The sequence below is a fragment of the Temnothorax longispinosus genome, chromosome 6, assembly GCF_030848805.1.
Source record: "Temnothorax longispinosus isolate EJ_2023e chromosome 6, Tlon_JGU_v1, whole genome shotgun sequence".
NCBI lineage: Eukaryota > Metazoa > Arthropoda > Insecta > Hymenoptera > Formicidae > Temnothorax > Temnothorax longispinosus.
Window position 1 is genome coordinate 10,380,800 of NC_092363.1, and position 72,089 is coordinate 10,452,888.

The 72,089-nt window shown below is 36.8% G+C and overlaps 1 long non-coding RNA gene and 2 pseudogenes across 1 annotated transcript; 2 read left to right on the top strand and 1 right to left on the bottom strand.

Moving 5' to 3' along the window:
* Positions 1-26,508: 26,508 nt before the first annotated feature.
* Positions 26,509-35,687, top strand: LOC139814810 (uncharacterized; annotated as a pseudogene).
* A 695-nt stretch (positions 35,688-36,382) lies between these two features.
* LOC139815470 (putative nuclease HARBI1) lies at positions 36,383-37,767 on the bottom strand (annotated as a pseudogene).
* Positions 37,768-60,797: 23,030 nt separating this feature from the next.
* Positions 60,798-65,573, top strand: LOC139814491 (uncharacterized). Its single transcript, XR_011732473.1, has 5 exons — positions 60,798-60,812; positions 61,513-61,806; positions 62,119-62,211; positions 62,563-62,864; positions 65,480-65,573. It is a non-coding gene; the product is annotated as an uncharacterized lncRNA (long non-coding RNA).
* The last annotated feature ends 6,516 nt before the right edge of the window (positions 65,574-72,089 follow it).

The window sequence follows — 72,089 nt, forward strand, 5'->3', positions numbered from 1 at the left end:
AATAGATTATATCAATCTCTATGTGACATATCAGTCACGTGTAAAATTTAATTTTATGATAAAAAATAAAATATAATTTATTTTTAACCGACTTCAAAAAGGAGGTTCTCAATTCGGCGAGTATGATGTACGTGGATATGTCTACGATTTTTTCTGAAACTACTGTATGGATGCGGTTTTCACTGTTGAGCAATCCTCGCTCCGGAAAGTTTAAGTACATAAAATATCGCGTTAGAACATCAGGGTATGGAGCAGTAAGGAAATTATGCATACTTAATAATTACATTAATTACAAGCAAATAATAAATTATTATTTTTAATTCGTATCAATTGAATAACGCACTAAAGAAGTATGAATTAAAAAAAAATTTTTTTAATAAAACCGTTCAAAAAAGCTTTAAAAAGAATGAAGAAAATTAAAAAATAAAGAAGTTTTAAAAGGTATGAAATAATAGAGAGGAATTTTAGGAATTCCTTTTAATGTTTTAAAGTCGGCGCCAAATTAATAATATTTTTAAGTATTTTTTCAATTTTTTGAAGTCGGCGACAAATTAATAATTACTAAATCAATTTGACGTCGCCTTCAAAAAATTGAAAGGAATACTTAGTGTTTTTTTTTTTGCAGAACTGGTGTGCACTGTGCACATTAAAGCCGTCGTACACACAAATTAACGTAAAGTATGTTTAATATGAACAGGTTAAGTCACGAAATCCTCAATATTCTTTATTTTACTATTTGGTAAAATATGTATTTGGTATTTTATCAAAGAGTCGAAATATTTGCATTTTACTTTAAATATTAGAGATTAAATCAGTATACAACGGTTTTAATGTGCACTGAGAGCGCACTGCCAATGAAAAACGCTATTAAAAACATCATTAATTTGGCGCCGACTTAAAAAAATTGAAGGAAATTCTTAAAAGTATTATTTCATACATTTGAGAGCTTTTTTATTTGTTAATTTTTTTATTTTTTGTTTTAGTTTTTTTTTTAAATCCGTCCTATTTAAAAAAAAATTTTTTTACGTTGACTTATCGCATGACAAAAAAAGCAAATATGTTTCTTCACATTTTTAAACAATAATAATTTATATAACTGATGCTATAAATCATGATCACATCAACGATGAAGATGGCTACAGCGTGTTTTATGCAATATATGATTTTTTTATTATTTATGATTAACCCTCAGGGTATACACTGCGTTAGCATAACCCGAGCGAATTTTGAAAGTAGCGCCATTTCAAAGGAAGTGAATGGTGGGGGTCCGTACCGGGGGAGGGGGGAATCTTTGAGGTAGCTACTATGTGAGCGCCAAGAGGCAGCGTCAGTCTACGCTTGGTGCTCAAGTTATACGATTTTGAAAATTGAACTCGAGCAGTCTACCCCCCGTACGGAACGTTACAAAATCCACGTTTAAAAAAAAAAAAATTGTGTTTTTCGAGTATTTGCTGCATTAGAAGTTTTTTTTTTGTATTCTGGTATGTATAATTTACTATTTTTAATATACTTTTGTGCATTTTAACCTCGAAATGATGCTCTGTAGCATACCAGCATAACGTATCCGTGCATGCATGTTAATATTATTTCAATTTTTGTTATTTATTTATATTATACTAATCAACAACATCCAAAAAAATTATTTTTACTTTAAGATATTTTTTTTTGCGTTATTACGATAAATCAAGCAAGTATCGCTATCGCAAAAAAATGGGTATTTTCATAGTTAAAAAAAAATATACTTTTTGGATTGAATCAAAAAACGAATTCAGCCATTTCAAAGAACAACTTTTTAGCTTTCAAACGCGACTTAAAAAATGTCGATATTTTTTTTTTCATAAAGTTATGCAATTTAAAAAAAAAAGTAAATTTTTATAAAAATTTTTTGAGAATGGTTTACATTTTCAAATGTATCTTTGTTTAAACAAGTAATGTAATAAATCTATCAACGCCATTGTATTTTTGAGAAAATTTCCGATCTAAAGAAAAAAAAATTTGTTTTAATTGACAAATTACAGCCCGATATACAGTCAATCAAAGTCGCCGGGTTAGGCTAACCCATGTCCGTACGGAACGTAACTTTTTTTATAGTCTGTACCCTGAGGGTTAAGGTATCATAAAGTTAAAAAAAAATAGAAGGAAGAAAAAAGAAAAAAAGGAAAGAAAAGAGCCAAGAGGTAGAAAAAAAGAGAGAGGAAGAGGGAGACAGAGAGACAGAGGGAGGGAGGGAGGGAGGGAGGGAGAGAAAGAGAGAGAGAGAGAGAGAGAGAGAGAGAGAGGCAGGGGGAGTGGGAGAGAGAAGAGGAAAAGGGAGAGCGAGAGAGAGAGAGAGAGAATTAGTGAGAATAAGAAAAAATGGCTGCAAAATGCGAAAAGAGACAAAATTAGGACGACAGGATATGAATTTAAGGAAATAGATGGGGATAAAATTGAATAATAGGACATGAACAAAAATCAGAGATAATCAGAGAAGATAAAAAAGAATGAGAGAAGATAAAGCAGTAAAATGCAATAAAATTAGAAAAATGATGCAGAATGGATGAGAATGAAGGAAACTATATAAAGATAGTGGAAGGAGACTACATAAAGATAGTGGTGAAAAAACGTAACTAAGAGTGAATCAAACAAAATAAAACAAAATGAAATAGAAGGAGAGAGAGAGAGAGTAGTAAGAATAAAAAAAATTAACAAATTACAAGGGAGTCTAAAAAATAAAATAATATGTGATTTATAATTAATAAGAGAGGGAGAGGGGTATAGAAGTGGAAGCGGGTGGTTAGCGAGCGCGATAGAGAGCGAAAAAGTAAGGCGTAGAGTGAGATTAGGAGTAGCAGCAGAGAGGAGAGTAGTGGTGGAGAGAAAGGAGAAGTGGCAAAGACGGTGGAAGTGGAGGCGAGAAGCAAGGACGAGTAAGAGAGGAGATATTAGTTAGTAACAGTGTGTGGTCAGAAAGAGGTTAGGTAGGGACACCTTAGAGAAAAAGTGAAGTGACAGGCAGTTGAGAGGTGGCGACATTGTGGGTGAAGAGTAAGAAAGGCTGAGAGGTGGTGACATCTCGGAGAGAAAAGGGGAAGGAGTAGAGTGGCGGTAGATTTGAAGCGAGATAGGGAGAAAAGGAGAGAATAAATAAGGTGAGAGGAAGGCATGGGATAAAAAAGAGAATAGAGGATGAATAAGGAAAGTGAGGGGAAGAATAAAGCGAAGAAGGAACTCAAAAAGATGACAAGTAGAAGAGGTAAGGTGGCTAGAACAAAGAGAGAGAGAGAGAGAAGTGCGAGTTTATGTAGTGAGGGGAGTATAGTAAAGTACGGAAAGATTTGGATAGAGAGGAAGTGGTGGAGTTGGGATGAGGAAAAAAAGTCCTGACAGATAGAAGGGGAAATGAGAAAAAGGAACAAGAAGGGGGGGGGGGAAGAAAAAGAAACAGAGGAAGAGGGAAAGAGTAGAAAAGAGGAAGACGGAAAAATGAAAAGGGAAAATAGTGAGAAGGGAAGAAAAACGATGGGAGGGTAGGGCGGAGAGAAGAGGGAAGACAGGGAGAGTAGGAAAAAAGGGAGTGTGGTGAGGCTGAGGGGAGGGAGGAAAGGAGTCAGAAAGAGTAAAGTGGGGAAAGTAAAAAGGAGTGAAAGAGAGGAAAAAGAGGGGAGAAAAAGAGAAGGGGGAAAAAGGAATTAAGGAGGGAAGAAAAAAGGAAGGAACAGGAAGAAAGCCTAAAGATAGGCTTTTGGAATGTAGCGGGAGTGAATAAAAACCAGAAGGGTTTTGGAAAATGGATAAAAGAGTGGGATGTCGTGGGGTTGGTGGAGACGTGGCTGGAACAGGAGGATTGGGAGAAGATGAAGAATAGGGTGCCAAAGAAGTTTAACTGGAGTATACATGGTGCAAAGAAAGAAAGAATTGGAAGAAAAGGAAGAGCAATAGGTGGAATAATCATGGAAGTCAGAGAAGAGTTAAAAGAGGAAGAAGAATGGGTGGAGGAGAAGGGTTTAATGATTAGAGAAGTAAGATGGAAGGAGAAATGGAGATCGGCAACAGTTTACGTAAGCGGCAACTTGGACAAGATGATGGGTAAGATAAAATCGGTAAAAGAGGAGGAAGGGAGAGAGGAGAGATGAATAGTGGGGGCGATTTCAATGCGAGAACAGGGAAGAAAAAAGCGCTGGAGGATGGAGAAGAGGGAGCTGAAAAAAAATCGAAAGATAAAATGATAAATAGGTAGGAAGATGGGCTGATTAGATGGGTGGAAGAGGAAGGGTGGAAAATTATGAACGGAGCAAAAAAGGAAGGTGAGGAGGGGAAGGTGACTTTTACAGGAGGAAGGGGGGAAACAGTGATCAATTACGCAATAGGTGATAGAAAAGCTTGGGAAAGTGTGACAAGATTGGAGATGGGGTGTGAGGTAGATTTGGATCATCAATCAGTAGCAGTACGGGTGGATAAGGGGGGGGATTGATGAGAGGAGAGGGACAATAGCAGAGGGAAAAAGGTGGGTGGAAAAGACGGACTGGTCGAAAGAGGCAAGAGAGGAGTTTAGAAGAAGGACGGAGGAGGTAGAAATAGGTAGGGGGGCAATAGATAAAGAGGTCGAAAAGTTGACAAAAAGAATTAAGATGGAAGTAAGGGTGAGAAGAGTAAAAAGAGGGGCAGAAGAAAAGGGAGTATGGAAGGATGGGGACTGTAGGAAAAAGAGGGAGGAGGTAGAAAAGTTATTAAAAGACTGGAAAAGAGGAAGAAAACACAAAGATCATAAAAGAAGGAAGAAGGAGTATAAAGAAATGTGTGAGGAAAAAGGAAGAAAAAATGGAAATCTGCTGAAAGAGGCAAAAGAGGCGAGAACAGAGAAGCAGGTGTGGGAAGTAATAAACAAGGAAAGAAGAAAAAAGGGAAAATTAATAAGGAGATAACAATAGAAGAGTGGGATAAATACTTTAGGGAGATGTTAGAAGAAACGGAATACAAGCGAAGGCTAGGAGAACGAGAGGAGGGTGAGCAGGGGGCAGAGAGGGAAGTGGAAAAAGAGAAGGAGAGGGAAGAAGTAGGATGGGAGGAAGTAGAGAGAGTGCTGAAAGGGCTGAAAAAAGGTAAAGCGGCGGTAGAGGACGAGATAGGAAATGAAGTGTGGAGTTATGGGGGAAGTGGTTTAAGAAAGGCGTTATGGGAAGTATGCAGTAGAGTATGGAAAGGAGAGGGTTTTCCAGAGGCGTGGAAGGACGGAGTAGTCGTTCCGATTGCGAAAAAGAGGGGCAAAAGAGATGAGTGAGCATAGAGGGATTACGCTGATGCCGACGGCGTACAAAGTGTACGCTTCGATATTAGCAAATAAGTTGAGAGAAGAGATGGTGGAGAAGGGGAGGATTCCAGAAAGCCAAGCAGGGTTTAGGAAGAGGAAAGGAGTGGTGGACAACATTTACACACTGAATTATGCGATAGGTAAGCGATTAAAAAGAAAAAATAAGAAGGTAGTGGCTGCTTTTGTAGATCCAAGTGTGGCATTTGATTCAGTGGACAGGAGGGTTTTGGGAAGATGTCTGAAAAAACCAGGGGTGAGTGAGAGGTTGGGAAAGAGGATCATGAAAATATACGAGAAAACAAGGAGTGTAGTAAGGTGGAGGAAAGATACGGAAGGAAATTTTGGACAGCGAGAGGGGTAAACAGAAAAATTAACAGAGCCGATCAGGATTTAAACTCGAAACCTTTCGTTTTCTACCTTCGTAGTCTGTTACTGTGTGTTGCTTCACAATTGCTTTACCCACATAGCAAAATGTTGGCAGTATGCCAACAGCATGCCAGTCAATTTATCTTATAATTTCGCAGCAAGATCTTCTTGTGCTGTGTTTTTTATTCTATCCTATTTGATTTTTACTACTTTATAATCTGTTTTATCAATAAGTATGCCAGTTTACGTTGCATTTCAATTTTATATTTAAATATAAAACTGCATTATAAGAAAAATAAAAAAAAAACTTAAATAGTTTTAGGACGTTACAAACATGTAAAATGATCTATTATTATCAATAATATATTTACTATTATTTAAACTGTACAATTAGTAAAAGAAATTTGGGTTAATTTTATTTTTAATAATTGCTTTTGAATGATTCGTTTTTAGCAGATTTTATATGTAAAAATCAATAAATGTATGAAGTATGGGTTTTTACGTCTTTAATTATAGGCCAATTCCTTTTAGTGACCCAAGTCGACACAAGTGTCGTTCTATCTTTGTTATTCATTGAATGCCAAGAAGGATAGAACGATGTTTGTGTCGACTTGTGTCACTAAAAGGAATTGGCACTATATAAGTAAATTATGTCCTCATCAGCATTAATAAAGTGCGATGTTTAGTTTTCGAAAAATAAGAAGGTGTCGCTTTAGAGGACCTATATCGATATTAGCGACTTACCTCTTCACTTCTAATAAAAATATAAAAAATGTATAGTTGTATATTCGTGAAATAAAATAAATGCGCGCGCGAAGCGCGCGCCTGTGTTGTTCTATCGTGAAATAAAATAAGAGCGCGCGCGTAGCGCGCGCCTGTGTTGTTCTAGTTCCACTTTTAAAAAAGGCGTGTTAACTGAATGAATTTCGTTTGTATCGAAAAATTGAAGCCTCTTTTCCGCGATGCCGATTGGTTATCTCGATTGATTGCCGCGCCGTAGCTTGCTTCATCCCGTGAGGGACTGTCATCGCGGAGTGTGGCGAGTTTCGTGCGTGTAGTGCGTCGTGTGTGTCATGATGTGACAGCTCGCGTCGTGTCGCGAGGTTAATCGTCCCGCGTCGTGTCGCGATTATTATATAATAGCATAATGTTAAAGCTTAAATAGCGCGCGCGAAGCGCGCGTCTGTAGTGTCTAGTCTCTATTCTAAAAGCGATTTGTATTGAGAGCGATACCTTCCTTCATTATAAAATCTCAATATAACTTTTATCATAAAGGAATATAAGAAATCTTTAATATTTTAATTTTAAAATGTGCAAATATATGTTGAATATTATTTAAGTTTCTTCAGGCATACTTTACATACAGTAAAATAATTCAATAGTACAATTAAAGTCATTATTAGCATGTCTAAAGTATGAAAGATATTGCTCTCTTTGTCTAACAGTTACTATGATATATCTGACTCTCTCTTTCTCTTCTTCAGATTGTACAATACTCACATCTCGCTCGGATTCGCGTTCCTTATGCTACGCATATACAATTCTATCTTTCTCAGGTTCGTGAGTGACGCTTCGGCGCTTGACGCTCGATATTTATATTAATTTTAATAAATATATATATATATATTTGTTAATAATAATATTGATAAAAGTGATATTAGTAGTGGTAATGATGATTCCAATATCATGTTAATAATATATCGTGCAGGTAGAAATGATTAGCATTCTCATTAGTGCCGGAAATCAATGAAATTAAATTGTTTATGTATAATAAGATTTTTATTAATTTTATATCTCGCGAATGGTTGGGAATTTGATAGGAGTGTATAAAAAATATATTGTAGGATTTTCACTAAAGTCTAACATAGCATTGGAAAATTTTATTGTTGATATATGTATTTGTTAATAACAAATTATTAATTAAATAAATTAGTACTCTTTAATTCGCATATTGATATTGTTATGTTCTCTTTATTTAAGAGGTTTTGAATTTCTAATATCATCTCGTTTATGAGCGCTCTTTATTTTATTGTTATAATTATTTCGTAAATAAACAATTGCAGAAATAAAAGTTATTATCATTTTTTGTAGGTGTACTGATGCGGAGTTTATATATGCAGTTGGAATTTGTGTTTACCAGAACGAGTTTTATGTTCATGTATATAATTGGCAATTATGGGTCATAAGGCAAACGGAGGTATATATTTTGTTAATTAATTGGGTGTAGCGGATTGTTAACAATTATATTTTATATACTATTTTCAAGAGGAGGTTTTAGGCTAATCAGGAGTATAAAAAAGTATTTTTTAGTCATCATTATTTTGGAATATATTAAAGTTTTAGTTGCTTGGTTCCCGAACGATGCATCTTGCGTATATGTAGGTATATGTTAACCGCATTATTTAGGGACATTTTCCTTAAAACGGGTGTCTTTTCGCTTGAAATTTTATAGCGCTTTTATTAGAAAAGTGACATGGTTTAGACTTATATAAAAGTTGTTATACGTGATCCGAGGTATAAGTTAAAAATATTTATTGGCATGGTCAATAATTTGTTTATAATTGTTTATAAAAGTAAGTTGCAAAAATAAACGATTATGTAGTAAATGTTTTTCTATCGAACGATTCTAACGATTATTCCTTATACACGTATATATTGTTTTTATCTCAAACTATTCGTTTTCTATTTTTATTTTAATTTATTAAGAGTCTATATGGCTATCCTTGTCTTACTCTCTGTGAACTGGTATTAAACTATCCTCGTCTTTCATGAAGCGAATGTTCAATTTTCAATCCCGTTTATTAGTTTAATTAACTTAAATAGAAAATCGGCGTTAACGCTACTGGTGTTTAGGAACATGACGGATTCCATTTTTATCATAATAATTAAATGTCAAAATTTTCGTTCAAAAATGAAATTTATTGATCTTAAAATGTATAAAAGACTAAAATATCAATGTAAAAGTGATTTGGTCTTTGTAAGTCTAAAAGGTAGGAAATTTAAAATGGCGGATGTGAAACTTTAATAATTTATAACTCGAGAACGGTAAGAGATAAAGAGATGGGGTTTCTTTTGTTGTGTTCAGGTAATTAAGGGCATTATTTTAGGTTGTTTAAAAATTTTGTGTTTTATGGATTTCCGTAATTTTTAATTATATCTCAGAATTAAGAAGAGATATGATGTGAGGGTTTTTGTGAGATTACTTGACATGCTCTGCTGAGTGTCTGCAGTGATTTTATTCATCATCTTTAATAATAATTTTATGGTAATTATTTTGTTAATTAGTTTATTTTGAGAGATACAATAATGGTTTATAACCAAAAGTTGTTTGACTTTTTGTGATAGTTCCAGTAGTCACATTAGCTAGGTCTGTTAATAATATAATTTAATTATTTATAACAATCATGTTTGAGAAATGCTTGTAAGATAATTATTATTTTAGCGTGATAATATTCTTTAGGCACAAAAGGTTATGTTCTTATGAATAATCTGCTTTTTAATTTATTTATTTATATTTTATTTTAATTTTCTGAGTTTATTCTTATGGAACGTGCATTTATTCGTGTGTTAAACTGAATTTATATTGCATAAAGGGTCTCATAAAGCCTGTAATATCCATTTACCATCAATTTTAGTGATTCTGGGGAATTTTAACAAGCGATTGTCCAAAAGTTTATAGTGTGATTCATGAAAATGGGGCTTAAGCTTAAAAGGGTGCCTTTAGGCAGCCATGTTCTCTAGGCTCGTGCCAGTTGTTTTAAGAACGCGTGCTCGCATCAGCTGAGTGATTGTTGTGACGGTTAATTTAAAGAGTGATTGTTATATTATAATATTGTTTTCAGATGCTGGGCACTTCTAGCAATGAGGATAAAGATTGAAAAATTTATGCGGCTGGAATATAGCGGTGATTATACCGTCAGACGTGACATCTCCCTCCTTAGGGAAGTTCGGTCCCCGAACTTTTTAGTAAGTATCAATTCGCGGTTATGTTATATAAAGTATAATTATTATGTATGGTTAATTATTATTTTTCGTCAATATTTAGGATGGATGGTGGTATGAAAGCTGTGCTATTACGGTTGGATTCATACGGACTGGACTGTCTACTTTTTAGGTAATATTATTAACGATTATTTCCTATTATTAATTATATTTATATTTATTATTATTTCTTTTATTTTCTTCCTTCTCTTTTTTTTATATTTTTTATTGTGTCCTGTTTTAAGTATTATACAGTTTAATTATCATTATTGGTTAAATGTATTGTTATAGCATTCGACTTATTAATATAAGTATTTAATCTATGTATATATATATATATATATATATCATCTTTATTGTATTACAGGTTTCGTTGCATCGTTGTCACTGTGATTTCATTGGATGGATATGATAAAGATAGATTGGAAGTAAGTTAATGCTATATTTCTATCATTACTACATTTTATCATATAATTTTTGTCTCTCTTTTTTTTTATTATTTTTGTTTAAATATGTTCAAGTATTTGCCGCGTGTTCTTTCCGTAGCTTCGTCTAAATCCAGGCGATAAGCAAAATTACGTAGTCTTTTCACTTCTAGCATAAGGCTTGTCGTTGACATTTTGCTTAGTTCTGTAAGGATAATTATTTATTGATTATGTAACAATTTCATCTTATAAGAGTGCATTAATTAATATATTTCATTATTGTTATAGGTGATAGGAGGTAATAGTGAGCTGAGACTGAATTAATAAGGATAAGTATTTCAATCTTATTTTATATTCTTATTAATATATGTATGTATGGAAATATTAATGTATTTTCTTTTATCTTATTTCAGGTAAGGAATAGATACGAAATTATCTTGGATGGGCTTGTTTTACGAGTGTGGAAATGAATACGTTATTTTAGTGATCTTACAATTAGTAAAGCATTTAAATTACTTGTATTTAAGATTGATTAAATATATATATATTCGTATATATGTGTGTGTCAGCGTACTCTTTCCCTTTTTTTTTATTCTAAATGCATGTATATAAGTCAAAGTTAAAATTATTAGTATAGAATTAAGATTACATTCTACTGATTGCTACGATTTATTTTTCAAAGTACTTATTCTAAAGGAATTAGGATCCTCCACCGTGCTCATTAAATATAATAATATAGTAATTATATGAATTTTATTATTCTATTTCGAACCCTTCACCATGTACATATAATAAGTATTAGTATGGTCAATATTTTCTGTTAGTATTCTAATAAGGTCGCTCGCTAATGTTTATTACGATCGCAAAATAGAAGTTACTCTTTTATTATTCGAAGTAGTCCTAGCACTAATACAAATGTGCTTAATAATAGGACAGTTCCCTCTAAACAGTACACTGTAAGAAAACCGATTGGTAATTTTATAAAGCTGAATATATATATAACGCAAGATATTCGATAAGCATATTTAAATGTATAATATTATTTGTGTAAATAGGAAATAATGGCATTGTAGCTTCGCACAAATGTATTTTATATGTATGTATCATGTATCGTTTAACGCGTCCCACGAGGGATAACCGCCTCGCATAGAATTTGATACGTCAAGTGTTCGGTACGTCCATGCAAATCTATTATTGTGGTGCGGCACTCATGACAATCTATGGCGCGTTTGGTTTTTATCAACAATTTGTAACACCGGCCGCAATGTAAAGTCGTATGAACAAAAGTGCGCGAAAGCAGATGTAATTGCCGCCATACGGCGTTTGGCCGATTAAAAATACAAAATGTATGTTCACTCGTTGCACAATCTGAACACAGCGCGAGTTCTGCGGCGACTTGCGCATATCACGCAGAATGACAAATAAAATCGTAAGCCGGTCTCACTAGCGAATCCGAATAATCACGATAATAGATAGGTATCGGTAACGGTGGTTGTGTAGGAGGGGGTGGCGAGCCCTGCGGTATAGGAAGCATAGGGCGCTCACCTATTATATGATGTCTATTCGATGGTTCGGCGAAGTGGTCGTATGATCCTGATGGCTCTCCTAAGGCAAGCGGACTGCTCATTGATGTACTCAGGCCGCTCAGGGATCGTGATCCTCGGCTGCTGCATGCTTCAGCTCGTGTAGATGATGCCATTGCCACGTACTCGTGGCTCGTCTGAGTCGCTGGGATGTTGGCATAACGGGGCGGAGGTCTGGAAACGTCAGGCAGTCTGATGGTTCCTGTTATCTCGCTGCCCATGCTGATGTCATCGACGGGAGACTCTCGATTGATCTCGTCGAGCACCTCGTCAATCAAGTTCTCCATTCCAGGGGTCAGCGCTGCTTCGACGGATGCCACTGACATCCGCGGCACTTCGTAGATGGTGTTCGCCGGTGTCGGCGGACGCTGAGGTCGGGCAAAGACCTCGGGATCAGTTGGGCCGGGCCAGTCACGGTTCATGTTGGGATGGACGTCGACGCCAGGAGATCTGGTGTCGCGCTCCGGTGGTCCTCGCTGCGTTGGGATTGGCGATCGTCGATACGACTGCGCTGCGCTTAGGTCCATCGGTAGATTTTCGTCGATTCCAGGCATGGTCAAAATAATCCGGCGGAGTCGTCCCAGTATCCTATGCCAATGTTTATAATTGTTGCTATGATTATAGCTGCTCCTTCTCATCCTGTAAAGTGAGCACAAACCAAAGACTAAATTTTGGTACGAAGTCGTGTGGTTTGGTCACTTACGAATTATTGCTGTGCCTTTTCAATTCGTCCGTGCGTCTCTGCTTCATGTACTTCTTCTCGTAGATTACACTGAAATGTTCCCGTTCTTGAGCCAGACTGTTCGGATTCGGGCTCGGTCTCTCGGCTTTTATTCTCTACTGAAGAGCAAGGGGTAGGTCCCTTGGTTCCTTTGTCACGGTAGCATCGTGCATAAAGTAAATTCGCAGTACTGTTGATCCAAGAAGTCCTGCTTATCATCCAGATAATGACCACAAGTATTCCGAGAACACTCATGCCCCATCCTACTGCGCTATAGGTGATGAGTCTTTGTTCTTGCATCTTCCTATCCTTGATCTGGCGGGCCTTCTCAATGATGTCATCAAAAGTCGTTGATACGTGGCTGTTATTCATCGTCCATAATTCGCGTGCTGCTTCTGCCAGGTCGATTTGATATTTTTTGCGGATAGGCTCGTACAACTGTGAAATGCTTAGGTTGTTCATTGGAGTATAATGCTGTACGAATTCTATAGAATGAACAGATGGATGGCTCATCGTAGTAGTCCCTGCTTTAATTTTACATCCTTGGCGTATGGAGATAACGCCAGAATTACTTATTTCTTCTTGTCTGCTTTGTTGGCATTCTATACGGATTATTTCTCGTTTTCTTGCAGTATATATCCAATTTCCGAGCGTGGTTAAGGCTTTCCAGTATGTTTCTCGTAGGTTTTGTAATACTATGTTGCAATATTCCATTTCTATATTTTTATTTAGTAAAAGTTGAATGTTACAACTTGTCGCTTGCCGTATCTTTTTTAAAGGAAATATAGCTGGGCAGATAAATACGGTGCTGGACGATATGCATTCACGCAGTTCCCCTTCTCAGAACTCTTCTAGAAGCTATCGGTGTCCTCGCTTATTCCAATATGTTCTGCGTCAGATTTAATTATTGCGAATTTTGTTTCATCAAACGATTGCTTAGCAGGCAATGGTACGGCTCTATACATTTTATATATTCCAGGAATCAATAATGGGATATGCAAGATATAAATCAATCGATTTCCGGAATAGGCAATTCGTAAGTTGGATATTTTTGTAAGTTGATCCATACCGATTTCATCGGTATTCACCGGAAATTCTGCATGGGGATTTTGTTTTTTTATTAATTTACAATTCTCTATTAATTGTTGCGGTGAAATTAAACGGGGGATGAATCCCTGCTTTCCAAATAATATTCCGTCGATCAGAATATTCAAATCTATTTCATGTTGTAATATTTCTGTATCGAGTTTTGTCATAACTTCCCAAAAATATCGGTGTTTTTGGTTTAACATCGCTTTAATTTCCATTGCGCTAAGCTGCTTCCTTATCTCCCATGTAGCGTTGTACAGTTCCCCGAAACGCGTTCGCGTTGCTACAGTTTGATTCATGAGTAGCAGAGCGAGATCGTTAGTTTTATTTTCTACGTGCGTTATGGCATTACGCATGTCATATTCGTCTTCGATGGTTAAAGTTCCGAATAATATCTTGCTAAGTTGTCCAACAAATTCCAAGGGAGCTCGTTTTGTTCGAGATTCTCCTATGAGTTCACGTATATGATCTTGATATTGCTTTATCTTATTTAATTTGGCAATTAATGAAGTCAGTCGTGGTCGTATTTCACAATGCGAATTGTGATCGCCACATTGTTGTAACATTGAGTCCATTTGCTGTTCGAGCTTGGCCGTTGCACCTTTAATATCGCGCAAGTCGATGTAGATTATCATCTTCCAAAAATTCTCGGACGTACGCATTTCTCCAACGGCCTCGAAAAATATTCCAGGATTATCTTTTAAACCAGTAATTGTGTATTCTTTTTCCTTCATCCCTGATCTGCAATCCGAGCAGGTTTAGTTCGGTCTACATGTACGATTTTAGTTTTATTTGGTGGAATTAATATTTTAATATTATTATTCTCTAGGATTTCTACAATTTCATATGGTCCTGTGTATTCGTCATCGAACTTAGTTTTCTTTTTAGGTTTTAATAAATATATAAAATCTCTTATTTTATACGTTTGTGTTTTTAATTCCTTATCATAATAACGTTTATAACGTGTTTTAGCTAATCCTAAATTTGACACCGCTAGTTTCCTTAGATCAGTTAATTTATCAATAAATTCACTCACGTAATCGTCATACGTTTCTACCGAATCTTCTGTTTTTATTTCAGATGGCAATCGTGCGGCTTTGCCGAATACTAATTCATACGGTGTGAATTTTGTTCCCTCATGTACGCTAGTATTATATGAAAACATAGCATGCTCGAGCCAATTATCCCAATCGCGTTCATCAGAGATATAATGCTTTAAATATTCGGTCAATACATGGTGGCTTCTTTCTAACGAGCCATTGGATTGAGGATGGAAAGCAGATGTGCAATATTGTTTTATTTTAAAATATTTTGCAAATTTCTTCATCATTGAACTAGTAAAATTTGAACCTTGATACGTCAAAATTGCTTTGGGACTTCCAAATTGACAAATAAATCTACGCGTGAATGCTTTTGCGATTTCCTCTGAGTTCGCTTGCTCAAGAGGTACGGCAACTGAATATTTCGTTAATTGATCCTGAATCGTTTAAATATATTCATTACCATTATCAGTAATAGGCAAAGGCCCTAATATATCCATAGCAACTTTATCAAATGCGTCTACAAGAGTGTCGGTTATAATCATCGGTTGTTTAGTCTTTACGCGTACTAATTTTTTCTTTTGACAACTACTACAGGTTTGAATAAATTTTTCAACTTGACTTTTCATATTTTCCCAAAAATATTTATGACGTATCCGCGCCACTGTCTTTGCGATTCCTTTATGTCCTCCGACACTGGATTCGTGGGACTCACGTATGATACGTGGTCTATCCTCGAGCTCGGGTATGCACACTTGGCCCTTGCATACAGTAATTTGAATGTCTGTATTTAAAAATGCAAGTCTTATAATGCATCGTATTCTGAACCACGGTATTTTTATATCGCTATTGCTTTCAGATATGCTCGCATGTGTAATGTTTAAGGTAGCTGTCTCGTCAGGGCATGTATTAGATAAAGTTTTCGATTTCGGTTTTTATATCAAATTATATGATCAGCTTTGCAGTCGATTTTTTCTGTGGCTCCTTACCGACTATTTCCCCTAGAAAATCGATCTCGAAAATCACAAATTTTGTATTACTTCATACAGAAAAGAAGGCTCTATCACGGTTTCAATCACATATTTTCGTATTTTTCGATTAGATGAAGTGAGAAAAAAACATTGCTTTTTGTACATTAGATTTCGAAGAATCCGATGCAACCATAAAATATATAGGTTACCGGAGATTTCGCTGCTAATTTTTTAGTTTATTTTAATGAAAATGCGGTAATCGAGCAGACATTTTTTGGTCGAGGTGAGGTTGGGAAGACTTGGCAACGCCGCTGGCTAATCACTGTAGTTGCAGGTTATGGGGCTCGTCTTTTTTAGCCGAATTGGATAGTGATTGCACCCCTGTCATGCGTTTTGAAACCCTTTCTCATATCAGTAATTGTCAAAATTCAATCGAAAAGGAGATGTAACCTCACTTGTAACCTTTCTCGACGACTCGCATGATCAGTTGATCAAAACGGAGTCAAATGAGAAAAATCACATAATTTGGAAAAAGTAACATACTTTGTCACGTGTAAAATTTTACACCATAATTCATAAAATTATTTTTCCCTTAGCAAAAATTGCCTGAAATATATTTCTGAACGTGAAAACCTACAAACAGTCACATGACTAGCACGTAGCGAGACAGCTACCTTAAACGCATCATTTCGTTTTTTAATTCTCTAAATCCCTGCGCTACATATTTTTCTTGAATCTGATTGCTTAATTCTTCTTTAATTATTATTCCAAAAATTTTCTTGTTTTTTTTTTTCTGATATTAAGGGGACTAGGCAGTCAGATTTGGTAAAAATTTAACCTTTTTTGGGAATTAATTACAAGGAAATGAATACAAATTGTGACTAGTACTTTTAGGTAATGTTTACTAGTACCAAAAAAACAGTAAAAAAAAATTTTTTTTTAAATAATATATATATATATGACAACGCTACAGTCTTATGATACATAGGCGGTTTTTCTGGTTCGTTGTGGTTTTGCAGTGATATTGGCCATAAAAAATTGAATTGTACATTTTTCCTGGAAAATTTGGCACTCTATAGGACCCCATTCTGCACTGAACCTATTTAAAAAAGAAAAAAATCAAAATTAAAGAAATGGCAGCTGCAAATGTAAAAAAAACGTGATTTTTCATTGAAAAGAAAGAGCTATTTTATTTTATTTATTTTTTTTTGTCAAAACAGAAGTTTTTACAGACTTATGCGTAGGTTCAGGCCTTAACTAGACATGTTTTACATATGCTCAAATTTTTTTAAATCGATTTGAACCTCCGTCTTTTTGCAATTACTGCAAAACGAAGAGAAAAAAAAATTTCGAGAAAAACGCGTTTAAAGTTTCGTTCGCCGCGCACGCTAGCGCTCGACCTTTTTGGCTGTCAAATTCTTAATTTTGCGAATTTTAACATGAACCAAACGGCATTTTACTCGGGAAGGATAGTACTTTCGAAATCTGGAATAAAAAAAATCGATTTTCTGACTGCCTAGTCCCCTTAAAGTTTTGTTCGCCGCGCACGCTGTCTATGGAGCGCTCGACCTTTTTGGCTGTCAAATCCTTAATTTTGCAAATTTTAACATGAACCAAACGGCATTTTACTCGGGAAAGATAGTACTTTCGAAACATGCAATAAAAAAAAATCGATTTTCTGACTGCCTAGTCCCCTTAACACATGTCCTATTATTCCTTTAAAATTCTTTGGCTTCTGGCATATTTTCTTATTAATCAATTCTTTTCCTATTTCATCTATCGGATCTCCCTTCGTATCTATAAAGTATATTATATTATCATTCCTCATCCATATGTGATCTCGGGAATCTATAATGTTGACAGAAGTAACTTCCATTTCTCTTATTCTTGGTCTCTGTAATTCTTTCGGTGGTGTTCGTTCCTTTAAGTTAGATTTTTTATTTGTTTTCTTGCTTAATTTTTTGTTTGGAAATTTTTTATTTACTGGTCTTTTATTAGGAGTAGTATCTTTTGTTTTCGCAGATTTTTTATTGCTTATTTGTAAAGGTTTAGGAACGGCATTATACGAAGGAGGTGAAAATATTCTATTCATATTGCTTTCATCTGTCAAATCATCACTCGGTGTTTTTTGTTCACGATATCCTAATGGTTTTTTATTTATTTCATAATCCATTTCACTATCAATATCTACTTCCATTGCTTCTAATTCTCGTTTATCTAATGGTATATTTTCTTCTATTACTTCAATAGTGTCGATGTCATCTGGCAATTTTTGTAATTTTTTATCAATTTTTACCTTTGATTTTGGCATTATTCGTATACGCGAAGGTGGTGCATGAACGTCAGCCTGTACTTCAATATTACTATGTGCTTGATGGCTGTCGCTATATTGTGGTGCTATTTCCATAGCCTCATCTTCAGATTCCTCTTGTTGTTTATGCATTTCCTTTTCATTATAAAATTTTTTATCATCGATTCGTTTTTTCGGGACACCCGTTGTGTGGCTTTCGCTTGGTCTCTTGCGCGAAGCGCATGCGTCATCGGGAGCGGTTGCTTTCTGCAGCGGCTCACAGGCGGCGTCGTCATCGCTAAGACGCTCTTGCGGGCCGCGCCCTTCAGCTTCATACACATGTAGCATTGCGTCTTTACTGTCATCACAGGATTCGTCGATTTCCTTTGGACTAGAATCTTTACGGTGTTTCTTTGTTCTCTTATGCTTTCGCTTTCTGCGTCTTATATGGGTAGAAGAGCTACTCTCATGTTTCCTCTTTTCACCTTTTTGACATATTTCTGGATCATCGGTATTGTAGTCGGTTTCATAATAGTATGAAGCTGTTCCACTGTCACTACTACTATCTAAAGCTTTTAAAAATTTACTTCTAGGTGACACTTCTTCTTCACTATCTGAATCTATATAAGGAGATGGTTCATCAGGTCTGTTCTTTTTATGCGGCGCTGGATTTCCTGATCCTTCACTTTCCATTGCTCTTTTAAAACTCGGGTGAAATGTTTTTTGTTTTTTATGTTCCTGCTCTACTGAGGCTTCACTCGAAGATGATAATGCTCGTTTTGCGTGCAAAGGATATACATGTTTAATTTCTTCGATAGGATTTCTGGACAAAGCGTCAGCATTTTTATTTATTTTTTCTGGTTTGTATTTTATTTGATAATCGTATTCCGCTAATTTTAATCTCCACCTCATTAATCGTGACGTAGGATCAGATACTGAATTTAACCATTCTAATGGTTTATGATCCATTACTAATGTAAATTTACGTCCATAAACATAAGGTCGAAAATGTTTCACGGCGTAAATTAAAGCTAATAATTCTCTTTCTGTAGGCGAATATCTTGTTTCTGCATCATTTAAAACTCTTGATGCATAAGCTATGGGTAGATCGCTTCCTATTTTGCCTTGACTTAATATTGCACCAATAGCGTATCCTGATGCGTCAGTAGTTATAATAAACGGTTCATTAAAATTAGGATATTGCAAAATTGGTTCTGAGCACAAAGCGTGTCTCAATTTATCAAATGCTTCTTGCTGTTCTTGTTTCCATTCAAATGCAATAGATTGTTTCGTTAAATCCGAAAAAGGTTTAGCGATTTTAGAAAAATTTTCTATGAATCTTCGGTAATATCCTGCAAGACCGAGAAATTGCTTAATATTCTTTCGTGTTTTTGGCATCGGAAATTCCTTTACAGCACTTACCTTTTTGGGATCGGGTCGTACACCATTTTCAGTTATTACGTGTCCAAGATAAGCAACTTCCTTCTTTAAAAATTCACATTTATCAGGTTGTAAGGATAAATTTGCTTCTTCTAATCGTTTCATTAATCGTTGGAATTTAATCTCGTGTTCCTGAAGCGATTTAGCATATATTACGATATCATCGAGATATACAAATAATTCAATTCCTTGTAAGCCTGTTAATACCTGATCCATTAATCTCTGAAAAGTAGCAAGAGCATTCTTTAGTCCAAACGGCATACGGTTATATTCAAAATGTCCGTACGGTGTTGAAAACGCAGTCTTATGCTTGTCAGTCTTGTCCATTAATATCTGGTGAAATCCAGGAGCTAGATCAAATACTGAAAAATATTTTGCGCTACCAAGCTGATCGAGTATATCGACAATATTTGGTAGTGGATATGCATCACCGATCGTTTTCTCATTAAGCGCTCGAAAATCTATTACGAGACGCCATTTTTTATTGCCTTTAGAATCATCCTTTTTTGGTACAATCCACAAAGGAGAATTATAAGGGGAGCTCGACGGCTCTATTACACCTTTTTCCAACATTTCGTCAACCTGTCGTTGTATTTCTTCTTTATGTACTTGAGGATATCGATATTGCTTGACGTTGATTGGTCTATCGTCAGTGGTGAATATTCGGTGCTTTGATACGCTAGTTGCGCCTAGCGATTCTCCTGGCAAATGAAATCGTTCCGCATAATTTGTTACTAGCCTAGTGACACTAGTTTTTTCTTCCGCATTTAAATGATCGAGACGTAGTAGCTGTATTATTTGATTAACTCGTGTTTTATTGTTCTTTGAGTCTTCTTCTGCGTCATTTGCGTCCATTTCTTCGTTATTTAGCTCTTTGAATGGATATATTTTTACAGTCGGTATCGCTAGTTCTACGTCTTCGTCCGATGAGTTAATAACATATAGATGTGCTATCCCATCACGATTCGAGACAACGGCGTTACCTAAGTACACCTGCGATCCGGCATCTAATTTTAGAATATATCCGTATTTTATTTCAGGATTTGCTATACGAACAAATATTTGTTTTTGCGTTCTAGCGGGAATAGTAACGATTTCGTTGTTATGGAAATAGTACGATACTCCGTTCACAACCAGACAAGTCCTCGGGTAGTCTATAGTTGCCTTTTGATTTTTGAAGAATTCCGTGCCTAGTATTCCGTCTGACTTAATTGGAAAATTATTAGGAACTACATGAAACCGTGCATCAGCATCGAGAATGCGTAATTTAGCTACGCCTACCGTGCGTGTTCGTCCCTTAGTTATTCCACTAAGCTCGAATACTATTTTCTTATCAATGAGCACATTCTCATGGAGCGAATTCTCCTTTATCAAATTTATATCGGATCCCGTATCTATCATAAAGCTAGCGCGTTCGTCGAGAAGATTTTTACTTGGCAGAACGACAGAAGGTGGCTTCCCGATTTTATTACAGATTTTTACACTTGCGTTTCCTTTTGAGGTTTTTCCGGGTTGACCAGGCGCACTCGCGGGTGTCACGTCTGACGGTATAATCACCGCTATATTCCAGCCGCATAAATTTTTCGATTTCTATCTTCATTGCCCAGCATCTGAAAACAATATTATAATATAATTATCACTCTTTAAAGTAATTGTCACCATAATCATTACTCAGCTAATGCGAGCACGCGTTCTTAAAGTATTTGACACAAGCCTAGAGAACATGGCTGCCTAAAGGCACCCTTTCAAGCTTAAACCTCATTTTCATGAATCACACTATAAACTTTTGGACAATCACTTGTTAAAATTTCCTAGAATCACTAAAATTGATTGCAAATAAATATTACAAGCCTTATGAGCTCCTTTATGTAATATAAATTTAGTTTGACACGCGAATCTAACAAAAGCATGTTCCATAAGAATAAACTAAGGAAATTAAAATAAAATATAAATAAATAAATTAAAAGCAGATTATTCATAGGAACGTAACCTTTTGTGCCTAAAGAACATTATCATACTAAAATAATAATTATTTCATTAGCATTTTTTTCAAACATGATTGTTATAAACAATTAAATTATATTATTAACAGACCTAGCTAATGTGACTACCGGAACTATCACAAAAAGTCAAACAACTTTTGGTTATAAATCATTATTGTATCTCTCAAAATAAACTAGTTGACAATAAAATTTATCATAAAATTATTATTAAAGATGATGAATAAAATCACTGCAGACACTCAGCAGAGCATGTCAAGTAATCTCACAAAAACCCTCACATCATATCTCTTCTTAATTCCGAGATATAATTAAAAATTACGGAAATCCATAAAAGACAAAAATTTTAAACAACCTAAAATAAAGCCTTTAATTATCTGAACACAACAAAAGAAACCCCATCTCTCTACCTCTTACCGTTTCTAAGTTATGAATTATTAAAGTTTCGCATCCGCCATTTTGAATTTCTTACCTTTTAAACTTACAAAGACCAAATCACTTTTATATTAATATTTTAGTCTTCTATACATTTTAAGATCGAAAAATTCCATTTCTGAACAAAAATTTTGACACTTAATTATTATGATAAAAATGGAATCCGTCATGCTCCTAAACACCAGTAACGTTAACGCCGATTTTCTATTTAAATTAATTAAACTAATAAACGAGATTGAAAATTTTACATTCGCCTCATGAAAGACGAGGATAGTTTAATACCAGTTCACAGAGAGTAAGACAAGGATAGCCATATAGACTCTTAATAAATTAAAATAAAAATAGAAAACGAATAGTTTGAGATAAAAATAATATATACGTGTATAAGGAATAATCTTTAGAATCGTTCGATAGAAAAACATTTACTACATAATCGTTTATTTTTGCAACTTACTTTTATAAACAATTATAAACAAATTATTGACCATGTCAATGAATATTTTTAACTTATACCTCGGATCACGTATAACAACTTTTATATAAGTCTAAACCATGTCACTTTTCTAATAAAAGCGCTATAAAATTCCAAGCGAAAAGACACCCGTTATAAGGGAGATGTCCCTAAATAATGCGGTTGACATATATATACATCTATGCAAAACGCATCGTTCGGGACAGAGCGACTAAACTTTAATACTTTCCAAAATAATGATAACTAAAAAATACCTCTTTCATACACTCGATTAGCCTAAAACCCCCTCTTGAGAATAATATATAAAACATAATTGTTAACAATCTGCTACACCTAATTAATTAACAAAATATATACCTCCGTTTGCCTTATGACCTATAATTGCCAATTATATATCATGAACATAAAACTCGTTCTGGTAAACACAAATTTCAACCGCACATATAAACTCCACATCAGTACATCTATGAAAAATGATAATAACTTTTATTTCTGCAATTGTTTATTTACGAAATATTTATAACAATAAATATTTATCAATATAATCAATATAACAATAAATTTTATCAATATAATAATGTAAGGAACGCGACTCATACGATGCTTGATTTAGTGTTCTCTACCCTGAGAAGTGTCGTCGTACGGCCGGCATGCGAGTTTTTGTGTTCTCAAGACCAATATCACCCCGCCTTAGAATTATTGTTACCATTATTGATTTCTGTACCCCGCCCACAGTCTCTTGAGTGGAGGCTAAATTTCAAGCAAGCAAATTATACTGCTATAAATGATTATTTTAATAGCATCAAGTGGGACGTCGAGTTAGCGCCCCTCGATATAGACAGCTCCGTTGAATTTTTGTATAATCATTTTAATCATGTAATCTCGACCTACGTTCCACTCTACCCGGTACGCAAATCCCGTTATCCAACATGGTTTACAAGGGAATTGATAAATCTCACGAAAGCTAAAAAAGCAGCACATTATCGTTTTAAAAATACTAATGATTTCATAGACTATTTAACTTTTTCTCAGTTGAGGGCTTAATGTGGATCATTATCCTCAAAATGTCTAAAAAATTACGTAATGAAATTGGAAAGCGCTATTACAAGTAATGTAAAAGTTTTCTGGAGCTTTATGGATTCAATGTTCTCGACAAACTCGTCGACAACGCACCTTCTTGATAACGGCTCAGTCATTGAGGACGGCACGGACATCGCTAACTGTTTTGCAGATTTTTTTGAATCGGTTTACTCTGTCTCTGACAAACAGGCTGCGGATGTAGTGTATGAGCAAGGAGTAGAACTATCAAATATCGACATCACCATTGGTGAGGTTTTTAATGGTATAGACAAATTGCAAAATAATTCGAGCCCTGGTACGGATGGGATCCCACCTATCTTTCTTAAATCTTGCATATACACTTTGTCTCGGGCACTTTGGTTGATTTTCGATAAGTCGTTATCAAGTGGTGTATTTCCAAATGCGTGGAAACTATCTATTGTTACGCCTATCCATAAAGGCGGTGATAGAACCTTAGCCTCGAACTATCGACCCATAAGTAAACAAAATATTATACCGAAATTATTTGAGAACTTAGTTGCAAGCAAGCTCTCATCATTACTAAAAAATATAATAATCGACGAGCAACATGGATTTGTGGCCGGGCGATCCACAACGACGAACTTATTGCTGTACCACGATTACTTGATCTCAGCTATCGAGGAGGGTCATCAGGTTGATGCGATATATACCGATTTCAGAAAAGCCTTCGATAGCGTGGATCAGTACCTCTTAATAAAAAAATTGCGTGCATATGGTATTGATGGACTTTTGCTGAGGTGGATATCAAGCTTTATCACGGACAGAACGCAGATTATAAAATTCAAAAATTTCTTTTCCAGAATCATTAATGCCACGTCTGGTGTGCCCCAGGGTTCTCACCTAGGTCCGCTATTATTTAATTTATTCATAAACGACATTATATCCGTTTTTAAACATTGTAAATTACTGCTGTTCGCGGATGATCTAAAAATCTATCGCCGAATCAGAGGAATTTTGGATGCGTTACTTTTACAGTCGGACCTAGATCGTTTGAGCTCCTGGTGTAACAATAACAAGTTATATTTTAATCTGTCAAAATGCCATGTGGTCCACTTCAGCAAAAAGAAAAGTGTTCACAAACATAACTACATTTTATTTGACACTCCTCTGTCTGCGTGCGACTTTATACGTGATCTCGGTATATGGTTCTCTGCGGATTTGTCATTTGATAGACATATCCACTCTATTACGAGTACCGCGTATAAAAAACTGGGCTTTGTTATGCGTTCATGTAAATATTTTTCTAGTATTCGTACACTAAAAATGCTGTACTGCGCTCTGGTCAGGCCGTGCCTGGAGTATGCCGCCATTGTATGGGCCCCATATCAAATAGATCACTCTAGGGGCATTGAAAAGATCCAACATCGTTTTCTCCGAAGAATTAGCTTTCTTACAGATAACCCGTTGGATCCGCGTGATCATAACTATGATCTCTTACAAGCTAAAATAAATCTCTCAACGCTGAGTGATAGGAGAACATTTTTTGACCTATTATTTTTATTCAAACTGATCAGCGGTCATATTTCATGCTCGGATCTGCTGCAGCGTGTACACCTTCATGTCCCAACCAGAACCCTCAGATGTAACCCAGCGTTCCACGAGGAATCACACCGCACGTCTTACGGAAAATTTAAACCCTTAAATAGAATCCACATACTAGCTAATAAATTTTCCGACCGACTAGACTTCTTCCATAAAACCACCGACTCATTCAAACGATCGCTAAATCGGTGTCTTCGTTAATTAAACCGCTTACTTATGCACTTAGCGCTTGTTTAGACTATTTGGCAACAGCTGTCACTATATAATTGTACTAAAGGGATCTCACCCGTTAAATAAATAAATAAATAAATAAATAAAATAAAAATGCTCATAAACGAGATGATATTAGAAATTCAAAACCTCTTAAATAAAGAAAACATAACAATATCAATATGCGAATTAAAGAGTACCAATTTATTTAATTAATAATTTGTTATTAACAAACACATATATTAATGATGAAAATTTCCAATGCTATATTATACTTTAGTGAAAGTCCTACAATATATTTCCTATACACTCCTATCAAATTCTCAACCATTCGTGAGATACAAAAATAATAAAAATCTTATTAGATATAAACAATTTAATTTCATTGATTTCCTGTACTAATGAGAATGCTAACCATTCCTACCTGCACGATACATTATTAACAAGATATTAGAAACATCATTACCACTGCTAAAATCACTTTTATCAACATTATTATTAACAAAATATATATATATACTTACTAAAGTTAATATAAATATCGAGCGGCAAGCGCCGAAACGTCACCCACAAACCTGAAAAGATAGAATTGTATATGCGTAGCATAAGGAACGCGAATCCGAGTGAGATGCGAGTATTGTACAATCTGAAGAAGAGAAAGAGAGAGTTTGATGTATCATAGTAACTGTTAGACAAAGAGAGCAATATCTTTCATACCTTAGACATGCTAATAATGACTTTAATTGTACTATTGAATTATTCTACTGTATGTAAAGTATGTCTGAAGAAACTTAAATAATATTCAACATATATTTGCACATTTTAAAATTATAATATTAAAGATATTTTATATTTTTTTATGATAAAAGTCATATTGAAATTTTATAATGAAAGAAGGTATCGCTCTTAATACAAATCGCTGTTAGAATAGAGAATAGAAATAGAATTCAGGTGAGTCACTTGTATGACTCATTCGAGTGAATCTAGTCCTCGCACAGACCATATATGGACATGTCGAAGCAGAGCGCAACGCATGACTATATAAGGTAATGAATTTCAAGACACCACCTTATGACTCATTGCTGGCAAGCGAGCCACACCACTTGAAGTAGACTCATATCCGCTAGACAACGCCCTATGACTCATTGTAACGAGGTGCGGTCACCTCCCACTACCGTTTCCAAAATTGTATAAAAGCGGAATCTTTCACCTTCTCGACGGAGAGTCTCTCGACGGAGAGTGTGGAACGAGCCAGGAAAAGTCACATATCTTATACTTGTTCCATCCTCCCATATAAACCACTTGTATCGTAAAAGTTCTACAATAAATATTATACTCTTTTATATCACAAGAAAGATAAAGATTATTGAATACCTACCTTCAATGGATCCAAGGAGCCATAATCTACATCGCCCACCAACAGCTAATTATCCTGGGGTTTTACTTCCTTAACTGCAAGAAGAAGAACCCATCAACGGAGACGTTCTGCCGGATCGAGCCACCTCGCATCACCCAGGACGTCACACGGGGGTAGTTCGGTGCTCGATTTGAAATGCAGGACCCCCTCGAGCTGATCCGATTTCAGTTGCCTTCCGTTGTCGGAAATAATCTGTTCGGGGCAGCCGTGCTGGTATATGACCCGGTCGAGAATCGCTTTGGTAACGGCAGGAGCGGTAGCCCGGCGCAGGGACTTGAGTTCGACATACTTTGTAAACCGGTCCTGCATGACCAACAGCCAGGCATGGCTTTGGGTGGACCGTGGCAAGGGGCCGACGAGATCCTGAGTCATTTGTTGCCAGGGTTTGGCGACGGGTCCCGTGTGGAGGTTTCCGGCTGGCTTGGTCGTGGGTGCCTTGTGCGCCAGGCAAATCGGACACTGACGGACATACTGGGTGATGTCTTAGAACATCCCCGGTTAATAGAATAGTCTGGCCATGCGGGCAATGGTCTTGGCAACCTCAAAGTGGCCCGCTGTGGGCTCCTCATGGTGCCTTTGCATGGTCTGTGCCCGTTCCTCCTTCGGGATGCATCGTTTTCACTGGTCCGCCGAGACTATTCTATTAACCGGGGATGTTCCAAAACATCGCTCCTGTGGATCATCGCCTACGATGCAATCCTGAAGATCGCTCTTCCCACCGGCTGTTATCTGACGGGATATGCGGATGACATGTATCTGATAGCCGGTGATAGGAGGGGGCGGACGGCGGCGGGGTGTGGTCCTGCCCGGCTCGGTCTCTCGTCCCCCCGGGAGGGGTGCCCTCTCGGGGGCGTCGGAGTCCGGGCCGGGCTGGGCCCTGGCTCTGCCGTCGTCGTTCGCGAGTCGTTTCTATCGACGTCGGTCGCGGCCCGGGAGGGGCTCGGGCGGATTCTCCACGGGGTTTCCGCCACGGGCGCCTCTTTCGGGCCGTGGAGGGCGGGGGCAACCCCTGGGGTTTTTACCCCGGACGTCGCCCCGGCCTGCCCTCCACGGAAAGGCGCAAGTAGGGAAGGAACCCGTCTTTTCGGAAACGGCCACTCCTCCCCTCACTCGCCCGGGGGCGGGCGCGCGGTTGGGGGCAGCCGTGCGCAAGCAACCCCGGAGGAGGGTGGCGGGTAGGTGTGGCGGTACCTATCCGTCACAAATTAGGTCGGGGTCCGAATAGGACATGGCGTGGGAGGATCCACGGAAGGTATTCGATCGCGATTCCCGGGATCCTCCCACATAGGCGCCGAGAGGGCCGCCCGGGGGGATTTTAGCCGGTAAAAGTCCGGCATAACCGCCCTTCCCGCACTCGGGGAGGGAGTATCCCATGAGGATTTTCCCCCGTTAACAAAAAAAAGGATCAAATACGATAAAATACTGTAAAATAAAATTAAACACAGTAAAATATAACCAGGAATCTTTATTAAATCGACGCAATTGGCGAGTAACAATAACGCTTAATCACGACTTTTCGACCGGGGTTTTGGGTCCTTCTCAAGTGTCTTGTAACAAAAATTTCGGTAATGCCGGAATTAGGTAGAATTCTAACAAAATATAACGGAAACAATTAAATGTCCTATTTATAAACTGGCATGGAACTATAGCTCTTACGTGAACATCTCAGGAATACGAGGATTTTGACCGAAAAAGTCATATGTCAAAAGCTATAAAAACCTCTCCATTAGTGGTCGTTAAAGAGTAAAATTAACAATTAAAAAGTATAGAGCAATGAAAGAGTAATTACATGTTCGGTATCGTAGAGCGCCTTGATGTGAATTTCATAACGTTAAGATGCGTAATGTATAAATTCGGAAATAGTTAAACGGAGCCACACCGCTGGAAGGTGACGAACGGTCGGGAGTGAGCAAGCAACTGACAAGATTAATAAATGTACATTGTTATAAGGTTAAAAGAGTAAACATAGCGAGTTTATATACAAGAGATGACTTTGTCGTATATTGGATTTAGGTTTTCGGTATCTTTTTGTAAGTTGATGGTATTCGCTTGATTTTTTATGTAAAACATTTCCGCTATTTCACGCTTCCTGACATTCTTTTCCCTATGCAGTATGTCTACATTAGACCATTCAAAATCGTGCTGACAAGATACACGGTGTTCGCTGACCACCGAATGGGATCCGTCATCTTTCCTGATGTCGCTCCTTAATACGCGTTTGCAGGTGTCTTTTCGTCTGCCCGATGTATGACGCGTCGCAATCTTTGCAATTTATCCTATACACGATCCCAGTTTTACGATCAAGTGTATCTTTTCCTTTTTTGATTATTACGTCTAGCTTTTTTGGGATAGTGTACACTGTATCGAGACCATCGCTATTTAATGTAAATCGTATATTCTCGCTGAGGCCCTTGACAAAAGGTATGGCTAATTGTAAGTATCTCCGAGCGTCGAAAGTATCGATGCGTTCTTTGTCATTATTGTCGCGAGGGTACCGGAGTTGTTTTAATCTCGCATTAATTTGACTACTGATTAGATTGTCAGGGAAGGAATTGTTCAGTAGAATAGTTTTTACTGTCTCAATATTATTACGGTGGAATCGTTTATTGGAAAGCAAAACCGCATGGTCAGTAAGGCAATTTATAGTGTTGATCTTATATTTTAACGAGTGGCTCGAAAAAAAGTTGATGTAACTTCCAGAGAAAGTGGGTTTTCGGTACCAATTAGTTATTAAATTGTTTCCTTCCCTAATGACAATCGTGTCCAAGAACGGGAAAGAATTGTTGTTCTCTACCTCATGCGTAAATTTAAGGCGAGGATGGTAGCCGTTAAAAACATCGAGTATGTTGTTTATTTCGTCTTGGGATACCACAGCGAAAATATCGTCCACGTATCGATAAAAGATCGCAATAACAAAGTCGAGTCCATTTAAACAGTCAGTTTCCAAATCGTCCGTGACGATGTCCGCGAGGATTGAGGAAAGAGGGAAACCCATAGGACTATCGAAAATTTGCTCGTATATTTGGCCGTTAAAGGAGAAACTAGTGGAGCTCAGAACGAGATCAATGGCGTGTAGGAATTGTTGTAGGCTGAGTTTAGTGTTCACCGAGATCTCTCTCCATCTGTTTTCAATAGCCTTGAAGGCTAATTCCTTCGGAATATTAGTGTAAAGAGCCGTAACATCGAGTGAGACTAAGATTTGATCGCCGTTAATTGTTAAATCTTTAATTTGTCTCGCGAATGACTAGCTATCTTTGATGTAGGAATCAGGTCGGCGCACAGATTCGTGTAGGATGGAATGTAAGTAGCTAGCCACATTGTAAAGTGGACTCCCCATAGTTGAGACGATTATGGGTAAGGAGAAACCGGTCTAATGTATTTTTGGTAGCCCATAGCATCGTGGGAGTTTGCCATTTGTGCATCTCAATTTATAAAACGTAGGGCTATCAACGATGTTATTACTATGCCAAGACTTTACAAGTTCATTACTTTAGTAGTTAACTTCCTTATCGGATAATTTTAGTAGTTAACTTCCTTATCGGATCCTTGTCCAATTTTTTATACGTGGACTCGTCGTTAAGAAGGTCAGTCATTCGGTTAGTATAATCGCTTCTATCCATAAGAACAGTGACCTGACCTTTGTCAGCCTTGGTCACAAAAACATCGTTGTTATCCCTTAAGAATCTCTTACATGCCTTGAATTCCTTCAGAATAAATCGATCAATGTAATTAATGTGTTCAGGCTTATTTAGGAAGTCCTGCAAAGAATTTGCGACGGAGTTGCGTATTGGGTTGATAACGTTACGTGGTATTCTATGACTGTTGACTTCAAAATTTTTAATTATGTCTACGGCGGTGCGCGATCGATCTTCTTTCACCAAGTGAACAATAGGTAGGCCGAACCCTTTCCCAAGGCTAAGAAATCGCAACACATTGTCGGGGATAACCTTATTGCTGATGTTAACAGACCATTTGGATCTGTCATTATTGAAAAACGAGTCATACGGATTATGCTTATTAAATAATCTGTTAAACTTATTGATAGAGTTAATTTTAGTAGTGTTCTCATATTTACTAATTTTTCGTCTGTTAGCATCATAAAACCCATGTAAAATGTAATTTATTCTACCGTTTCTACAAATACAATAATCGTTCTTTCGCACTCGGATTGTCGCATGATATGATTTTCGATGCGAATACCATAAGTATATGAATATGGTTTAATCGTTCGAATGGTAATACGTTCGTAAAAGTATAAGTACTTTTGCATTGTTACAACGTATTTGCGAATAACTCGCCGATCGCAGGTACGCCCCCGGTTGTATCGAGATTCTCGTTGACCGTTTGCTGTGAGATCTCCCGGGCAACTCGGTGGCTCGGCCCGGCTGCGCCTCCCGGCCTCGGTGCTGAGTTCCCCTTCTCACTCACGTTCACGTGGTCCGCGCGTGTGTTCACCGTACTCGCTTGTGCTCACGCGCGCACCGTATGACTTGCTCATTGTTAGTACATAGCCATACGCTACCGAACAGTAGCGTCCTTCCGCATTCCTGCCTATTTACGCAGCAGGCTGTCGAATACTACATCGGGTGCATTCGGGGAACTCGCTACCGCGCTACCAACGCTAACGCTATTAACTCCTGTCACGTCTGACGGTATGATCACCGCTATATTCCAGCCGCGTAATTTTTTCGATTTCCCTCTCTATTGCACAGCACCTGAAAACAATATAAGAATAAATAATCACACCTTAACCTAACTGTCACAACAATCACTCAGCTGATGCGAGCACGCGTTCTTAAAGTAGTAGACACAAGCTTAGAGAACATGGCTGCCTTAAGGCCTCTTTTCAAGCTTAAGCCCTATTTTCATGAATTACACTATAAACTTTTTGGACAATTGCTTGTTAAAACTCCCCAGAATCACTAAAATTGATCGTCAATGAATATTACAAGCTTTATGAGATCCTTTATGCAATATAAATTCAATTTAACACATGAATAAATGCATAATCCATAAGAATAAACTCAGAAAATTAAAATAAAATATAAATAAATAAATTAAAAGCAGATTATTTATAAGAACATAACCTTTTGTGCCTAAGGAACATTATCACGCTAAAATAATAATTATCTCATTAGCATTTTTTCAAACATGATTGTTATAAACAATTAAATTATATTATTAACAGACCTAGCTAATGTGACTGATGGAACTATCACAAAAAGTCAAACAACTTTTGGTTATAAACCATTATCGTATCTCTTAAAATAAATTAATTAACAATAAAATTTATCATAAAATTATTATTAAAAATGACGAATAAAATCACTGCTGACACTCAGCAGAGCATGTCAAGTAATCCCACAAAAATTCTCACATCATATTTCTTCTTAATTCCGAGATATAATTAAAAATTATGGAAATCCATAAAACACAGAAATTTCAAACAACCTAAAATAATGCCCTTAATTGTCTGAATACAACAAAAGAAACCCCATCTTTTTATCTCTTACCATTCTCGAGTTATAAATTATTAAAGTTTCACATCCGCCATTTTGAATTTCCTACCCTTTAGACTTACAAAGACCAAATCACTTTTACATTAATATTTTAGTCTTTTATACATTTTAAAGCTGAAAAATTTCATTTCTGAACAAAAATTTTGACACTTAATTATTATGATAAAAATGGAATCTCTCATACTCCTAAACACCAGTAACGTTAACGCCGATTTTCTATTTAAATTAATTAAATTAATAAACGAGATTGAAAATTGAACATTCACTCCATGAAAGACGAGGATAGTTTAATACCAGTTCACAGAAAGTAAGACAAGGATAACCCTATAGACTCTTAATAAATTAAAATAAAAATGAAAATAAATAGACGGAGATAAAACAATTATAGAAATACATTCTCTTATATTTATGGAAAAACACCACATTGAAATAACTATTATCTTATTAATATTTTTCAAAACAATTGTTATAAACAATTAAAATTATATCAATTCCATTTTACTAACTACGTCATCAAAATCATCTCGAAAAACCGATCGACTTAATGAAAAAATACTTACTACAAGATTGTTCGATTTTGCAACTTATTTTTATAAACAATTATAAATAAATAATTAACCACACTAATAATAGCCGTTAACATGTGCCCCAGGTTATGCACAATAACTTTTGTATAAGTCAAAACCTCGTCACTCCTCTGGTTGAGGCTACAAAAATTTCCAAAGGGAAAGACACCCGGTATAACGGTTTAGCATGGGAGTTGTGCCATATAATTAATATTTTTCTATCACAACTACCCGAAATTCGACTATTTCAAACTTCAATCCTTAATATCTCTTAAATTACGCCTGCAAAAAATACCCCGTTTGCATGTAAATTAAGTTTAAACCTTCCTCTTCAACCCCATATGGAAAACATAATTTTTAACAATCCGCTACACCTAATTAATTAACGAAATATATACCTCCGTCTGCATTATGACGTATAATTGGCAATTATATATCATGAACATAAAAACTCGTTCGGGTAAACGGTAAACACGAATTCTGACCGCGCACGTAAACTTTGCATCAGTACACCTATGAAAAATAATAATAACTTTTATTTCTGCAATTGTTTATTTACGAAATATTTATAACAATAAAATAAAGTGTGCTCATAAACGAGATGATATTAGAAATTCAAAACCTCTTAAATAAAGAGAACATAACGATATTAATACGCAAATTAAAAAGTACCAATTTATTTAATTAATAATTTGTTATTAACAAACACATATATTAATGATGAAAATTTTCCAATGCTATATTATACTTTAATGAAAGTCCTACAATATATTTCCTATACACTCCTACCAAATTCCCAACCATTCGTGAGATATAAAAATAATAAAAATCTCATTATACATAAATAATTTCATTGATTTCCTGCACTAATGAGAATGCTAACTATTCCTACCTGCACGATACATTATTAACATGATATTAGAATCATTATTACCACTGCTAAAATCACTTTTATCAATATTATTATTATTAACAAAATACATATACTTACTAAAATTAATATAAATCTTGAGCATCAAACGCTGAAGCGCCACTTACGAACCAGAGAAAGATAGAATTGTATATGCGTAGCATAAGGAGCGCGAATCCGAGTGAGATGCGAGTATTGTACAACCTGAAGAAAAGAAAGAGAGAGTCAGATATATCATAGTAACTGTTAGATAAAGAGAGCAATATCTTTTGTACTTTAGACATGCTAATAATGACTTTAATTGTACTATTGAATTATTCTATTGTATGTAAAGTATGTCTAAAAGAACTTAAATAATATTCAACATATATTTGCACATTTTAAAATTAAAATATTAAAGATTTCTTATGATAAAAGTCATATTGAGATTTTATAATGGAAGAAGGTATCGCTCTTACTACAAATCGCTGTTAGAATAAAGAATAGAAATAGAATTCAGACGAGTCACCTGTATGACTCATTCGAGTGAATCTAGTCCTCGCGTAGACCATATATGGACATGTCGAAGCAGAGCGCAACGCATGACCATATAAGGTAATGAATTTCAAGACACCACCCTATGACTCATTGCTGGCAAGCGAGCCACACCACTAGAAGTAGACTCATATCCGCTAGACAACGCCTTATGACTCATTGTAACGAGGTGCGATCACCTCCCACTACCGTTTCCAAAATTGTATAAAAGCGGAATCTTTCACCCTCTCGACGGAGAGTGTGGAACGAGCCAGGAAAAGTCACATATCTTATACTTGTTCCATCCTCCCACATAAGCCACTTGTATCGTAAAAGTTCTACAATAAATACCATACTCTTTTATATCAAAAGAAAGATAAAAGATTATTGAATACCTACCTACGACGGATCCAAGGAGCCATAATCTACATCGCCGACCAACAGCTAATTATCCTGGAGTTTTACCTCCTTAACTGCAAGAAAAAGAACCCATCAACGGAGACGTTCTGCTGGATCGAGCCACCTCGCATCACTCAGGACGTCACAATGGGAACGTTCTCTCACCACAATGCCGCGCCATGTTGTGCAGCGCATGAGAGCGCATAAGCTGCCTTAGCTCCCGAGATGATGTAGTCCATGCGTGGTCCATGCGCAAGAATTATTTAGGTGGAAAGAAGTGTCTGCAAAGTTTACTATTAGGAATTTATTATTCATGAAATTGAAATTCATAACAAATAGCTTCGAAAAAACTAGAAATTTTTATTAATGATAAATTGTGGGTGTTCGACGTGTCCAATATCGAATTCCAGGCGGCAATAAGTGGCGGTAAGTATTAATATCGTCAGAAGTTTTGATTTTAACCTCAAACCTCAAGATTTCTTAAAAGACAGTAGTGTAATATTTATTTAATATGCTCATTAAGGATTGTGATTTCTATTTATGTGGGACAGATTTCATATCTGGAACGTAGAATTCCAATCGAAATATTATTGTTTATATGGAATAGCACTCTTTGTAAAATGGTTTTGTAAAACTTTAAGTAACTGAAATTGTATTTTACTCCGACAGATGAGGAAGTTATCAAGTTTTTGGTGGCCCGAGAAAGTGAGAGACGGAGTATGGCGGTAATTAATGAAGAATTACAAGCTGACAAAGCAGGAGAGCCTGCAGATGCATCTCAAGCAAACGAAGCCAGGAAAGAGTCCTTTGTTTGGCCAGATCAGGCAGTTCTTTTGTTTTTGGAGACCTATCGAGATAAAGAGTCTGATTTTGCCTCGGGTCTAAAACGCAACAACAAAATATGAATGGAAATTGCAAATGAGATGAAGAAGGCAAAGTACAATGTTACTGGTGCTCAGTGTCAAAATATTTAATGTCCGGACTGAAAAGAACATACAAAAATATAAGTGACAGCAATAAGAAATCAGGTAATCATTCAAGTTTTTGGGCCTTTTATTCTGTTATGGATTCAATATTTGGAGAAAAAGCATGGGTAGCACCTGTATCAATAACCAGCAGCGATGGTCCATCCCGTCCAGGCCTTCATCATCTATTTCATCAGAGAACTTAGCAGCAGATGAGCCAAAACCGAAGAAAAGACGGGTAGAATCAATTTTGGAATCGTCCATCACAGAAATCAAAGAAGATAAACAAAAGGAAAAGGAGGACAGAGAACAACGAAGAGCAAAAAAGGAAAATAAGTGGAAGCAGATTAGACAAGAACAGCAGGAAATGCACAAAGATAGAATGCACCTCCAGCAGTCTCTGATTGAACTACTCGCTAAAATTGCAGAACGCAAGAAGTAACCTTAGTTTAAGAATAGCTCAAGTAGTATTATGACATTCTGTAATATGCGTTGGAGGATACCCACATAACAAAAGTTTCTTAAATATGCTTATGTTGTTTTGTATAGGTGTTAATGTTGTTTTTTTTATTTGAAATAATTTTGATATTATCACATTATTTAGTTTTATTAAGAGTGTAGTTCAATTAATAAGTAACGGCCATCTTTAGCAGTATTGCATTCTGTGATAATAATTGTGATAATAATTAGCACACTAAACACGATGAGCGATGATGTCCAAAAAATATCGCCATAAGAGTAAGTATGTTATTTTTTGTAATTTTGTAACTTATTCTTACTGTTGGTATATAAAATTGCGAATAAATATATGTGCAATAAATAACCAAACATTTATTTTAGATACCTTTATTTTCTTTTATAATTACTCTGTACATATAAATAAACGAGACTGCTTCTAACTCATTGAAAAATTGATTAAAATATACAGGGTGGTTCCGGACATTTGCGACAAACTTAAACGGGTGCTAGACTCGCTAAATTGAACAATTTTTATTAAGTAACCCGTGTCCGGCGACGCAAATGTCCGGAACCACCCTGCATATAGAAGTTATTTCAATTTTAATTTCTCAAATTTTAAACATTTATAAATTTATACTTTAAAATCATTTTAATCTAAAAGCCACCTCAGAGAAATACTTAATTATTTTCATTTCCAAGTCTCATCCTCAATTCATGATCCTCGTTCTCTTTTGATTACCAAAATCTGCATCTGCTGCTATGACACCAGGGGCAACATTCTCATTGTTAAAACAAACAACAACATCAACATTGTCATTCTGCAGTATGCAGATGTTGTGCATGACAGAGCATGCAATAACAAACTGTGGTATTTTAGTGATATCAGTGAGAGACAGACAATTGAGTAAAATTCGAAATCTCACTTTCAAAAGCCCAAAGGCTCTTTCAATATCCATGCGACTAGATGATAAGCAATAATTGAAATTCTTTTGCCTTGGAGTAAGATGTCCATTATCTCTAAACGGTACCATGACATGTGAGTGAATTGTATATGCTGCATCTCCAAGATGGTGAGAATTTGAGGGAAAATACTCATCTAGCTTCTGGATGAATTCAGTTAAAGGAAAGTTTCTAAAAAATTCGTGCATCATGTACAGATCCTACATGCCCGACATAATAATGAGTGAATAGACTCCGAGCATCACACACAGCTTGAAAATGAATAGCAGGATATTTTTTCCTACAAATATAAGAGGCTGCATCTTCTTTAGGAGTTCGTATCTGTATAAAAAAAACCATCAACAGCCCCAATGACTCCTGGAAAATCCTTTGCTCTTTGAAATTCTTCAATCACACGAGTAGCCTCCTCTCCTCTTGGCCATTTAATAAAACGTGCTGCTAGGCAGTGAAGAGCGTAAGTCACACGTCTCACAGCGCGCAATGCAGTAGCCTTTCCTACACCGAACTTGACACATACAGACCTGTGTATACAGAACGATAGGATTACAGCTGCAATACTTTATTGTTTCTTTTAGTAGTTTTAACATAATCAAATACATACCGATGTGAATCTGGAGTAGCCATGAACTGTAACGTTATCATAAGCTGCTTTTCTAAAGATATTTGCTTCCTTCCACGAGTATTTGTAGCATTCACAGCTGGCCTTAGAAGTCTCAAAACCATTTGAAAGGTTTCTGGAAATATCCTGCAATATAGCCAAAGTCAAACATATGGCCAATTTGCATTTATCAGTTGTTGACAGGAAATACATTCACAAACCTAAAACGTTCTTTAAAAGTGATTCTGGAGTATCCTGGGACAACTCGTTCCACATAATCGGTCAACTTTTCCATCTGAAGAGTTTCACCTCGCGTCTCATTCACCATTAATATGGCATATAAAGTACGCATTTGATTTTCTTTGTCACTGGAATCTTCTTCACTGCTGCTGGATAACGAAGTGGTTTTATCATTATCATCTTCTCCATCAACATCAATCTGGCTACAAATAATAACAGAAGAAACCACAGAAAGCACATTATCACCCGACATCTTATCTGCCATGTCTGTTTACAAACAGCCCAAATGGGCATGGGTCTGTTCCGTTTCTCTATGCGCAGTAAGAGTGATGGGAAAAACGGACCAAGACAATGCGCTCATGCGATGCGCTGCGTTTCATGCGTGAAACGGAACGCACCCACTGAAGTAGTTAGAAAAGCGAGGATTCTCAACCTCTAAAAAGACAATTATAAATTACATAATTTAACAATTGCGTTTGATAAATAATTAAGTAAAACAAGTTACGAGTTAATGTTTCTTTTAGCGATTGAAAACCCTTGCTTTTTCAAATCAGTTGTTACATATAAGTTACTGCTAATTTCAGTCTTATACTTGATTTTTTATGCTATACTCTAAGTCAATATATTTTAAAACAACCTGAGTTCGATACGCGGATCTAGCTCGCGGCTGGGCTGGGTTCGAAGGAGGTGCGGAGGAACAGAAGCGAGGCGTAGGCTGGCAGAATGAAAGCGTATCGTCTTTGGTAACAAAATAACAAGAGTTTATTCTATAGTAACAAAGGCTCGGGATATTTACAAAGATTTAATGTGCGCAGAATACAATGTTGTGATGCACGCGGAGGCGCGCGAGACGAGCCGGCGTGGCACAATGAAAGGCGCGCGTGAGTCTGATTCTCGCGGGATGGCACTAGCGGCCGGGTATACGCGTGGTGCGATCGCGACGGATGATCGGTTCGCCGTGGGCGGCGCGAGGTAAAGCGCGGTACGTACGGGGCGGAGCCGGTGCTTTCGGAATTTTGTGTGCCGAACTGCGTTACAAAGTTTCTCGGTCCGGGCGGAGCCGGTGCTCCCGGCGTCGCAGAGCGGGGCGCGTGGAATGACGCGAAGCGCGGACGCGGCGATGAAATCGCGGAGATTCCGCTCGGATGGCGGCAGGATTGATCTAGCGCGAGTCCGACCACCGAGAAGCGCTCGGTGGAAGCAAAGTACGGAGGCTCTACCCCCGAGGAAGGCTGCAAGCGTCTGGAAACGAGACGGTATCCGGCGAGACACACTCGGTGGAAACAGAGAAGCGCTCTGCCCCCGTTCGGATAGCCTTGTGGATGAGGAAGCTGGTCGTTTGCCGAGAAACGCTCGGTGAAGACAGAGTATGCCAAAAGCTCTCTACCATCATTCTGGCTAGCTTCGTAGAAGTGGATGCGGGAGTTCAGGATCGGTGCGGTCGGTGAACAGGATGATCATGAAATCGCAATTTGCGTTATTAACAACGCTCGGTTTATATACATGCCGTGGCGGCGTTACGGAGTGGCGGGGGTAGCGACGGCAATCGCGAGCGCCGGGATGGCGCGGCGGAACGGTCGGAGATTACGGCGTCCCAACGCCGCGATTGCGTTCGGCGATCTTCGAAAGTTATAACACTTAACAAAAAGAAATTCATTGGCATAAAATGAACTTCTTTTTGTTAAGTGCTATAACTTTCACAATTTTTAACATTTTTACAATTTTCGGACGTCACTCTGTGGGGAATACATTTAAATTTAATACCCTTTTTGCGTTTTTCATTTCAGGCACGCCGTACAGGAGCTACTATGCACACCGTAGTCGAGCGCGCGTGCGAAGAGATGACTCATAACTCCTACATTTCTTAATATTTTTTCATATAAAAAATATTGTAAATGCATCTAAACATGTATTTCAATATCGTATACACCATGAACCTGATTAGCATAACACTTTGTCACAAATAAATCCTGAAATTGACCCTCATTTTCGGCCGCCAGACTGTACTACCCCCTTAAAGAAGAAAATTCTTTAATGAATTTACGATAGTACGAACAAAATCCTAAGAAACTTCGTAATTGTGATCTGGTATGCGAAACCTATCAATCACTAACCGCGGATATCTTTTCGGGATCCGTGGCTATGCCCTCTGCCGAAACTACATGCCCCAAATATTTAACACTTTTTCCAAAAAAAGTACATTTTCTTGGATTAATTTCTAAATTTACTTTTCTCAATCGTAAAAACACTGTTTTTAAATTTTCCAACATTTTAGAACAACTTTTTCCAAATATAATTACATCATCGAGATAAAGCAAACAAATTTTCGACAACAAATATCTTAAACCTTTCTTTATTAGTCGTTGAAATGTAGCAAGGGAATTACAGAGGCCAAAGGGCATGACAGTAAACTGCCACAACCCGTTTCCAATAGAAAACGCAGTTTTCTCTTTATCCTCGGAATGAATCTTTATTTGCCAGTGTTGAAAAAGGGTAAGGGCTTTTGTGTCCCCGGGCTAATTCCGCGCTAGTTGCCATGACACTGTACAGTAGGAACCAGCGGAACAAAATCGAAACGATTCGGAATCGGAACGCGCGACGATGAGCTCGTCCCTTTTCCCCAGCGACCGTAGAAGCGAACGCACGTGCACGGGCGAGCGAGCGAACGAGCGAGCGAGCTAGCTAAAGAGAGTGTGAAAGAGCGAAGAGAGAGCGAGATCTCCAGATCGTTAAGGAAAGATAAGTCGATTATTCATTGATTGTCCGCTTAACGGACGCATTATGGTAATATTCCTTTCTGCTGAAAAAGCAATTCTTTTTGTTCTAAGCGATGCGAACCTTATATATGTATATGTATAATATATTCTTGTATTAGCTGAATAGCTGACAAATGTACGTTTCATTCATATAACACATGTGTTGGTGCAGCTAATAATCACTTGATATTCACCAGGCAATTCTTCAACAGGTTATGGGCCCAGATATGCCCAGCGTGCTCAGTTCAAGCATTCGGTGAACATAATAATTAAGTGATTACAGCAATTTGATAAAATCGGTGACAATATTGGTAATAGTAAAAACTAGAGAGACAAAGATTAACATATAAAACGAGTCGAATGTTAAGAACAGATATTCCGAGATAAAGTAAGACTACAGCACGTGTGTTACGTGAAGAAAAAAAAAGGGGGGGAAAAGGGCAAACACGAAAGGAACTGAAGCTAAACATTGACGGTCGCGAAAGATCACGCGCGCAGAAGCTGACGCGTCGATACGGCACAGCGGCGAAAGGGAACGAGCATCCGCGAGCATTTACGATATATCTCGAATTATATCGATCGGTCGCGAGCGTGAAAATAGCAAAGGTGAGAATCACGCGAGGCGAGCGGCAGGTTGGTAGTACGGAAGTGCGTGTCGTGCGTAAAGGTGGCGAGGAATACGCGTTCCGTGACAGGTCGAGGTTAGGTACACCCGTGGTCGTTAACACGTCAGAACGTAATAAAATAAGAAAGCAAAAAGTAAAGTAAAATTAAGATGGCGAAAAACGTAGGCGATGACACCGCGAGTGTAGAACGTTTAGCTGACGCGGAAAATTATCAAATCTGGAAATTCCAGCTAAATATAATTTTTCGGTCGAATGAACTGTACGAGATAGTACATTCTGATGCCGATGAGAAATTACGTGACGCCGCGTGGAAGAAGAAGGATGCCTCAGCTCAGAAGATAATTGTTACAACGATTGAGAAAAAACCGATGATGCACATAATAAATTGTAAAACGGCACGAGAAATGTGGCTGAAGATTTCCACGATATACGAGAGAGACAATGAACAACAGAAATGCAATCTGTTGCAAACATTCTATTCGCTGTCAATGGATAAAGGCGAAGATATGGCTTCATACGTAAGCAAGCTCAAAAATATTGCAACGAGACTCGAAGCACTGGATACGAAAATCGATGATGACATGATCGTCTCGAAGATACTCGCAACATTGCCTCCAAACTTTAGACATTTTGCAAGCGCATGGGAATCAACCGTGAAGAAAGATAGAACCTTGGAAAACTTGACGGCACGACTTTTAGCGGAAGAAATGAGGAATTCAGCAAATCAAACTGAAGAGAAACAAGTGGCGTTTAAGACTACAAATAAGAAATGCCACAAGTGTCACAAATTGGGACATTTTGCAAGAGACTGCAAGACTAAAGTACAGTCAAGTGAAAAAGAAGTGCGCTGCTTCAAGTGCAACAAAAAGGGCCATATGGCTAGATCGTGCAACGAAAAGCAATCCAAGGGAGAGAAAGCATGCAGTATCTGCAAGAAAAACAACCATACAGATCAAGATTGCTTCTTCAGGAAGAAGAAAGGAAGCAAAGAAGAAGCAACAGATAAAGTTGCATTTCTAGCCAGTAAACCAGTTTCTTCAGACACGTGGATAGTGGATTCAAGGTCTACGTCCAATATGACGAACAGACGAGACCACCTTGAGAACTTCAAGAAGCTGGAATCAACAATAGGAGTAGCCAAGATGAATGAGACAATGATGGCGAAAGGGGTCGGATCTATTGAATTTGAAAATTGCAAGTTGAAGGAAGTGACATACGTACCAGAGTTGAGCTCGAATCTACTATCAGTGCATGCTATCACAGAGAACGGCGGCGAAATAAAGTTTAATAAGAATGAAGTGAAAATAAAATACGGTAATGAAATAGTTCTGAAAGGACAGAAGACGAAAAACGGACTATTCCAAGTCACTCTAAAGCCAGTAACACAAAGTAAATCATATCTGACTGACAACCAAATGAATACCGCAATGATGTGGCACAGAAAACTTGGACACCTGAGTAACAAAAACCTGGAAGTTCTACAAACATTGAGTGAGGGAATAAAGCTGGCAAAAGAAGAATTGAAGAAGCTGGAAGAAGTGTGCAGTACATGTCAGAAAGCTAAGCAGACCAGACTGAAATTTGATGATTTAAGAGAGAGAGCAATAAGACCACTCCAAATCATACACACGGATGTGTGCGGACCAATCAATCCCGCCACATGGGATGGAAATAGATATGTTATCACTTTTCTCGATGACTACACACACTACACAATGGCATACCTAATCAAAAGCAAAGATGAGGTCCCACACAAAATCGAACAGTATATAAAGAGAGAGTGGAGTCCAAATGCAATGCCAAAGTATCTAAACTCCGGTGTGACAACGGAAAGGAATATGTGAACAACAGAGTAATAACTTGGTGTGAGAAAAAGGGCATTGAGATCGACAAGACTGTGCCATACACACCGCAGTTGAACGGTAAGGCCGAAAGACTAAATCGGACCTTAATGGATAAAGTAAGAGCTCTGCTGTTCGATTCTGAACTGAATAAGAAAATGTGGGGAGAGGCGCTGTACACATCTGTCTATCTGCTGAATAGATCTTCGACGGCTACACTAATAACTACCCCATATGAGATGTGGGAGAAGAAGAGGCCAGATCTGAAAAACCTGCAACTGTTCGGATGTGAAGCCTACGCTAAAGTACTGAAACCCATTAAGAAACTGGATGAGAGAAGTGAAAAATATATATTCATCGGATATGCGCCTTCTGGCTACAGGCTGTGGGACGAAGATAAACGAAAAATTAAAATAGCACGAGACGTAAAATTTGGACAGAGAACAGTGAGAGAAATCAGTAAAACAGAAAGAAGAGGTTGGATAGATCTAACAGACAGCAACAATGAAGATCTGCAGAGCGAAGAGATGAACCAGGAAGATGCAGTGAAACAGGAACATGAAGAGGATGAGTTCGTCGACGTTCTGGATACCACGGACAGCGAAGACGACGATGAGACACCACAACCACGGGAAAGCGAAGCAGCCGCTGAAGAACTGAGAAGATCAGAAAGAAACAGAAAAGAGCCGGTCAGATACACAGACTGTGCCCTACTTACATATAAGGAAGCTGTCACGGGATGTGACAAACAGAAATGGCAACAAGCGATAAATGAAGAAAAGGAATTCCTGAAAGAAAACAACACATGGGAAGTAATAGATGCCAACAAGCTAGACAATCAAAAACCACTGTACAGCAAGTTTAAAGTGAAGTCAGACGGACGCTACAAAGCCAGGCTTGTAGTTAAGGGATGCGAACAGCGACAGCACATAGACTACATGGAAACATACAGCCCGGTGATTGGCATGACAGGACTGAGAAGCGTATTCGCCACAGCATCTGTGAAAAACTATATAATAATAGCGTTCGATGTCAAAACCGCATTCCTGTACGGTGAGCTGGAAGATGACATCTACATATATCCTCCGGAAGGCTACCATTTTAAGGATAAAATACTTAAATTGAAGAAGGCCCTTTACACACGGACTCAAACAGGCACCCCTCAGGTGGAATGTCAAATTCACAGACTTCCTAAAGAAGAAAGGATTTGTGCTGCTCGAAAACGAACAATGCCTGTTCAAGACAACTGATGGCGAGTTGATCATAGGCTTCTATGTAGATGACGGCGTCATAATCGGAAAAGACATTCAAAAAATGAATAAAATAATAAAGCAACTGAAACAAGAATTCAAAATAACAGTAATACGTGAGATTAAGAACTTTGTGGGATTCGAAGTTGTGAGGAACAAAAACGCAATCAAACTGATGCAAGCGGAGTACACTGAAAAGCTACTTAGACACTGCAAAATGAACGAGTCCAAACCAGTGAAAGTGCCTATGCAGAAGAATGAACAAATTAAATCCAGAACAGAAAGTAAAAATTATCCGTATAGAGAAATAGTCGGAAGCCTGCTATATCTGTCGACAAAGACACGACCAGACATTTCATACAGTGTGAACTTCTGCAGTCGTTATGTAGAAGAGCCAACACAAGAAAGAGTAAATGATCTAAAGCATGTCTTGAAATACTTAAGTGGAAACAGAAGGCTTGGAATTGAGTACAAAGCCGACAGCAGACCAAATCTACTGGAAGCATACTGCGATGCAGACTATGCGGGAGATCCCGAGACAAGAAAGAGTACAACTGGATATGTGATCTTCTTTGCTGGAGGAGCAATCAGTTGGGCATCGAGGAAGCAACCCATAATCGCACTGTCCAGCACAGAGGCCGAATATATCGCCGCGGCAGAATGCTGCAAAGAACTGCTATACATAAAATCACTTCTAGAGGAATTGTTAACAGAACCGATGGTGATAGAACTAAACGTTGATAACCAGAGCGCGATCGCATTAATGAAGAACGGTGTTGTGAACAGACGCTCAAAACATATCAATGTTAAATTTAGATTTGTCCACGAACTAGTTAAAGACGGCGTAGTTAAATTGAAGTATTGTCCGACAAACGATCAGCTTGCAGACATTTTTACGAAACCGTTAGGCACGATAAAATTCGCTAACTTTAGGGACCGCATGATGACGAACTAGCACAGAATTAAGGGGAAGTGTTGAAAAAGGGTAAGGGCTTTTGTGTCCCCGGGCTAATTCCGCGCTAGTTGCCATGACACTGTACAGTAGGAACCAGCGGAACAAAATCGAAACGATTCGGAATCGGAACGCGCGACGATGAGCTCGTCCCTTTTCCCCAGCGACCGTAGAAGCGAACGCACGTGCACGGGCGAGCGAGCGAACGAGCGAGCGAGCTAGCTAAAGAGAGTGTGAAAGAGCGAAGAGAGAGCGAGATCTCCAGATCGTTAAGGAAAGATAAGTCGATTATTCATTGATTGTCCGCTTAACGGACGCATTATGGTAATATTCCTTTCTGCTGAAAAAGCAATTCTTTTTGTTCTAAGCGATGCGAACCTTATATATGTATATGTATAATATATTCTTGTATTAGCTGAATAGCTGACAAATGTACGTTTCATTCATATAACACATGTGTTGGTGCAGCTAATAATCACTTGATATTCACCAGGCAATTATTCAACAGCCAGTATCCACTTTTTAGATCTAAAGTACAAAACCAAACATTACCTGATAATTGGTCGAAGATGTCATCAATTCTGGGCAAAAGATGAGAATCTTTTTTAGTTATAAAATTCACTTTCCTGTAATCCACACAAAATCTAATACTGCCATCCTTTTTCCTGACCATAACTGCAGGCTTTGTGACTCCTCAATTACCCCTTGTTTCCACATATCCTCAATAATTTTGTTAACTTCCTTTCTCATGTGAATAGGAATACGACGGGGAACCTGCTTTATGGGGGAAGAATCTTTCACATTTATCACATGTTCAATTACATCACAATTCCTTGCAACAATAGTTTCAGAAAACACATCCCGGAAATCTTTCATAAAATCGGCAAAAAATTTTTTTTGAGCCTCAGTCAAACTCCCAGAATTATTCTCAAAAAGTACTTTTAAGATAGAAGAATCTCCCTCGGTAGAAGCTTCAATACGAGAACAATTAAAACACTCTTTCTTATTTAATTCAGAATTTACAAAGAAAGATTCAAAAATGTTATTCAGATTCACTTTTTCGAGAAAATCTTTTCCCAATAGACACTGATCACTAATTTCTGCTACAAACATAAAAACTTTAACAGAATATCCACCAATTAGAACATTCACCAAGACTCTAGATTTACAAGGAACTCTTTCTCCAGTCGGATATCTCAGATTACAAATTTCTATTTCAAATCTCTCTACCTCGTCTCCAATTAAATTACCATTAACTATCGAGACATCGGAGCCCGTATCTATCTTGAAAGAACAACATTTTCCATTTAATAAACCATCGTAACAAAAATTTTTCTTATAATCTATTTTAAAATCTTTCTTATAATTTATTTTAAAATTTTCAAATCGGCTAACTTTCGGGAAATTTTTCATTAAAGTTAAGCCCACCCCGGCAAGCTCAACTAAATCGCGTTTTCCTCATTGGGACATTCTGATCGGAAATGCCCAGTCTTACCGCAAGACCAACATTCCCCCCGGCCGGCGCCAAATTTGCTGCCACGCCAATTCTCTTTCCGGCCCTTCCCTCCTTTTCTCTTTTCTTTTACTCTTCTTCCCTCGTAACGTTTTTCATTTTCGACCGTATTTCCAACTCCTTTTTTCAAAAAACTTTTATTATAATTTTCCCTATTCCTCTCAAAACTATCCCCCTGGATTATTTGCAGCGCTTTGGCCCTTTCAACGGCCACATTCAGGGAGGTTATTCCCTCCATCTGAAGCGCTCGCCTGATAAAATTATCAGAAACAGCCGTAATAAATTGCGCGCAAGCGATTTTGTCACGCAACTCATAAGGGCACTCGGGGTACGCCAGGCGCGAGAGTCTCTCGATTTCTAAGCCAAGTGCGGCCAAATCCTCCCCGAATTTTTGTTTTTGATTCGTGAATGCAACATAACAATTATCTTTCAAAGCAATATACATATTCTCTTTACAATTGGCGCAATTTAATTTAAAGATTTCACTTTTTTTTTAAATACATGTCACTTGAGTTAAGTTAGGTAATATATGTACTACTTGGGTTTTAATTTTTTTTTAAATAAAGATACTACCCACCCACTTTTGGGTTTTTTCGAGGTACAAAGATATTACGTACCATTTGGGTTTTATTAATATTTTTTAATTTAAAATTAATGATACTACCATTTGGTTTTTTTTTCGAGGTAACAACTACGCGTGTACTTGGCGCCTTGTTTTTACCTTTTCGAAAAAGGTAATTTTGTATCTGTACTGATATCATGCATTTTGTAGTATTACGCATCTTAGAAACAGTATATCTTTATCTTACAAACAGTATGTACAGATCGTAAAGCTCTATAAGCCGTATATATTTTGCGATACAAGACATAATCGCAATCTCTAGCTTGAATAATTTAAAATTAATGATACTAGCACTTAGTTTTTCCGAGGTAACCATGCGTGTACTTGGCGCCTTTTTTTATCTTTTTGAAAATACAGATATACATGTATAATGAACATTAATGTAAATATTACAATGTTGTGTTTGGGATAAATTAAAATAGTGGTTTGATTTTCATGAGGAAAGAATGGACGTCGACATAAAAATCGAGCTAAAAATTGCATTTAAATCTTACCACTGAATCAAAATATACATTTAAATTTTGATATAATAATTGTGTAGAGTACACATACATTAGTGATGTTTGCAAAAGCGCATCTTTTATGCGTTTTTTCTTTAAACGGCGAAACTTCCACTTTTCGCTTGGCACGAATTTCTCTACCAACATTGAGTTGTCGTAATACATTGCTCTGTAAAGAATTTTGACTTCTGGTCGTTATTCCTTTCCTCAAAGTTGCAGTGCTGTTTTGTCGATTTTGTCCGAGTAATACCTTCGGTGGTGCCATTTTTCAGATATGACGAAACTTTAGTTCCTTATCTAATTGCTATAATTCACAAACATACATATAATTAGTTTATATATATTATACATAGTTCAATTTATATAGTGCATAATATAATACGGAATGTTTCACAAATAAATTGTCAAATTTGAGAAACATATTCTACTAACAGTAAAAATGGAAAAGTTACAAATTTTTTTAAGTAACATTAAAGAAAAGGGAGACGTAAAAAGAAGGAAGATAAGAGAGATAAGTGATTTCGAAGTACAACAGATAACAGTGAATAAAAGAGAGAAGGAGAACATGTAAAAAAATGTATATATGAAATAAAAAGAGAGCATTTTTATCTTTTTCTAACTCTTAAAACTGGAAAAGAATAAAAAATAAGTTGAACCGATAATAATAACTTACAATAATTCCTTCGCGCGTAAACGGGATTAATCTCCTCGGCATCAGCTCCCTGCCGTCAATATATACCTGTGAACAGGTTCCTTGATCTCCTCGGTATCAGCTCTCTGCTGTCAATATATAATACCTCTACAAAGTAAAAATGTATTGTATAATCAGAATACTAGCAACGTGCACAACTTCATTTGAGGTTATAATTGGGTACAACATTCATCGCACGATACTGTTATAATTGCAAATCGGAAACGTACCTCGAGTCCAGCTCTTCTGCGATCAACGAAGTCGGGATCGAACGTGTCAGTCGTCACTTTCTGCCAAGCGTAGAGAATCTTCTTTTCTGGCAGCGGTGGTAACACGATGTAGGGATACAAAATCTCCAGATAAGCACGAAGCAATTCAATTCAGTATATCGCCGGCACGATTACGGTGTTACTGCCGTTTCGCGTACACGCGTATGCGCGCGTTGTCGCACCTTATACCTCGCGACAACGTGCGGCTCGTGCAAACGTTAACGCGCGGCCGCAATCGCGCGGCAGAAACGCCTCGTGTGAACAGGCTCCTTGATCTCAGTATCAGCTCCCTGCCGTCAATATAAAAAATAATATAATAGGTTATTATAACCTGTATGTTAAACTCTAACTTATTTGAATACCCCTATTGTATATAATTAAAAAACATGCAAAATATAAAAAATGTATATATACAATTGTGGCAGCAAACCGTGCTGCTAGAAAATAAGCTTAATGGACGCAGTGGACAGGAATCTGCTGCACATTCATGATTGGATCTGTTGGCATATCGCCGATATTCTGCTAGCATTAGGCTGTTAGAGATAATTTTTCTACAGCAAAGCGGGTAAATTTGGCAAGTTGGAAAAATGGTTGTTCATCTTTGTATTTATCAATGTAACGAATAGACGAGTAAAGCACAAATATGCGCGCTAATACGAGAATAACATTATGCGAGCCACGGTTGGCTATGTCAAACTACGCAGCCACAATAATGTGAATGCGTATAATGTATGTAATAATAAGGTATAAATCCTTATAAATATTCCTTTATATATTAGCGATGTGTAATGTTACTTTGTAGGTATTATGCCTTCCCAAACATTCTCTCGTTGTTTATTGCGGCGAATCGTCTTTTCACTGTAATGCAAGAATCTCTTTTAAAAATCTCTTCAATAGTTATTGAACTATTTTTACTTTTATATCATGTATTATAACACACACATTCAAAGATTACCTTTTTAATATATTCTTTTCGAGCTCACGTTCTTGTCTAGCTTTGGCAAGTTTCACACCCAATGCACCTGTAACTAATCTAGCTAAGGCGGCGAATGTTTCCGACTACTTTTCGACATCTATTGCGTTCATGCGTCGATTGCGTGTTATTTAAAATTTTTGTAATTACATTAAAAATGGTCAGATATAGGCCAAAACGTTTGTAAATTAATTGTTTATTAAATATCTTAACACGAACATTTTGTTACGGTTTTGCGTCCGATTTTTTGTACGTTTTGATTTGTAATTAATTGAGCCTTTCAAGATTATTGTTAAAAAATGTCATATGCCATATTGTATATAATTTTATCTTTAGTTTTTTATTTACCTATCAACGATTTTCCGTATCTAAAAAGTACCATTTCGACCCTCTTAAATAATTCAACTTTTTTGAAGATATCAATCTGCACTATTTAAAAATTAAACATTTTTAAAGAAATCCATCTCTTTCCTTTATTTTTATTCAAAGTTCATTAAAATAAAATATTAAATAAACAATGTTTATCAAAATGACTATAAAATCGTCAACTACAATGTAGACAGATGTTTTGTGAACTATTCAGATTTTTTTAAATACTTTAAGGTAGAGAAAATAACGTCGGATGCGACAGACGCACGTATGCATTGCGAAGGTAAAAAAAAACGTATGCAGGTGGAGGGTTAAGCAGTAATTGAATATTTGTTTAAGTTGAAATAAATTTTATTACTTCCGAATGCAAGTAAATCCAAAATAAATTTGTTAAGCTCTTGGGTCAGGTTAGATCGTAACGTCAGAGGCGAGAAATGACACACTGAGAATTCTTACGTGTTATTTTAAAATAAAAAGATATTTGGATAAAAAAAAAGTAGCAAATTCAATTTATTTCTCGATTAACTGGCGAAATATATACAAAAATGCACAACGTTTCGGCTCAAGAAAAAATCCATCGTTCGTAGTAGTCACCATTATCTCAGTCGAAGGTGTGTAAAATATCGGTAATAATTTCGTCCGCCAGTGAATAAAATCAGCAAATTTTTGTATATATTGCGCCAGTTAATCGAGAAATAAATTGAATTTGCTGATTTTATTCACTGGCGGACGAAATTATTACCGATATTTTACACACCTTCGACTGAGATAATGGTGACTACTACGAACGATGGATTTTTTCTTGAGCCGAAACGTTGTGCATTTTTGTATATATTGCGCCAGTTAATCGAGAAATAAATTGAATTTGCTGATTTTATTCACTGGCGAACGAAATTATTACCGATAAAAAAAAAATACTTTAGACCGTTTTATAAAATGTTCAGAAAACTATCCTTTTCCCTCGAAAGTTAATAAATAGCCGTAAAATGAATGTGATACGAAACCTAGTCATGCGCTGCTCAATAAGCTTGCATGACTAGGCTTTGTATCATATTCATTTTACAGCTGTTTATTAACTGTCAAGGGAAAAGAGTAGTTTTCAGAACATTTTACAAGTGTATTAAAGCGATCTGAAGTGTTCTTTTACTTAAATATTTTTATTTAAAAATAGCACGCAAAGATTCTCAGCGTGTCATTTCTGATGTCACGATCTAACATGGTCGCAGCGAGCACTCAGGAGCCTTGAGCCGTTGAAAGTATGTAAAATCAAGAAATTGGATTTCTAGAGTTAATCAAAATAAATTAAATTAAATCAAATTAAGATGACATAAAAGTTACTTGTTATATATAAAAATATTATACGAAAATATGATGTTCACCTCTGTGATTTACAAAACTGATAACATTTGTTTAAATATCTGTAATAATGTAGTACTTGACAGAGTTAATTACGTGTCTTCAGACATGCATCACAATCTAAGCGATATTATTTTTTTTCTATCTGTCACAACAACTCATTGTAACACAGAGGAGATTTAGAGATATCACTGATTATATTTCTCACTTATACACAGAAGCTATAAATTTCTCTATTTAAATTACTACAATCTGAGAATACGTTCGTTTTGGGGGATGATCAAAGTTGCTTCAGCTTGAGCGATCTAAATTCGAAACAAGCTATGCTCAGAAAAGCCTTCTTCTTCCAGTTTTCTCTTTCCAAAAAAATTTTGCGACTCTGTAACTTGGTTCCACTTGACGTGCCATATCTATTAGGCAGAGCAATTTCTTAATACACCGATGAATACACTGAAATCATAAAATACATGATAATAAAATATATAATAAAATATATATTATAAAAATATATACAATGATATCTATAACAAAATATTTGCCCTACGTGTCATATACGCTAGATAATATCACATATATTGTCCGATGTCTGAATAAGGAAAATAAGGATTTTAATAACTTAACCGTTTCCCTTGAAGCTTTGCATCCAAAGAAAGCCATTTCTAAGACGAGATCAACTTCTTCCAACATGTTTAACAGATGATCAGGGGTTGATAAATTAGGTACATGAAAGCAGATATTAAATGCTGAAAATAATTCATCATCTACTTGTCTGCAAAAAGAAATATATTATTTTGTAATTTAAATAAATTATGTATGTTTTTTAATAATTTTACTTTCTGAAAAAAAGTTCTTGTTTTACCAGCTAGTAGAAAGGCACAGAATCAACAGTTTGCAACCACGCGACTCGCTGATTTAATGCGATGTCCGATTACCTAAAATATATATAGATAACATAATACATATTAATAGTTATGTTTATAAAACATTTATAATAATTTATAATAATTTATATATAACAATTTGTAATAATTTATAATAATTTCTAATAATTTTATATTTGTCGGAATATACCAGGAAGATTTTCTTTAATTTCTCTCTTTTAAACTTGTATTAAATTTACTTTTACCTATTTACTTCCTTATGTATCAATTAATATCTTACCTTTCAATCACTAGCTGTCATTCTTATTACTTATTTGACACTTCGTATACATGATCCGTATGCTCTAACCTTGCGTCACCGCGGCTGTCACGGCAAGTCCGTGAGCAGCGGCTGTCATCGCTCGCATGATGGAGTGCGTCCCAAAACCTATCACGAAAAGTGGGACAACCTTTCTGTCGGCGCCGCTCGCGACTCGCGTCCCCGAATCTCCGGACGCTCTATTATAAGAAAGACTTAGCTCTGAGTTGGAGATCGTCCCTCGGAGTCGGCGGAGCTCTTTCTCCTGCTGTCGAAACGTCGCCGCGTACTCTCTCTCCCTCCGCGCTTACTCCTCACGCAGGAGTCGGACCTCCTGGATTATGGTCTGGAGGGTCGCCGTAATCGTCGTCATCGTTGTCCTTTCTGATTGGGGAGTCTCCACCCGAAGCCTCTTTCGCGAGGAAGGTGCCGACGAAGCCATCAGTATCCTCGTCGTCGCTTGTCAGATCCCGGACGAGCCCCCAAAATGTTTTGCTCGTCCGCGCGTTCGCTGCACACACACTCGCGCACACACACTCGCGAACGCGGCGCACAATCCCGTTACCGAAAATAAGAACTCTCTGATAAAAAAAGGGGTACTAAAATTGATCGTAAATGGATATTACAGGCCTTATGAGACCCTTTATGCAATATAAATTCAGTTTAACACACGAATAAATGCACGTTCCATAAGAATAAACTCAGAAAATTAAAATAAAATATAAATAAATAAATTAAAAGCAGATTATTCATAAAAACGTAACCTTTTGTGCCTAAAGAATATTATCACGCTAAAATAATAATTATCTTACTAGCATTTCTCAAACATGATTGTTATAAACAATTTAATTATATTATTAATAGACCTAGTTAATGTGACTACTGGAACTATCACAAAAAGTCAAACAACTTTTAGTTATAAATCATTATTAAATCTCTTCATTCACCCTTCTTTGACGCTCCGAGAAGCTTTCTATTTTCACCAGGGCCCTAGCGAAAATGGAAACGTAATACAAACGTCAATAAAGCGTAAATTGGAAAGTGAATCAAGTGCAAGAAAAGAGTAAAGCGTAATTGGAAAGTAAATTAAGAGTAAGAAAAGAATAACTGAAGTGTAAGTGAAGCACGTAAGAAGCGAAAATTGAGACATTGGAGCGTCGAACTGCTTGCATAATTATAAAAAACCCGTTTTAGTAAATACTAATTTTGACCGCGCACGTAAACTCTGCATCAGTACACCTACGAAAAATGATAATAACTTTTATTTCTGCAATTGTTTATTTACAAAATATTTATAACAATAAAATAAAGAATGCTCATAAACAAAATGATACCAGAAATTCGAAACCTCTTAAATAAAGAGAACATAACAATATCAATACGCGAATTAAAAAGTACCAATTTATTTAATTAATAATTTGTTATTAACAAACACATGTATTAATGATGAAAATTTCCAATGCTATATTATACTTTAGTGAAAATCTTACAACAAATTTCCTATACACTCCTATCAAATTCACAACCGTTCGCGAGATACAAAAATAATAAAAATCTTATTATATACAAACAATTTAATTTCATTGATTTGCTGTATTAATGAGAATGCTAACTATTACTACCTGCACGATACATTATTAACATGATATTGGAATCATTATTACCACTGGTAAAATCACTTTTATCAATATTATTATTATTAACAAAATACATATATATATACTTACAAAAATTAATATAAATCTCGAGCGTCAAACGCTGAAGCGTCACTCACGAACCAGAGAAAGATAGAATTGTATATGCGTAGCATAAGGAGCGCGAATCCGAGTGAGATGCGAGTATTGTACAACCTGAAGAAAAGAAAGAGAGAGTCAGATATATCATAGTAACTGTTAGATAAAGAGAGCAATATCTTTTGTACTTTAGACATGCTAATAATGACTTTAATTGTACTATTGAATTATTCTATTGTATGTAAAGTATGTCTAAAAGAACTTAAATAATATTCAACATATATTTGCACATTTTAAAATTCAAATATTAAAGATTTTTTAATGATAAAAGTCATACTGAGATTTTATAATGAAAGAAGGTATCGCTCTTATTACAATCGTTGTTAGAATAGAGAATAGAAATAGAATTCAGACGAGTCACCTGTATGACTCATTCGAGTGAATCTAGTCCTCGCATAGACCATATATGGACATGTCGAAGCAGAGCGCAACGGCATGACCATATAAGGTAATGAATTTCAAGACACCATCCTATGACTCATTGCTGGCAAGCGAGCCACACCACTAGAAGTAGACTCATATCCGCTAGACAACGCCCTATGACTCATTGTAACGATGTGCGGTCACCTCCCACTACCGTTTCCAAAATTGTATAAAAGCGGAATCTTTCACTCTCTCGACGGAGAGTGTGGAACGAGCCAGGAAAAGTCACATATCTTATACTTGTTCCATCCTCCCACATAAGCCACTTGTATCGTAAAAGTTCTACAATAAATACCATACTCTTTTATATCAAAAGAAAGATAAAGATTATTGAATACCTACCTTCGACGGATCCAAGGAGTCATAATCTACATCGCCGACCAACAGCTAATTATCCTGGAGTTTTACCTCCTTAACTGCAAGAAAAAGAACCCATCAACGGAAACGTTCTGCTGGATCGAGCCACCTCGCATCACCCAGGACGTCACATTGGGCGAGACGATCCCACAAAGATCCGGTACCTGAAAGAAAAGGAGAATTAATATAATTGATTCTAGTAGATAAAATACTTACCTGGCAATAAAAGGGAACGTCACCAAGACCATACACAGTAAAACGTTCCGAGTGACTTGCCGCGAACTTGCACATCGTGCAAATTGCGACGGCTGGCATTGGTTGCCGCATCGCCGAGTCCGAAGCGAGAGCCCTTGTCCGCCGTCCAATCCCGTTTCAGTATCTCAGTCAGACCAGAGCTGAGCCAATGAGAACGGCTCAGCGCACGGGAAGTGATGCATCGCCGAGAGAGGGATCGTGTCGCTCGTCACCAAGCGATACGATTGGCTAGGATAAATTGGCGCGCGATATACATGATGTTCGCGCGTAAAAGCGAGGCTTCACGCCTGCGCAAGCATCAAGGAGGGGGAACTCGACCCGTTCTTCCGGACAGTCGACCGAAGTATTTCGAGGCGTTAACACGTTATTCGGTTGCGCGGAAAAAACTCGAACTCGACGCACTTATCCTGTTGCCGTATACGATAATTACGTGAACAATAACCACGCGAAACGGTATTTAGCCGTGATAAGCTCTATAACGACGGTGCGAAAGAGTTCGTTAAAACTCGACGCAATTCAGTGCGCGAGAGAACCCGTCCGTTCGTGTACGGAGATACTGTAACTTTGAAATATTAAATTGTTATTTGTTTATAATAAACAAAGACTCATTATTCGCGACCCCAGTGAACATCCTGTCCAAATATCCGTATATTACGTGCGCTCAACCAGGGCGTGGCCGACGGCCTTGAACACGTCCGCGTCGTAGGAAACAGCAGCTATTACGCTGGAAGGAAGGACGGGGCAACGCATTATATCAGGGTTTCTGTATTCATCCAGGAAAATACAGTGGTGACCGTAATTTTAGCCTAAGTAGTAAGTGGCTATAATTTCAAATTTTATAACATCAATCGTTGTTCCGGTCACAACCTAACGTTGGCGTTGCTGAGAACGGCTCTTTTTTCTCCTCCGCCTCTTCTCTTCCCTACGCTTCCAATCTTGTCGTAGAACGGGCTAGCTCGCTCGTTCGTACAATTCGCGCTAGATCCGTTCAGAACGAGCATCCCTCCTCTCGTTCTCTCTTCAGGGATACGCGCACACACACACACTAACTGTAACGACGACGTACGTGCAGTCTAATCGTTATCTCCTCGCCGCGAAAGTCGATCAGCCGATCTTTCTGATCCACGACTCGCACCGTGATATCGGTGACGTTTCGCGCGACGATCGGGAGGTAAATGATCTGCGTCGGAGTCTCCGACAGTTTATATCCCGGTGGAACTTTCGGCGCGAATTCGTGTATCGCGTGTACCGAGCGTCCGTTGCTGTACGCTCCCGTGGTGATACTGCATTCGATGCGAATTATGTTCACGCTCATGACGTCAACGGGTCCGTCAGAAACGTACCATTTGTTCGGTTTTAGGATACGATCGCGCGAGAAACCCAAAAGAGAACCGATGTTGTTCGGTTTTGTAAAATTCACTCTGTAGGCGCACATTATCTCGCTCCTCATTGTACTATATTCTCGTTGGCGCGAAGAGCGAGTATCGTTCTATCACCACCGCCATCGTCGTCGTCGTCGTCGTTTTCACCGTCGTCCTCGTATATGCCGTAACCGTCGTCGTCGTCGTCGGCTTCGTCCTTCTCCGTTCGGTTTTTTTTTACCCGTCCAGCGTCATCGGTCTGCGGTTTTCTTCCTTTCTCTTTAATTTTTTCTTTCTCACGGGCGCAACGTTCGCGATAGAGAAGAGCGGCGCGCAGATATCTGCTCATGGCTCGCAGCTCGTACGATCCTTCCGGAACGACGATTCTCCGGTCGTCCTCGCCGTAGTAGAAGCGATTGTTTGCGGACGTAACGTTCGGTATCGAATTATACGTCTCAAAAGTCGCCAAACCCAGCTCGTATTCGCCGTCGCTCAAATCCAAAGCGGGAAAGTGACTCGCCGTGAGAACGCTGCTGGTTCCGGTCAACGTAAGCGTCAGCGACATCGCCGAAGAACGTCGATCGTCCGCCGCTCCCCCAATCGATCTCGCGAAGAAATCGCAGGCACAGCTGTCCGCAGATTCTCTGATAGAATGTCTGGAACGCGCGACGATTGTACGTCACGATCGCGCTCTCGCCGCCACCGTCGTCGAGATATTGCGCGAGATCCCTCGGCGGACGGAGATTTCCAAACGCGTCGAAATAGATCGCCCCGTTCCCTTTTTTCGCGTAAGCGACCCAATGCGTGCCCGGATCCATCGCGTCGTCGAGATTCACGATGCCGCACTCCGCGCGTCGCACTCTCGTTGGCAGAGTGTCGCGCATAAACACTCCACGGAAGAACGGTATGCGTAGGCGATGCGCCGATCGATCGAGCTGCAAAATTAATATAAACAATTAAATGTAAACAATTAAATCGTGTAGATTTAATTCCGGGGTAGGGAAGGGTATTAATTTTCCAAGATAGCTGTGTTTCAAGTCCGACAAAGCGGCGCGCAGTTTATTAAATTGGAATATATGTATATGTACAGTATGTACAAATGTACATTACAATTCGATATTTCTATACGTAAGTATAAAATATATGAACACCAACACCTTGTTACGGCTCCACGCTCCATCTTTCTTTGATTGATTTCTAATCTTGTGAGCCTTTACTATCATATTTATATACGCAAGCATAGACATGCGTTTTTTAAGTTAATAACCGGTTATTGCGATAAATATTACCACATGCCTCGGTAGTCAAATTGGTACGACGCCCTTCACGGAATGAGGGAGGTTCCAGGTTCGAATCCTGGCTGAAGTAATATTTTTCGCAATAAATTCTTTACGTTTTTTAAACAATTAAATCGTGTAGATTTAATTCCGGGTAGGGAAGGGTATTAATTTTCCAAGATAGCTGTGTTTCAAGTCCGAAAAATTTGCGGCGCGCAGTTTATTAAATTGGAATATATGTATATGTACAGTATGTACATTACAATTCAATATTTCTACACGTAAGTATAGAATATATGAACACCAACACCTTGTTATGGCTCCATGCTCCATCTTCCTTTGATTGATTAATAAATACAGTAATAAATTATGCATACTTGCCAGTAAATATTATTAATTTATTTAATTTATAAATTAAAAAAACAAAATAAAGATATATTTCAAACAGTTTACAATATATGTATTATAGACTAAAAGTCGTAAAAAAAATATTTTAATAATTTTTTAAAATTAAAAAGATTAAAAAAAAGATTCCCATTATCAAAGTTAAAATGTCGGTAATTGTTTAGGAAGACGAAATCCAGCAGTATTCCTGCGGAGTGTGTGGTGCCAAAAACTTTATCCTTAATAAAGAAAATGAAATAGATTATGAAAAATTATTAAAATAATTTTTTAACTCTCTCGTCTAATCGCGTGGATGCACATTGATTCACGTAGCGCTACGTCCGGCTACGTTAATTTATTTTCTATTATTAAAAAACTTACAAAATAATAAAGGATTTTTCGATTTAATTTGACCCGCTTTATCTCTCTACGAGAAGTAGTCTGGTCATTATCAGACACCTTATATAAATAGAATAAAGAAGGAATTATTTTTCTTCTGTCCTGACGTGCATGCACACATATATACTGCATATGGATATGTATGAATGCACATATCTTGATTAAGTAATTTGAAGTAGATTCTCCTCTTGCAATTTATGTATGCAATTTATATTAATCTTCTTTTTCAGTGTATCAAGTTTTAACAGACGCATACATTAAAGAAGAAGAACGGAGAATTAGCGGAGAAATATGAAAATATAAGTATTATTTAAACATTATTATTATTATTAATTGCATAATGGCTGTAAAAAATAAAATAATAAAATTATCAACTTATGATATAATGTTATAAAATTAGGTGAATGGCTGGAGGATACACATATGAAGACTTTTGGTGTTTTATTAAAAAATTGCTCTTCCTTTCGTTCTCGCAAAAGCCAGAAACAATAGAACCTATTTTGGTAAATGTAGTTATTATGATGTTTTATAACAGTATATATTTGTGATTATTTGTGATTTAAATTATAAACAATTACATGCTCAGCATGAAATATACACAAAACAATTATGTCCATTTTTAACATTTAATAAGAATACAGTATTTCCTAATGTACAACAACAACCAAATAACAATGACTGTGGAATATTTGCAATTGCATTTGCGGTATTATTTTATTATTTGGTTTGAAACCAAATACAATTAAATACGAACATTCCGTAATGAAACAGCATTTAAGAAAAATATTTGAAACTAACATTATTGAGCATTTTCCGCAAAATTTAATTTATGGTTTTCCCAAACAGGTTTTGCCATTAGCTGTGATAGAAAACAGAAGAAAATGTACATATGAAAAACGTTTACAAAGACATTATGAAACGGAAGAACAACATCGTGTTTGTCTTGAAAAGAAGAAAATATATAATAATAATGTTACGTCCTGTGGACTCTATGATTTTCCTTTTTCATAATGACTTTTCGTGGGAACATTTCGTAAAAAGTTTTTCGACGGGGATTCGACAGATGTACCGCCCCAGTCAAACTCCCCGCCTGGCAGTGTCCTCGAATCGGATCACGCGGGAGTATTAACGGCGATCGGCCGCGAGGCCTCACGCCACTCTGACACGCTTGGCTCTAGAACACCGTGACAGCCGGGGCACGCGCTCCGCCTAACCGAGTAAGTAAGGAAACGATGAAAGTAGTGGTATTTCACCGGCGATGTTGCCATCTCCCACTTATGCTACACCTTTCATTTCAGTAAAAATTATATTTTTAGGATAAGAACCAGAGCGGTATTGTCGATCGGCAAGCGGGTTATTTCCTCACATTCTTATAGGTGTCAAATCGAAGAGACGAATTTCTCAGACAAATTAAACAGAATTTATTTGTCGAAACTGCTCGCACCGGTCGATAATATCGTTAAGTCACCATAAATCAAGAGGTTGTCATGAAAATTTCGTGAGAAGCCTTCCCACTTAGATATTAACCAACTCACCCGAGAAATCTGAGAATTATATCTATTGACATTGGTTCGGATCTAACGTCTCGATTCGTGATAATAAAATATTTGGTTTGGATCTAACGTCTTGATTCGTGATATTCGTTTAACTTAATCCCCTAACGAGCGATAACAAACGAAAAGTTCTGTGAGAAAAACAAACCGAATCACCAAAATTGAGACATTTTCCCACGACAAATCGTATATAAACCGCGACAGCGGGACACTTGTTGTCACTCTCGATTCCGAAATTCTAGACAGTTGAGTCCGCGTGAGACAGCATTCTTACTACAATAATTTTCAAAGTCTTGTCTCGTGCCGTTGCTTTTATTTTCATTTTAACTAAATTCTGTGGGGCTCAACAATCCGTCGCAGTACCGAGCCGAACCAAAGCTCTGAAGGAGTCGTCAACCCAGCATTACCGCCACAATTTCTGACCTAGAGACGTCTTACGGTACATCCCGAGATCCCATCAGCAATAGTAAGTCCTATACCTATATATATCTATATATATACACATTTCTGTAACTTTTAAAACTAATATTTTTAAAACGGAACGATAGAAGTCAGTACAATTTTTTCTATATATTGTTGATATAATTAACTTTCGTATTATGTTTGTATATGTTTGGCGCATCGCCTATCCCCTTGTACATATCGTTATAAATATTCGCGTGATACCTTATGTTGTTCTTATTACTTATGTTGTTCTACTGTATTCGGCCGTATCATGGCCCATTCTTTTAGCGAGACGTCGGTGGATCGCGATCAGCAAGTACAAGCGACTCACCAGTCGGTGCTGCCATCGCCATCCGCCGATGACCGCAATGCAAATCAAAAATACTCGCTCGCGACACCTTCCAGGAGCGCGAGCCGGAAGACAATTGTCGTCCAGACGTCGCATGGCACGGATCACTTGCCTCGTCGACGGCCGCTTACGGCTACACACACAAACAGTGATTCGCCAAGTCGTCTCAAGAGACGCTCTCGATAACGTGGAGCCGCACGATTTCGCTTGCCTGCCTTGCTTGCCTGATTGCCTGCCTTGCTTGCCTGATTGCCTGCTTGTTTGCTATTGCTTTTGCAAGGATCGTGCACCGAGACGGGGCACAACGCAACGGACAACGGCGAGGAACCGGAGCCGGCCATCCACGGTGAGTCGCTTACGATTTCGCTTACGCTCTCGCTCAATCGTTGCATGCGCCCAGCGCGCCTTCGCCGTACATTAATCGTGAGGGGATCTACCGCCCCTCTGGTCCTTCGGTCATCAAAGCTTTCGACCATTGTTCCACCGGGGAACTGACACCCCCCGACAAAACAGTATAGATTATTGACTTGTCTTATATTTCGTCCAACACGCCAACCTCCTTAAATATTTTAACAGCACATAAAAAATAATTTTTAAAGCTATATCTTAGCACTATTTATATTCAAATATAGAGAATTTTTACATTTTTGTAATTAAGAAATTAAATTCTAAATGAGTGAAATTACTATTCTTTCTCTTATTTATTCCATGTTTAGCTGAAACCACATATACTCAAAATCAAAGACGGCATCGTTCTCGTTCTAATAGTTTACCGAGACAAGAAGATATTTCTCCATCCATTGAATTATCAGGTAAAATTGCATTTAATTTTTTTCAAGCAAGTGAGTGATACTTTGACTGCTAAAGTCAATTATAATATAAATAAAAAAACTCAACAAAATATTTAATTTAAAAGATTCTTTGACGTTGTATTATCTCATTTTACATTTATTGTAAATTGATAAAATAAACATCTAAATATTTTAATAGTAAAAAAATAATTTTTATAGCTATATCTGAATGCTATTTCTATTCAAATATAGATTTTTTATATTTTTGTAATTAAGAAATTAAATTCTAAATGAGTAAAATTACTAAATTTTTATTATTTATTCTATGTTTAGCTGAAACAACATATACTCAAAATCAAAGACGGCATCGTTCTCCTAATAGTTTACTCAGACAAGAAGATATTTTCCCATCCATTGAAATCTCAGGTAAAATTGCATTTTACTTGCATTATATTTGTCATAACTTAATTTTGTAATTTTTTCAAGCAAGTGAATAATATTTTAGACTGTTAAAGTAAATTATAATATAAATAGAAAAAACTTTTTACAACATATTTAATTTAAAAGATATTCTTTAGCACTGTATATCTTATTTGGAATTTATTATGAATTGATTTTTTTTTTAAAAATATTTAAAAATTGATATATGCTACTCATTTGTATAAAGTATATATAACTCATTTTTATTAAGTATAAATAATATTTACTTACAATTACTCGCATAAAAATAACTCGTTTTGTTTATTTCTTAATAAATATTTTGATATTTCTTTATAGATGATGAAGAAATTTATAGAATACCAGAAGATGATTACTCTTTTTTGGAAGAGAGTACTTCATCTCTTGAAAAAACATATCATAAAATAGATGATGTACAAAGTATTATTGACAATAATAGAGAGCCACGATCAGCAGGCACCTGTATCATATGCTTAAGTGAACAAGCATTATATATATTCGTACCATGTGGACATTTATGTGTATGTGGGAGCTGCAGTAATAATTTAATACACAAAAGATGTCCAATGTGTAACCTATTGTATGATAACTGCATCAAATCAATTGTATCTTAAAGAAAGGTAAGTAAAAAACGCATGAGACTTATAACATATTTCTATATTCTTGATTTATATATAATTAGATGGACATATATTAATGACAATTCTAAAAGTATTGAAAAATAGATGTCCGTTTAGATATCGTAAAAAAAGTATGTAGCATGTCTGCTCTCGGATTTCTCTTTGGTTCTCACAGTAGGCTTAATGTTAAGATTGCAAACAGAAAAAACATTTTGAATTAGATAGTACTGTAAACGTTATTAAACCTGATTAACAAGAACATATAAATGCATAATCTTAATAAGAGAATTTGTTGCAAAATGACATTTTTTCTGCAAAACACGTTACAAATTTAATACAGAAAAATTTACATTTATAATTATTTTATTATTTAACTTGAAGTTGAAACTTTTAAGCTGTTTCTAGGCTCTATTAATGTATTAATATATATAATGTAATATACAGTAAACTACAGACATTGAATTCTTTTCAATTATTAAAGTGTAAAGCTTTTGGACGCTCCTAGTTTGGCTATTGAATAGAGTCTCGCAACGATTTTTTATATTGATTACTTATTGAAGTAACATTTCTGTATTAAAAAAGCCTATTCAATACCTGTGGTTAGTGTATATTAACGTAATATAATACTACAATCTATATATATAAAAATGAATGTATGTATGTATGTATGTCCTTTATGCACTCTTAAACTATTCGACTGGTTTTGAAAGTATTGTATATGAAGGGGTAGAATTTTTCGGAGAGTGTTATAGAATGTATAATTTTTCGTTACCGATTTTTTTGGGAACCGGTATTCGACATTTTTTCATTTTTTCGGGAAATAATTGACCGAATTTCAAAGAAATATATATGAAACAGGAGTAGAATTTCCCGGGGAGTGTCATAATGTGTATAGTTTTTTGTTACCGATTTTCTGGAAATCGGTTTTTCTAATTTTTTTTAATTTTCGGAAAATAATTGACCGAATCTCAAAGAATTGTATATGAAACGGGGGTAAAATTTTCCGGGGAATGTTATAAAGTGTATAATTTTTCGTTACCGATTTTTTTGAAAGCCGGTATCAGAAATTTTTCAAATTTTTCGGGAATTAATTGACCGAATCGCAAAAAATTATATATGAAGTAGGGGTAGAATTTCCCGGGGAGTGCTATAAACTGTCTAGTTTTTCGTTACCGATCTTTTTGGGAATCGGTATCTTTTTGGAAATTGGTTACGAAATTTTCCAGAGCGGGGGAGAGAGAGAGAGAGAGAGAGAGAGAGAGAGAGAGAGAGAGAGAGAGAGAGAGAGAGAGAGAGAGAGAGAGAGAGAGAGAGAAAGAGAGAGAGAGAAAGAGAGGGAGAAGGAGAGGGAAAGGGAGAGGGAGAGGGAGAGAGGGGAGGAGTGGGAGAGAGAAAGAGAGGGGGGAGAGAGAAAGAGAGAGAGAGAGAGAGAGAGAGAGAAAAAGAGAGAGACTATTTGCGTGTCTTAATACACATGTTTTCCGGGGCGAAGCCCGGCGGGGCATGCTAGTAATCTATATATATATAAAATAGAATGTCTGTATGTATGTTCTTTATACACTCTTAAACTATTCGACCGAATTTTTACCATAATAATATAAAATAGGGGTAAAATTTTCCGGGGAGTGTTATAGAGCGTATAGTTTTTCGTTACCGATTTTTTTGGAAACCGGTATCCGAAATTTTTCCAATTTTCAGGAAATAATTGACCGAATCTTAAAGAATCGTATATAAAACAGAGGTAGAATTTCCCGGGGAGTGCCATAAAATGTATAATTTTTTGTTACCAATCTTTTGGAAAACCGGTATCAAAAATTTTTTTAATTTTTTGGGAATTAATTGACCGAATCTTAAAGAATTGTATATAAAATAGGGGTAGAATTTCCCGAGGAGTGCTATAAACTGTATAGTTTTTCGTTTCCGATCTTTTTTGAAACCGGTATCCGAAGTTTTTCCAATTTTTCGGGAAATAATTGACCGAATCTTAAAAAATTGTATATAAAACAGAAGTAGAATTTCCCGGGAAGTGCCATAAAGTATATAATTTTTTGTTATGAATTATATGAATTTTCTATAAATCTATATATATAAAATAGAATGTCTGTATGTATGTATGTATGTATGTTTGTTCTTTATACACTCTTAAACTATTCGACCGAATTTTTACCAAAAGTATATAAAATAGGGGTAGAATTTTCCGGGGAGTGTTATAGAATGCATAGTTTTTCGTTACCGATCTTTTTGGAAACCGGTATCCGAAATTTTTCTAATTTTTTGGGAAATAATTGACCGAATTTTAAAGAATTGTATATAAAACAGGGGTAGAATTTCCGGGGAGTGCCATAAAGTGTATAATTTTTCGTTATCAATCTTTTTGGAAACCGGTATCACAAATTTTTCCAATTTTTCTGAAAATAATTAACCGAGTAGAAAAAGATTGGTTACGACATGTTTAATCTATGAATACACGTTATGAATACTCCTTATGTTTGTCCATAATAAGAATATTGAAACATAAATAAAGTCGTTTTAAGAAAAACGACTCCCGGGCGAAACCCGGGTAACCAGCTAGTTATTCCATATGCGAGAAGAAATGATATATTTATTTGTTACAGGAATATCGACAGTTCATCAACTACAAATAAATCTTTTTTTCTTCTAAAAAAAGTCAGACAAATTAGACGAAGCCAAAATAGGCAAATTTGCAAGAATAATTAATATAGATAAATATATATATATGCATTTGAGCGCGATACTTATTCATATCTATAACTAGAAAAAATGACACAACGTATGTGTTACAATAATGGAATAGATTTCCTTTTTATGCGTGCGGCCAAATGTATTTTATAAGTGACATAGATTTAAGTTTATTCAGTGGAAACAAAAGTTCTGTTTAATTCTGTTTAGATCCGTCCAGTTCTGTTTAATTCCTTGCTTAGTATTAAATGTATATCCAATATGGTTGTGCATTTGAGCGTGTATCAATATCAATGTGTATCAATATCAATAATGAAATAGATTTTTTTTATGCGTACTGCCAAATAAAAATAAGTAAGCGACAGATTTAAGTTTATTCGACGGAAAAAGTAGTTCTGTTTAATTCTGTTTAGTTCTGTTTAATTCCTTCGTTGGTATTCTCAGTATTCTTAAGTTATCCAAAAACGTATTTTGTAATTTTTGAGGCAATGAAATTAGATGTACGTAATGTTATGTAACATGAAGCAATTACAAAATTCAAATGTGATAACTTTTGTAAGTGCAACACTGCCTAAAAATATATTTTTTAATGTGTGAAGTATAAAAAACGTATTTAAAAAGATTTGATATTCTTTCGTATTATTAAGCCATGTTGCTTGCACTCATAAATATAAACTTAGCGATAAAGTCAGGCGGGAGACTTCTGCGTGTCAAGTAAAGCAGATTACATTCTCCACTATCTTAATATCTGTCTTAATATTTACCTTAATATCTAATATACTGTTGCACTGCGCTTCGCTATCGCACAATCACTCGCGTTCGCGCCGCGCACTCCCGGACTCGTGTAATAAAAGAGGGTGAACACTTTATTACAAAAGGAACTCAAGTTTATTAAGAATTCTGTACAAGCGTTTCAGGTGGAGAATACGTCCGAACGATCGGAGTCTCCCTGTAGATCTAACAGTCATCGTGAAAATCAATACATCAACAACAACCGGTCGTTAAGGACCGCGCTTCAACTTGAAGCTATTCGAGCGAAGTTCGGGCTCCTCGTGAGCGAAGTTCCGCGCGCAACGGGTGTCTCAACACGGGCGCAACACTATATTCGATAACCACAAATAAATCATAAATCCGGGTCATATATATTGTGCAATTTTACTTAAGACACATAAATAGCTTTCTATTTACATCAAAACTCAGTTAATTCTCACTTGTGACGTCAGTTGAACGCACGTTCCTTTTAATGCTGATGGAGAGTGAGATTCAATGAATTTTTATTCACAATCGAGACCATGTCCTTTCTACTGTACTATTAAAAGTGAGATTAGAAACTTGTATTGTTATGCGATAGCTTTGTCACCAAAATAATCAGGTAAATTTCTTTTATTTACTAAAAAACTGACATCTTATCTGATTATTCTCAGTCTAAAGTATTCACGTAACTGAGTGACTCAGCTCACTTAAGTGTAAATAGAAAGCGCTTATACTATTATAATATAAATTGTAACGCAATTGCCTCAAATAATAAAATTAATATAAAGAACGTAGATAAATTTTTCTCTTTTTTCAGAAAAAAAATAGAACTTTTCGCTTAAAAATAGGAACTAGAAAAGTGCTTTTTATACAGAAATTGAACTTCTTTAGCAGGGATAACGCTATAACCAGCTCGAACAATATGTTTTACAATTTATTCTGTTATTGATTATGTTAATAACATTGTTGTTCCAGCATTTTTATTTACTACTGTGTATTTAGTTTAGAAAATTTATTAACAAATTATAATTCTCTATAAAATTTATCATAAAATGACAATGTCGGATATAATTCCGTACCACTGCATTGCACATTGCTGATATCATGATATGACATTTTTCCTAACCTCTTATACTAACGTAAATTACTGCAATATGTAAAATATGCAAGCTGTACATATATGAAAAAAGTAATGAAAAATGTGACATAATGCAGTATTAACTATATCAATTTATTGCTCGGGATAAAATAACAAATACTATTAAATGCAGCGATAACAAGATTGCATTCAATATTGTCAATTTCAATGTAGTCAAACGAGACCGTGGTCAATCGGGACGGTGGTCAATTTGGACCATGGTCAATCGGGACCGTGCTCAATCGCAACGTGGTTAATCTCAACGTGGTCAATCTCAATGTGGTCAATCGGAACGGTGGTCAATCGGGACGGTGCGGTGGTCAATCGGGACCGTGGTCAATCGGGACGGTGGTCAATCGGGACCGTGGTCAATCAAAACCGTGGTCAATCAAGACCGTGGTCAATTGGGACCGTGGTCAATTAGGACGGTGGTCAATCGGGACCGTGGTCAATCGGGACGGTGGTCAATAGGGACCGTGGTCAATCGAGACCGTGGTCAATCGGGACGGTGGTCAATTTCAACGTGGTCAATCGGGACCGTGGTCAATATTAACGTGGTCAAACGGGTGCCACTACCGAAGCACTTCACAATTTCACAGGGCACCAATATTTATAGAGATAGGCACTTTATGCCTTAAGCATAATAGCATAATGTGTCAAAAATTGTTCTTAAGCTCTAATTTTGATAATTATGCATAGTACACACTTAGTATGGATATATTTCAGTCGCATAATAACGCATAATAAGACTCTCCGCGCAGCATAACCCGGTTTTCGCATAATTATCGCATAAAATCCGTTTTTTGCCGCAAAAAGTCCATTTTTTTACTTAAAATACGGATTCGAGGATTATGTTTCTATTTTATCATTTATTAGACCTAAAATATGGATATAATGATACAAAAAATAACGCTGAAAAATCCAAAAAATTTTGTATTTTAATGTGTGAGAAGGAAAGGACAATGCATAACAAAAATAAAGTGTTGGATATTAAAACACATATAATTACTCAATAAAACACAAAATGCTTCAACACAGTCAAGTCAAGACTAGCGTATCAGGTATAGTACATTGAACAAAAACTTTCAATTAAAATCTGAATAAAATATTGAAATATTTTACTATTCCTCTACAAAACTAGGAAACTTAAGAGAACTGTAAGAGAACATAAGTAAGATAATTCTCAGAATAATGGAATGTAAATTCCTATCACATTGTAATGAACAAATAAACAATCACTATATTAATCAGGTTTTGGTATATAATATGGTGATAAAATCTTGCAAAAAAGTAACATAAAACGCAACATAAGATTTATATGTCGTCCATATCATCGCCAAAATACATGCAAACCATAATTTCTGTATTGTCCGCTTTCAGTCTGCATCGCTTAGGACTTAGTACATCTCTATAGGCAGAAATAGCTCTTTCACTATCTACATTAGAGACAGGCATATGAATGACTTGTAGACATGTAACAGCAAACTCACTATGATGAGTTCTTATTCCAATCAATATTTGCTCAACAATATCCATTGTAGCACCCTTATTCTTAGAGTGAAAGGTTTTAGAAACTTCCTGTACCTGATCCCTGAGTAGCCCATACAAGACAAGGAACTGTTCAGTGGGTATGTGATCTAACAAAGAGATTTGTTGTTTAGCTTCTGACACTGTTACATTGTAATTGCTACTAGGAAGAGATAACATTTTGGGAGGATAGAATAATGTCTCAGTAGCTTCAAAGAAGGATTTAGCCGTATCTTCAACCAGTAATTTTTTAAGTTTTTCTAGAGAAGCGGCACAGACAGCTCGAATTCTTTCCTCAGCATTCTTTTGCTTTGAATGTGTCAGGGTACACAGACAGTCTTTGGTTTTCTTAGAAATAACAGACTTAATATCTTTAGCATTATTTACAACTGAGAAAAAAGTACACAGTTCCCGAACCTTTGGATAGAGCAAGTGTGCCAAAGGATACTTGGAGCCTTTAATCAGAAGCAACAGCTCTGATACAGGAGAACCATATTCCAAAACAAAAGCTGCTTCAGCCTGAATGATCCTGATGTCCTCATTTAATAGTTTCTTAAAGTACTGTACTGCTCTAACATCCTCAGGAAGGGATTTGGCATATTCAGCCACATCCTCCACATACTCGTACAGATATTCCGCAGAAATTCTCCAAGAACCCCAACGAGTCAAAACTGGTAACGGAAAGAGCTTGGCCTCTTTCTTTTTAGAAAAGCTATATTTATCCTTTAAAAATTTCAAGTACCTATTTTTTCTCTTCCTAGTATTTTTGAACAGCTTCTTGGGTTTGGACACACATTCATTCAGGCGTGGCAGTTTATTGTGAAATATTTGCGATACCTTGTCCAATTTGTGTGCCCAACATTGGATGTGGACCATATTGGGGTTCACCAATTCTTTCAAGAGTCGCACGCAAAGATTCATGTAGGCAGCACTATCAGATGTTGTCCCAACAACATCCTCAAAATTGACATCAAAGGAATTCAGTGTCTGTATAATAGTTCTGGAGCACTGGTCTCCAGTGCAGGCAGAGAGATTCTTCACTGAAGAAACTAATAGTTTAGGCTCACTGCTTGTATTACTGGGCAACACCTTAAAAAGATTTACAAAAACTGCTTCCCCCTTTCTATTTGTTGCTTCGTTACACTGAACAACTATTTTCTTGCTTTGAATGTCTGCCTTCATCTTTTCATCATATTCTCCTTTAATTTTTGGAAAATAGTGCTGTCTTAGCCACTTTACGTTCAGTAAATTACCTCCACCTAAAATTATTATGTATATAAATATCATGTTAAATATTATGAACAAGATTTAAGTCAGTAATATTCAATGTTTTCACTGTTTTGGAAGTTATGATTTCCCTTCTAAAAGAAATTAGCGAATTGACTGCAAATTAGGATTAACTGTTGGACTTTTACTTACCTTTGACATAAGTTTCAAGTCATTTTCTAATGGCTGGGTGATCAAGCTTGTGGAGTGGTACATTTGCTTTCAGAAAACTGTTTAAAGTAGACATGATAAAATCTTCTTTTTCTGTTTTAACTCTTTTAGCATGATCTACAGATTCGGTAATTGAAGCTTGCCGTTTATTTTTGCTTGCTTCAGAAAGTTTACTAGTCTTATGACCTTAGGAGCCACAGTGGTTGTCAACTGTACTCTTCTTTTCCCAGCACACCCTCACATTACAATGTTTACACATCATAATTATCTTTTTAGGATCAAATATGTACATCCCCTCTCGCTCATACTCGTGGACCCTATTGTAAATGGTATTTTTTCTGTTCCCGGCCATGGCTCATTTTACTTCTGTTCAAGGATTTGTATCTTAACCTTAACCGGCGTCGCTGACACTCGCAATGCTGCACTTCAACGCTAGGGTCGCTAGGTTAGAAAGAACACGGTCTTATGCCCGAATCACACTAACGGCTCGCGGCCACGATTGCGATTTTATCTCAGGCAATCAAAAAGTAGCGGTCGCTGATCGCTGACCTTCTAATTGGCTGATTTTATCACCATATTATATACCAAAACCTGATTAATATAGTGATTGTTTCTTTGTTCATTACAATGTGATAGGAATTTACATTCCATTGTTCTGAGAACCATCTTACTTATGTTCTCTTACAGTTCTCTTAAGTTTCCTAGTTTTGTAGAGGAATAGTAAAATATTTCAATATTTTATTCAGATTTTAATTGAAAGTTTTTGTTTAATGTACTATACCTGATACGCTAGTCTTGACTTGACTGTGTTGAAGCATTCTATGTTTTATTGTGTAATTATATGTGTTTTAATATCCAACATTTTATTTTTGTTATGCATTGTCCTTTCCTTCTCACACAAAATACAATACAATACACACATTAAAATACAAAATTTTTTGAATTTTTTAGCGTTATTTTTTGTATCATTATATCCACATTTTACGTCTAATAAATGATAAAATAGAAACATATTCCTCGAATCCGTATTTTAAGTAAAAAAAATGGACTTTTTGCGGCAAAAAACGGACTTTATGCGATAATTATGCGAGAATTGGGTTATGCTACGCGGAGGGTCTTATTATGCGTTATTATGCGACTGAAATCTATCCATACTAAGTGTGTACTATGCATAATTATCAAAATTAGAGCTTAAGAACAATTTTTGACACATTATGCTATTATGCTCAAAGCATAAAGTGCTTATCTCTAATTATAAGTATACATACGGTGCGCGATTGTACGGTGCGCGATTAACGGTGCGCGATTGAACGGTGCGCGATTGTACGGTGCGCGATTGAACGGTGCGCGATTGAACGGTGCGCGAAAGAACGGTGCGCGATTGAACGGTGCGCAATTAAACGGTGCGCAAAAGAACTGTGTCCAATGCAACATACGTTTATTTATTTAAATAAGTTAATAATATGTGTTGTGTCTAAAACCAACGGTGTCCAATTGAACTGTGCGCCATTGAAATGTGTCCAAACGAACTGTGCGCAATTGAAACGTGTCTAATCGAACGGTGCGCGACGTTATGTGTCTAATAGCACTGTGTGCAATTGCAACGTGCGCAATTGTACTGTGCGCCAGTGAAAGCTTCTCGACAGCAACTGGGAGACACCCTCCACCGA